The sequence below is a fragment of the Lampetra fluviatilis genome, chromosome 2 (genome assembly GCF_964198595.1).
Source record: "Lampetra fluviatilis chromosome 2, kcLamFluv1.1, whole genome shotgun sequence".
Lineage (NCBI taxonomy): Eukaryota > Metazoa > Chordata > Hyperoartia > Petromyzontiformes > Petromyzontidae > Lampetra > Lampetra fluviatilis.
The window spans coordinates 29,935,018-29,989,774 of NC_136276.1; the positions used below are offsets into that span (position 1 = coordinate 29,935,018).

The following is a 54,757-nucleotide window of genomic DNA, read 5'->3' on the forward strand; positions in this document are numbered from 1 at the left end:
ACTCCCTGCGTACCGAGTGGGCGCACCCGAACGCGCCCAAATCAAAGAGGCAGTTGGGGACATGCTTCGCGATAACATAATTCAGCCCTCGGTGAGCCCCTGGTCAGCCCCAGTGGTACTAGTAACGAAAAAGGATGGGTCAACCCGGTTCTGCGTCGATTACCGTAAATTGAATGCTGTCACGCTCGGCGATGCCTTCCCCATACCCCGCATCGACGACACCTTCGACAGCCTCGCCGGAGCGCGATATTTTTCCACCCTCGATCTCGCGTCCGGGTACTGGCAGGTGGAGATGGCGGAGGAGGATCGGCCGAAAACCGCATTCACCACCCCGATGGGGCTATTCGAGTTTCGAGTACTCCCGTTCGGACTCACCAATGCGCCCGCGACGTTCCAGCGGCTGATGGAGTTGGTGATGCGGGGCTTGCAATGGGAACAGTGCCTGATTTACTTGGACGATGTGATAGTGTTCAGTAGATCTTTGTCTGAGCATTGGTCCAGGCTTCGAGAGGTGTTCCAGCGACTGCGAGCGGCTCATCTCAAGCTCAAGCCAGGTAAGTGTTACATCGCACAACGCGAGGTGGGGTACCTCGGGCATCGCGTCAGCGAGGCAGGCGTGCACACCGAACCAGAGAAGGTACGCGCCGTAGTGGAGTGGCCACGGCCAAGGAATCTGACGGAGATCAGATCATTTTTGGGGCTCGCCACCTATTATCGTCGATTTGTAAAGGGATTCAGCGAGATTGCACGCCCTCTCACCCAACTCACCTCCCCTAAGCACCCCTATCAGTGGACGGGGGCCTGCCAGACGGCCTTCACCACTCTCAAAGATCACCTCACCCATGCCCCCACCCTCGCTTTCCCCGATTTTACCACCGATTTTATTTTGGACACCGACGCCTGCAGCAGCGGGCTGGGCGCGGTGTTGTCACAGGTACAGGATAGGACGGAAAGAGTCATCGCGTACGCCAGCCGGACCTTGAGTGGGGCCGAGCTGAACTATTGCGTGACCCGCCAAGAGTTGTACGCCGTGATTTTCGCATGCAAACAGTTCCGGCCGTATTTGTACGGCAGGAGATGTCGCATACGCACTGACCATTATGCTCTGCAGTTCCTTCTTACATTCAAGGAGCCGCGGGGGCAGATGGCCCGGTGGTTGGCGCAGTTGCAGGAGTACAACCTGCAAATCGAGTATCGGGCTGGCCGGACGCATGCAAACGCGGACGCCTTGTCGAGGCGATCCACGGTGTACGCCGAGACAAGGGCGGAGTAGGCCTGCCTGTGTTTCACGGGGGGACGCTGCCGGCAGGCAGCGGACCCCCGAGAGGCCGCGGCCACTTACCCCCCCCCAGCGAGAGAGAGTGCAGTGTGCGCCACAGAGACCCTCACAGGTGGCACCGAGGATTCCGTCGACCGCCCGGCAAGCGCGGGACCCGCGGCTCGGGACCCGATCGGACGGATCCAGGAGGATGTCGGCTGCGCCTTCCTGGGCCTGAACGACGAGCAGCTGAGACAGACCCAGCAGCGAGATCCCGATCTGGCGGCAGTGGAGGTGGCACTGCGGGAGGAAAAGAGCGCCCTACCAGGACCCTGGAGCGGTTTGTATGCCCGGTTGTGTGTGCAGAACGGAGTGGTACGGGAGTTAACCGAGGCCGGCCTGCCGGGGTGCATCTGTGTTCCTGCCCAGGTGCGACCCCAGCTGCTACGGCTGGTGCATGACCACCCACTCGGGGGCCACGATGGGGAACGACGCACGCGAGAGACCCTGCGTCGCCAGTATCTCTGGCCCAAATTGGCACAAGACGTGGCGGCCTGGGTACAGGGCTGCCGCGCCTGTCAGCAGTGCTGGCCGAAACCGGCATGATACCAGGTACCCCTAAGGCCGTTCCGCGTCAGCCGCACGAATCAGCTGGTCGGGATCGACCTACAGGGGCCATTCCCGCGATCCCATCGAGGCAACCAGTTTATCCTGGTCGCAGTAGAGTATTTCACCCGCTACCCCGTGGCAGTGGCCATCCCTGATAAAACGGCCTTGGTGGTGGCCCGGGCATTTGTGGAACATTACGTACTGAAGCACGGGATCCCAGAATGAGTCCTCACCGACCAGGGTAGTGAGTTCGAGGCCGAGCTGTTCCAGGCACTGTGCCGAGAATTCGGAATCCAGAAGGACCGAACCACAGCGTACCACCCCCAAGCGAACGGTATGGTAGAACGCATGAATCAGACCCTAGCGGGGAAACTCAAACGTATGGTGGCCGCAAATCAACGGGATTGGGACGAACACCTCCCCTACGCCCTTTTCGCCTACGCCACCACCGTACACACGTCGACGGGACAAACCCCATTTTTAATGATGTTCAGCCGTGAGTCTCGTTTACCCGCAGATCTGCTATTCGGCGTCCCTTCCCCCCAGCCGGAGGAGGGAAGCCGCCCCGTGGAACACCTGTTGGAGACCCTGCGAGAAGCCCGAGGCCGAGCATACCCGCAAGGGGAAGCTGCGCATCGGCGGCAGGAACAGGGCACCCGACCCCGCATGGAACCCCCCTTATTCCTGACAGGCGCTAAGGTGTGGCTACATACCCCTCGCGTCGGGGCCGGGCAGGTGGGGAAACTGACGACCTACTGGCGGGGACCCTGGACGGTGGTGCGACAGATCTCCCCCTGGACGGTACTAATTTATGGCGGGGATAGGGATCGAGAGACGGTGGTCAACGTCCGCCGCTTAAAACCGTGGAAAGCGGCCCCGGCGAGAGAGAACCCCGTCACCCGAAGGCCCCGAAATCCCGGAGTACCCGCACCCCTCGTGTTGGGGGGCCTCGCACCCTACATGGGCCCCGCCGGGCCCCCGAGACGCCCCGACCCCGCCAGGGGACGGCGCGGACGACGGCCCCTAAACCCCTCCGCTTCTGAGTTTGTACCCCAGCCCGCAGGTACCGAGGGACAGGGAGAGCGGCTGGAGTGGAGGAGGAGGCCACTGCAGGAGCTGCAGAGGACGGAGCCACCCGCCCGGAGACCAGCCACGAGGTCCGGACGGACCCCCCGGACCCCGCAGCGTTTCCTCGTGGGCGCAGCTCAAGCAAGGTGCTCCAGTCAACCCAGGACGGGGACCAGCACCTCGGGGGGCTATGTCATGCCGCCGCCACAAAACCGTTCAGCAGGCGCCCCATCTCCGACCTCGCCACCACCAAGCGACGGAGCCGACCCCGCGTCCCTCTCACCTCACCTCACCTCACATGAACACACCCGCACGCATTTCCCCCCCCCCATAGAGGTCCTAGGGGAGGTCACCTGGCCGACTGGTTTTTATCCGAGAAGCCCTTACCGGGATTAAACTTTCACGGTTTCCGGCGACCAGGGAATTGGACGACCTCCCCCGACGCTACCTTGCACCGCGGCGCTGCGACCAGCCTTAAGATTGCAAGGTCGCAGCGAGGGGCCACTCGGCCACCGCGGGTGAAACGCATCCCACACACCCCACACACGCAAGTATCGACGGGGCAGGCAGAGGGAATAAGCATTGTGATGGAGGAGCATCATTAGAAAACACGCAGCGCATCTGAATTGCATAATCAGGCACCCCCGCACAGGGAGCGGAGGGACGGCATAATTACGCTCGGACACGCAGGCACCATTGTTAGGGGAGTTAAAGGATAAGGCTGTTGGTATGAGTAATCGGGAGAGCGGAGTCACGCGGGGAGCCGTGCATAAATTCCCACGGTGCACCTTTGTGACGGACGCCGCCGCATAAACTGCGATAATGGGGGGGCCTGCGTGAGAAAGGGATTGATTGGAATTTGCGCCGCGCAGGTTGAGCATTAATTAGCATATCAAAAGCGGATTGATTGGAATTTTTACCGCGCAGGTTGAGCATTAAGTAGCATATCAAAAGCGCCCGGAACCGCGGTGCGCATGCCAGAGGGTCGCGAGCCTATTGTCCAGAGCCGCATTCCCTTTGAGGTAGGGAGGATAAATAGTGGGCGCAAAGGGGAAATCGGGTTTTTACTCCAGCGCCAGGCGACCAGACGTAACTCCAGCGCCAGGCGACCAGACGCAACTCCAGCGCCAGGCGACGAGACGCAGCTCCAGCCAGCGACCCGGACGTCCGTGCGACGCGCCGAGGTACGCTGTTAGCACAAGGATCAGCGGACCGCCCTGGACACTTAACGGTGAGTAAGGAGGTAAAAGTAGGATCATATCCGATAAAAAGAATAGATTCAGAGGTATCAGCGTAGGCCAGCCTCGTCAACTCACTGATTTAACATCTAGTTCCAGGTAGCGGATAATAAATCATTAATAGCTGATCGTGGCCTCGTGTGATCTCGTGTTATAAGTGCGAACGCGTGTGGTACTGTGTATGCGTAAGCTCGCGGCGTGCGTAATCGGCGTACCCCAGGTGCGCGATCATAACGTGAGCGGCCAGCGCGGCGCAGAGCGGCGCAAGAGTGGGTATCGCGTGTGGAGCTGTATGTGTGTGTGCGCGCACGTTCACGACGTGTATAATACAGGTGCGCGATCCTAACGTGAGTGGTCAGTGTTGAGTGAGTGCCGCGCAGAGCTGTGTGTGGGTGTGCGCGTACGTAATTAACCATGCCTACTACGCGAACTCGCGGGGGAGGGGAATCCTCGAGCGACGGCTCTCACCCCATGGGTGAAGAACCCAGCAGCGGTTCGCCTAACAGCGAGGGGGCGAGTAATGAGGTTAACCCGGCCGTTAGGGGTACCGAGGGAGGGATCTCGGGGGCCAGCGACCCCCACACGTGCTGTGTGTGCGTTGTCCCCTTGTAATATTAATTAATTCTTAGAGCCGGGAGTTATGTCGTTAGCTTGTGTGGTGTGGGAGGATACAAACAGCGGCCAGAAGTTCTCTGGGTTGGGCGTGGCCGCCGCGAGCCCCTGCTGCTCCCTCGCTCGGCGTGTCTCGGCTTGTGTGCTCTCTCTCTCTCCACTGCTGGACGACGAGTTGGCACGACGCTTGGTGACGCCCGGTGACGTCCGAGTCGTGCTGCTCTTGCGCTCTCTCTCTCTCTACTGCTAGATGACGAGTTGGCACGACGCTGGGTGACGCCCGGTGACGTCCGAGTCGTGCTGCTCTTGCGCTCTCTCTCCCTCTACTGCTAGATGACGAGTTGGCACGATGCTGTCCTTGAAGATGCTCGGTCGCTCGTGTCGCTCGGTGGCGCTGGGTGTCGCTCGGTGTCGCTCGGTGGCGCTCGGTGGCGCTCGTTCGGAAGACTTTGACTCTCTTTCTCCACTGCGGGATGACGAGTCGGTTTTGGTTGATGCTGGTTGATCTGGGTGTGCATTAGACACACGGCGCATTCGATGGCGCTGTCCTCTTCCTCACAGCCGTTTGACCAGGCTTTCTCCACTGCTTCGCGCTCTCTGCTTTGCTCTCTTGGTCGACGCTTGGTGATCTCCGCCCTTTTACAGGTTGATTGTTTGTCGTCACTCGTCACTCTCTCTGCTCCGTGCTTCCCTTGTTCGTGCAGCTACCAGCTTCACTCGCACTTAACTTCGTTTTGCGAGAAGCGACACCTGCTATCGGCATCGGTGTTTCGTTTCCTCACGACGCTCCGCCAGCCGGAGCACGGCTGAAACGCAGCCCCGACCCAGGTTGAACTCAGACTTCTGCGACTCGAACGACCCCTCCTCGTTCCATCACTTCTCGAGGCACGATCTGCCCCCGCTCTCTTGCGAGCCCCGTTGCAACGCTGCGTCGCAAGCCGAGTTGCGAGACCGAGCACGACTCGACCCAGACTGCTCTCAGGCGGTCACTTTAACGAAGTCTCGTCGTCCCATCTCTTCTTGAGGCACGACTGCCACACCTCCCTTGCGAGCCCCGTCGCACCGCTGAGCGCGACTCGGACCCAGACTGCCTGTTCGCTGTGTGCGCCCGTGCCTAACTCAAAACGTGACTCCCCTCTGCGCATTCCTTGCGAGCGGGCAACAAAAAACACAAACAGAGCGAGAAGAAGCAGACACCCCCGCGACCCCTCCTCGCGACCTTTCCTAACCCTCCAAAGCATTCATGGGCCATCTGTTTGTGCAGTTTAATGGCCGTTGCACAGATTCCTGGTGTGCTTGTAGTGGGTTGTTTTCATTATTTAATTAAAAAATATATATATATAGATATAAAAAAAATATTTTAATTCTTAATATTAATAACGGAAAACAGGGCATAGATACAACAGTGGTGATGGCGACGGGAGAACTGGCGGTAAGAGCTGTTCAACCAACTGCTGCGGAGACCAGGAAGCCAGGGACATCCGGAGCAGTGGTGGCGACTGAGGCACCATCGCCAGAGACAGTTGAGGTGGTGAAAAAGAGAGCGGCCGACTGACCTTGCCAGTTTGGGCCGGTGAAGGAGTTCGTGGTGGCAGGCGGCGACTGGGGGGCCTTCATCCAACAGTTTGAGGCCGCGTATTAGGCCTAAGCGCTAAATGCCTTGAATGACGAGGCCCTTGTCATCTTCAAGGTGATATCGGCGGAGCGGAGGATGATGCTGAAAACGGCTTGTCGCGAGATGGCGGAGGTCTTCAACCTGTCATCAAATGCCAAAATAAAATTTCAGCAGCGCAGGCGAGATGAAGCCGAGTTGCCCCCCGCCTACCGCAGTGCTCGACCAGGCGGCCTTCCCTCGGCTGGATGAAGCGGCGCTGGACTCCTTAGTGATGGAGAAGATCTTGTCACTGGTGCACGAGATGGCTGTGGTGCTGCCAATAGTGGAGGAGGAGGCGCAGACCTCCTTGTGGGTGTCCCGGTGTTGTGTATATGCCCCCCTTTTTAATATTTAAAATTAAATTTTTTTAAAGAATTATTCTGCCAACATAGATAATATCATTTTTTTTTAGACGCGGCAACGTGGGAACGAACACACCCCCACACTCCCACAGAGGCCCCCACACACTAACACAGATGTGCGCACACCTCATTTCAAAGGAAAGAGGGCATGAAAGAAGGGTAATCAAGATCATAAAAACTCCCCAAATTTCACACAGGAGGAACAAGGGAGGGGGGAATGGCAGGCAGAGGGTCGAAATGACACCCTCTCGTAAAAAAAACTTGCAGGGCCGGGCACCGCGGAGGAAGAGATGGTTATGTTTTTAACAAAGAAACAGCATTGACGACAAAAAGCCCACACGGGTCTTTGAACCATGTTAGATGCACAAGTAAACTTAGCCATGAAGATTAAGCAAACAGTATCCATCCTCACTCCAATTGGAAAGCAGACTACAGTCTGCACCAAAATCGCGACTCACCATTGTTAATTAAATACTGACATTATTTACCTTTAAAGAATTTCTACACGGCCGGGCCGAAGCATCGAAGAACAATTATGGCATCTATTTCGCTCCAAAACAAAATTCCTAGCCGGGATAGCAGATTAAATAATCACAAGAAGTCAAATAATAAGTACGGAATTAAAGTGAATATCCTAGGAGCTAACGGCGAATAAGGCTCTCAAAATTAACCCAACACAACGACCCAGGGGAAGCAGCAACACGACCGTCTTTGTCTTTCCGAGAGGATCTCCACATGCAGGCACAAAAGCAAGGAAATGAGAGCAATAAAACTCCCGGGCAATGTCTCAAAGGAAATTAACACGCTCTGGGAAATAAATAAATAAATAAATAAAGCATGCGCCGGGTGCTTCCACCGTGGAAACAACCGTCTTTGTCTTCCCACAACACGGACAGCAAAAATTGCACACGCAAGGAATAACATCTCCATGAGAGATCGGGTCACGATGAAACATCGGGAACACGGTTTCGGCATAACTGGGGCATAATGGAATAAGTCGCATTTCAACTTCCAAACCAAAACAACTTAAGCTGTGTGAGACAAAAGATATGATCCCCGAGCGAGGGCGGAAATAATTAAGCTCGCTTAACGCGTAGGTTGTCGCGACAAATATTATTCGGTAACAAAAACATGGATTCGAATATCTCTTTTATATATATAGAACTCGACGCGAATCATCGGTCTGGCTAATGGATATCTTCATTGGCGCCGTCACGAGCCCCCCCCCCTTCCAGAACGACACACAGCTGCGTCTTCAAAGCTAATAAACACACGGACAAACACGCACGCGAAACACACGGACGGACACACACAAACACGGATGCAGATGGCCCCACCCACAAGAAGGTTTTATGACAGACTTTGAACAACTCGGGAAACTGAGTGGATATTCTCGATATAAGCCAAAAAAAAATCCATTCAAGACAGATTGTCAGGGCCTCTGGCCCCATCACAGATCTTCCGGGCCACGGGCCCCACCACAGATCGCCAGGGCTCCGAGCCCCATCACAGTTCTTCACGAGCTCCGCCTACATCTCATCTCGTCTCCGGGCTAAGGCCACCAGAGATCTCCAGGGCGACAGCCATCTCTTCTTGTCACCGCCAGCGAAGAAGCTCTCGTCATCCAGAAGGACGAGGTTCGCGTGGTGCCGAGGTGCATCGCCTGCCGCAAACGAGCACACGAGACTCAACCACCTTGACGTGCATCGCCGAGGTGCATCGCCTGCCGCAAACGAGCACACGAGACTCAACCACCTTGACGTGCATCGCCGAGGTGCTCTCCTGCCGCACACGAGTGAATGAGTCAGCTCTCTTGCCGCCACCACGCAGAGGTGCTCGCCCGACCGCGCCGCCAATCTTCGTACCGGCTCTACCGAGGAAGGAGTCTGCAGCCGCCGATCACCGCAGCCGCGACAAAGATGACCCTTCTCCGAAAGTCGTTCGTACCCACAACTTCCCCCACCAATAGACCCACACACACGCACGCATCGACGCCCCACTCACATGTGAGACTATCCTATCTAGTTCACCCTTACTGTCGTATCAACCCTACACAATTATTGGAAGACTGATTATCAACTACATGAACCATCAGCTGGCCATGAGGAATCGTGGCCCATCGAGTGATTAAGAGTCCGTCGGTTATAAGAGTGAGGTTGGTTTCCGGGCCTTTCCCTTGTTCCGCTCATCACATAGGCGATCAATAGACTCGTCGAGGCAAACTCAACCTCCCGAAATTCTCATTACAAATCGACCGTGCACAGAGAGAGAAAATCTTGTCAAACCAGTTCCCCTTTGTCAGAGAATCTCGCCGAAGAATTAATTAAAGAAATCAGACTCGCTCTCCCCACACCCGCCCTCACATAGACCTTCGCCTCTGGGATACAATAAGTGCTGTTTATTACCGCAAATGAAGTGTGTCATGTTTGTTTTCAAACTCGGCCAGTCGCCGATTGTGATCGATACAAAAACGAACTAATGAGATGCCTGGTGGAGAGGTAGAGGTTACGATTGCATAATAATTTTTGGTCATTCAGTTCGTTAAATGCACAATATCGAAAATGCATAAGAGTTTTGAGTTATTCAATTTAGTAAATGCATAAGTGTTTATTCATTCATTTTAGTCAATGCTTAATCTCGTAATTGCATAAGAATTTTAGTTATCCATATTAGTCGAATGCACAATATCGAAAATGCATAAGAGTTTTGAGTTATTCAATTTAGTAAATGCATAAGTGTTTATTCATTCATTTTAGTCAATGCTTAATCTCGTAATTGCATAAGAATTTTAGTTATCCATATTAGTCGAATGCACAATATCGAAAATGCATAAGAGTTTTGAGTTATTCAATTTAGTAAATGCATAAGTGTTTATTCATTCATTTTAGTCAATGCTTAATCTCGTAATTGCATAAGAATTTTAGTTATCCATATTAGTCGAATGCACAATATCGAAAATGCATAAGAGTTTTGAGTTATTCAATTTAGTAAATGCATAAGTGTTTATTCATTCATTTTAGTCAATGCTTAATCTCGTAATTGCATAAGAATTTTAGTTATCCATATTAGTCGAATGCACAATATCGAAAATGCATAAGAGTTTTGAGTTATTCAATTTAGTAAATGCATAAGTGTTTATTCATTCATTTTAGTCAATGCTTAATCTCGTAATTGCATGAGAATTTTAGTTATTCATATTAATCGAATGCATGATATCGCAAATGCATAAGTGTTTGGTTATTCATGAATTATTGACGCATGTTTGACCTGCATGATAGAATGTCACATGCTTGTTAGAATAAAATTGCTTAACACCAACTGTTCGAGTGATTCTGTACAAGTCCATGCAAAACCATCTTATTTTTGATAACTGTATCCTGTGATGAGATATGAAAATGGAGACCTAAATATCATAACACACACTAGGATAATCGGTAAACGTTTAATCATTGATCATCGTGTTATCCTGATTGACATAACTCTGGATAAACGAAGCTGAGCCTAATTACCACAACTGCTCACATTAACATCATCGCAAGCATCCGCATAAATTACCACGATTATCTCCGCGATCATCATAATTTATGCATACAATTACTCACACCATCATAATTTAGGCACTATGAGATCTCTTTTACCAGTGGCAAAATATGATAGTAGGTTTTTACCCTTTTAACTGGTACAAAACTGACACCTTTATTCAAGGCATCATGTTTGCAATGACCACAACACAAGTAGTCAAAATAGCAAACAAAAAGAAGGAACTCTGATAAGGATGATAATATGCACTGTCCTTGAAGTTGATTGGCCCACACCCGAGACGGCTTTCTTTAGAGCCTAGTCCCCATTGGTGTAGGGCCAGATGACACCAGAAGGCGTACAACTCAAACACAGTGCAATATCAGAGTATTGAGAGCTCGGGGTAAGCATTTACACTATGAGATCTCTTTTACCAGTGGCAACATATGATAGTAGGTTTTTACCCTTTTAACTGGTACAAAACTGACACATTTATTCAAGGCATCATGTTTGCAATGACCACAACACAAGTAGTCAAAATAGCAAACAAAAAGAAGGAACTCTGATAAGGATGATAATATGCACTGTCCTTGAAGTTGATTGGCCCACACCCTAGACGGCTTTCTTTAGAGCCTAGTCCCCATTGGTGTAGGGCCAGATGACACCAGAAGGCGTACAACTCAAACACAGTGCAATATCAGAGTATTGAGAGCTCGGGGTAAGCATTTACACTATGAGATCTCTTTTACCAGTGGCAAAATATGATAGTAGGTTTTTACCCTTTTAACTGGTACAAAACTGACACCTTTATTCAAGGCATCATGTTTGCAATGACCACAACACAAGTAGTCAAAATAGCAAACAAAAAGAAGGAACTCTGATAAGGATGATAATATGCACTGTCCTTGAAGTTGATTGGCCCACACCCGAGACGGCTTTCTTTAGAGCCTAGTCCCCATTGGTGTAGGGCCAGATGACACCAGAAGGCGTACAACTCAAACACAGTGCAATATCAGAGTATTGAGAGCTCGGGGTAAGCATTTACACTATGAGATCTCTTTTACCAGTGGCAAAATATGATAGTAGGTTTTTACCCTTTTAACTGGTACAAAACTGACACCTTTATTCAAGGCATCATGTTTGCAATGACCACAACACAAGTAGTCAAAATAGCAAACAAAAAGAAGGAACTCTGATAAGGATGATAATATGCACTGTCCTTGAAGTTGATTGGCCCACACCCGAGACGGCTTTCTTTAGAGCCTAGTCCCCATTGGTGTAGGGCCAGATGACACCAGAAGGCGTACAACTCAAACACAGTGCAATATCAGAGTATTGAGAGCTCGGGGTAAGCATTTACACTATGAGATCTATTTTACCAGTGGCAAAATATGATAGTAGGTTTTTACCCTTTTAACTGGTACCCCGAGCTCTCAATACTCTGATATTGCACTGTGTTTGAGTTGTACGCCTTCTGGTGTCATCTGGCCCTACACCAATGGGGACTAGGCTCTAAAGAAAGCCGTCTCGGGTGTGGGCCAATCAACTTCAAGGACAGTGCATATTATCATCCTTATCAGAGTTCCTTCTTTTTGCTTGCTATTTTGACTACTTGTGTTGTGGTCATTGCAAACATGATGCCTTGAATAAAGGTGTCAGTTTTGTACCAGTTAAAAGGGTAAAAACCTACTATCATATTTTGCCACTGGTAAAAGAGATCTCATAGTGTAAATGCTTCCCCCGAGCTCTCAATACTCTGATATTGCACTGTGTTTGAGTTGTACGCCTTCTGGTGTCATCTGGCCCTACACCAATGGGGACTAGGCTCTAAAGAAAGCCGTCTCGGGTGTGGGCCAATCAACTTCAAGGACAGTGCATATTATCATCCTTATCAGAGTTCCTTCTTTTTGTTTGCTATTTTGACTACTTGTGTTGTGGTCATTGCAAACATGATGCCTTGAATAAAGGTGTCAGTTTTGTACCAGTTAAAAGGGTAAAAACCTACTATCATATTTTGCCACTGGTAAAAGAGATCTCATAGTGTAAATGCTTACCCCGAGCTCTCAATACACTGATATTGCACTGTGTTTGAGTTGTACGCCTTCTGGTGTCATCTGGCCCTACACCAATGGGGACTAGGCTCTAAAGAAAGCCGTCTCGGGTGTGGGCCAATCAACTTCAAGGACAGTGCATATTATCATCCTTATCAGAGTTCCTTCTTTTTGTTTGCTATTTTGACTACTTGTGTTGTGGTCATTGCAAACATGATGCCCTGAATAAAGGTGTCAGTTTTGTACCAGTTAAAAGGGTAAAAACCTACTATCATAATTTAGGCATATCATTACACGCATTGTCATAATTTATGCATGTTAATACACACATTAACATAATTAATGCGATTTGCGCATTTTTCAGAAAATTATTCATTTTTATTATTTTCATCAAAATTTCATAACTCCAACACATACAACACCGGTGTCTGCAGGCCCAGGAGGAGATGAATCAACGGACTCAGGTGGTGGCCCGAGTGCAGGGGACCTCAGAGACCGCTGCCTGCACATCCTGCCTGGACTTTAGGATGAAGGGTGCTATCGGCGGGGGCCAACTCATCACAGAAGCAGTCAAGAGCAGCGGTGGTCCGCGAGAGGAGGTGGTGGTGGCAGTCCACAGATGGACGGTGTCGGGCGGGGAAACTCCACAGTGACCTCGAGGTTGGGGACCGAGAGGGGAGACAGCGACTCCACTGTGGGGCCCACCCATCACCTGCCATCGCTGTGGCTGGCCCGGCCACATTATGCAGGGTTGCTGGAGCGACCCTCTGCCATCACGATGGCGTTCACCTCTTCATCGGCGGCTGTTGTGCTACAACACCAGGCGAGTCACGACACTCCAGACACCCGGCTAGATAATTTACCTCATGCATCTAGGAACTCATTATCTCTGACCACCACCACGTTTGATGTAACATCTGTATTGGGGGCATCTTTCGATTTAAAGCTTTCGTGACTCCAGGGATTCATCTTCTTGGTTCTTTCGGTAAAGTAACGTAGAATGGAAATAATAAAATTATAAAAATAAAACATAATAATGTAATTCTCCCGACGTTTCGGCCACAACGCAAGCAGCCGTCCTCAGGTAAAGAACAGGTCTGTCGGGAAGACAGAGTCTGAATGAAACACCCCAGGCTTGGAGCGTATATTTAAGCTGGGTTGGAGGGGGTAGAGCGCCTTGACAAAATAATTTGCATATCAAGAGGAATTTAGCATATTTATGGGAAATGCAGATATGGGATTAGTACTACTTGTGAAATGCGTAGGAGGTGGGCGGTGGGTTTTCAAAGTTATGTCCGTGCATTATGCAGGATTAGCAGCATCAAAGGGAGGGGATAGGGGTAGCATTAATAAAGGGAAGGAATGTTAATAGTATGTAGCTGCAGTAACTGAACCACCACGTAAAAAACTAAAGTATAAACTACATAGTATCATCAGTATACTAAATATACTCTCCAATAAGCTGAGATACTAACAGTAAGTAGTACATTACAATTATATGACGCAAAAAATATAATATGCTTCCAGCTAAACTTTATTCTCTTACATCACACGGGTCTACCCCGTACTATATACTGCCATAGACAAACCCAACATTTAATTATATACTGTATTACTATACACCACCCTATACCTTCGACTATACATTGTAATATTACACTATGTATTATTCTACCCACCCTACTGTATATCACACTGCTGTATATTTACTATACGATTACGATACTATATATTACCTTATACATTCTATTAAACATTACAATTTTATACTATTTATTATTATACAATCCGCTATACACTATACCATTGACCGTCGCGTGAAAGATACTAAGAGGAAGCAACGAAATATGTCAATGGGAGAGTGGTGGTAGGAGACTTGCAGCGGAGCAAAGAATCCATTCCCCGTGGAGAATACAAGATATATAGTCAATGCCAGTGAGTGGACTGCGGTCTGAAAGTCACCGTAAACGTGAACACAATCAGTTAATATCGGATAAGACTGCGCAGTGCAGTCTGCTCATCCAATGCTGGTAGCAAGCCTGTTTCCTACGTGACCTCTTGTGGTGACACACTCGGGTTCTGCTCTTTTGGCGTCACAATATTGCAAATAGTCTGGACGATCTCAGCACGTCCTAATGTTTCTCCCTTGCAGCTCTTGACCTCATGACAAGTTGAATGTATCATCCTTATCAGAGTTGCTTCTTTTTGTTTGCTTTTTTGACTACTTGTGTTGTGGTCATTGCAAACATGATGCCTTGAATAAAGGTGTCAGTTTTGTACCAGTTAAAAGGGTAAAAACCTACTATTATATTTTGCCACTGGTAAAAGAGATCTCATAGTGTAAATGCTTACCCCGAGCTCTCAATACTCTGATATTGCACTGTGTTTGAGTTGTACGCCTTCTGGTGTCATCTGGCCCTACACCAATGGGGACTAGGCTCTAAAGAAAGCTGTCTCGGGTGTGGGCCAATCAACTTCAAGGACAGTGCATATTATCATCCTTATCAGAGTTGCTTCTTTTTGTTTGCTTTTTTGACTACTTGTGTTGTGGTCATTGCAAACATGATGCCTTGAATAAAGGTGACAGTTTTGTACCAGTTAAAAGGGTAAAAACCTACTATTATATTTTGCCACTGGTAAAAGAGATCTCATAGTGTAAATGCTTACCCCGAGCTCTCAATACTCTGATATTGCACTGTGTTTGAGTTGTACGCCTTCTGGTGTCATCTGGCCCTACACCAATGGGGACTAGGCTCTAAAGAAAGCCGTCTCGGGTGTGGGCCAATCAACTTCAAGGACAGTGCATATTATCATCCTTATCAGAGTTGCTTCTTTTTGTTTGCTTGTTTGACTACTTGTGTTGTGGTCATTGCAAACATGATGCCTTGAATAAAGGTGTCAGTTTTGTACCAGTTAAAAGGGTACAAACCTACTATTATATTTTGCCACTGGTAAAAGAGATCTCATAGTGTAAATGCTTACCCCGAGCTCTCAATACTCTGATATTGCACTGTGTTTGAGTTGTACGCCTTCTGGTGTCATCTGGCCCTACACCAATGGGGACTAGGCTCTAAAGAAAGCCGTCTCGGGTGTGGGCCAATCAACTTCAAGGATAGTGCATATTATCATCCTTATCAGAGTTGCTTCTTTTTGTTTGCTTTTTTGACTACTTGTGTTGTGGTCATTGCAAACATGATGCCTTGAATAAAGGTGTCAGTTTTGTACCAGTTAAAAGGGTAAAAACCTACTATTATAAGTTGAATGTATGATGGGGACCTCTGTGACCCCTGCTGAGTCGAAATTATATGCCTCATCACATCCTTGTAAATGATTATCATAGAATCCTCTGTGACCCGGAGCAAGTATGGTGATCCTGTTAATTGCGTTGCTTGGCAGAGTGACACTCCACAGTAAGGGTGAGGCGTTTCGGATTGTCGCCAACTTCGAAATTGGTTGAAACGTGACTCATTTCGGTAGCCGATCTTAAGTTGGTCATCCATGCGGATGTAGGCAATGTGTGTCTGCTTGGTCCATGTACGTCCAACCAACAGATCCACTGGTTGCGCGATGTCTGGCACGACAAGGAAAGTTATCTTTGTTCCCTTTGCATGATCAATTTTGATTTCTAATCAGCCTTTCCAGTACGGTGGTTGCAGCTGACTCTGTGTTGCCGGAGCCGAATACCAATGCATCTGCATCTTTAATCCTTGCTCGACAGTGTAGGGCAGCAGTCACCAGCATCGTACATGTCCCACTTTGTGGGTCAGTCATCGCTTCCAAACTGATACCGTTGACCAGGGCTGGTTTGATGAATTTCAATACGTTTGATGTGCGTTTACCCATGAAATGGCCACTCTGGTGTGGCCATTCGGAGCAGGTTGAAGAACCATGTCTCTCCCACTTACAGATGCTGCAAATGCGAGGTTTACGTGGTAATGGGCAGTCAGCAGAGATGTGCTCAAGTTGGTTGCAATTAAAGCATCGGTGCCCCTCTAATATCACAATAGGCCTTGTGTTGGCGGACCCAGTCTTACCCGTATTCTTGTAACAGGGAAATTTAGTTTTTTGGTCCATGCGGCGTAAAGCCGTTTAAATATGGGCAAAACATGTTTTTTGTTTATTTGTTTGTTCTCTCTTGTGATGGGACTTTGTATGATGAACGTTGAGATTTATAAGGTCTGAATTGGTCTGTAATAAGGTAGGCACTAATAAGGGGTTGAAGGTTTGTAAGTTGTCTACAAATGTAATATGTATCTCACCACCCCAAATCTAAATATGGGAAAGTGCCCTGTATTCTGAATATTCTGCACACTGCTGGACGTGGCATGCTGTGCACGTGAGGCTCAGGGTCCGATCTCTAATCATAATCATTGTCTTCACTTATAGAAAAAAACGCACCTGGCTCTGTGCACGGGCACAAGTGGAGAGCAAAGACCAGACATTGAAACCACAAACACAAACCAGCAAGTGGATCAATATCTCTGCTCTGCACCTATTGCTGTATAGCCATTGGCTGGCACCTCGCAGTCATACGCCAACAACAACTGACAAGCCTGTAACAGCATAGACAAACACTGTCGCCCCGGGGTTATGTAAGGTGGCCGTGGTTACGTGAGGTTATGGAGTGGGGGGGGGAATTCCCTAAACTCCCCATCTCCGGAAGCCAGCGCGCGACGGAGTCTGGCCTTGACGGGGATGGGGGGGACAGGCCGGTGGGCGTGGGGTGACAGGGTTAGTCGATGAGGCTGTGCGTGATTGGTGGGAAGTGAGGTCACCAACAAGTCAGGGCTCATGTAGCGATTGCTCCGGGGTCACGAATGGGGGGGGGGTTGCACGAGTCAAGTTGATTGACAGAGGCTGTGAGTGCCGGACCAAATTTGTGTATTTAAGTGAGCATTATCAGTGTACAGGGGGTGCTCTGTGGTCTACGTTCACCAGGGCCAGGGGGAGCCCGTGGGCTGGCTTGTTGCGAAGAGCCAGAGGTGTGGACTCGAGTCATGTGACTTGGACTCGAGTCAGACTCGAGTCATGAATTTGATGACTTGCGACTCGACTTGGACTTGCATAACAATGACTTTGTCCCACCTATGAGATGTGGACTCGAGTCATGTGACTTGGACTCGAGTCAGACTCGAGTCATGAATTTGATGACTTGCGACTCGACTTGGACTTGCATAACAATGACTTTGTCCCACCTCTGCGAAGAGCTGCTGTCATACGGGCGACTCAGTGACCGGGACGATTGTTGCGATGGGTCGTTGTTGCAGGCGCTGCTGCTGCTGCAGTTGCTGTGGGCTGGCTGCTGCTACCCGCGGCTGCTGGACGGCAGAGGTCGCAACCGGGTACCCGATACCCGTACCCTACCCGATACCCGGCTACCCGTACCCGGCCAGGTACGGGTACCCGTTTGCGACCCTGGTGCGGCCGGGTACGGGTAGGCCGTGAGTCACTGGTGAGTAACCGTTTGTCACTCATTTCGGGTAGGGTACGGGTAGGGAACGGGTACCCGTACCCGGCCGTAAATGGGTACCCGTACGGGTACGGGTACCCATTTGCGACCCTGGTGCGGCCGTGTACGGGTAAGGAATCAAAACCCGTTTGCGACCTCTGCTGGCCGGGGACGGCTGTCGCACCGAGTCGCTCGCAATCCTGCGTTGAGTCGCCAAGTTCCGAGGCTGCAGCTGCCTTGAGTTGCTCGAAAGGCTCCTGAAAGTGCCAACACAGTCCCCGAGACTGACGTTACATAACCCTGCGGTCTTCTGATGCGTTGAATCATCGCTCAGTGCGGTTTGGGGGGTTGGTGCGAATGGTCGCCACGATGTTTGATGGTTGTCGACGCGCGGGGGCGCTGTGCTAAGCCGGTGAACTCTGTGGTTATGTTCGTGTGTCAAGAAATTGAAGCTTTCGTGACTGCAGGAATCCACACTCTTTGGTTCTTTCGGTAAAGTCACGTAGGTAGACAAAATAATAGATCACGACGTTTCGATCGCAACACAAGCAATCGTCGTCATGTGGGACAACCACGACAAGAAAAAACTGCTGATCGAAACGTCGTGATCTATTACTTTTCCTACCTACGTGACTTTACCGAAAGAACCAAAGAGTATGTCAAGAAATTATCTGCCAGTCGGTTCGCGTCCTTGTGCATAGTGTATCGGTAGTGCATAACGAATCAAGGCCTTGTTAATAATTCAAAATCTTGTTAAGATTCATTGCATTCTGGATCGAGTTATTGTCTGACTTTCCGTCGCCGTTCAAGCACGTTTAAAATACGCATTGGTGCCCTATAAAAATATAGAGGGAATTGCATGGTGGAGAAAATGAATCCGAACTCCTCTCTCTCCCAGATAAAAAAAATTAGCAACCCTGACTAAATCCTGATCACCCATCCAATCACGCACCAGGCTCAACTCTGCTTAGCTTCTGACATCCAATGCGATTGGGCGCATTCTGGGTAATTTTGTTACAAACTAACTTTCTGTGGCAAAAGTTTCGATGATGTATGAGATGAGGGTTCTGTTTTGGATAAGACAATGTCACCGTATCACGTGAGAAAATGGTTCTGCATTGGATGAGACAAGTGACGTAACATTATAGTTCTACATCAAATGAGAGTTCTACACGAGATAAAATGATGGGTGCGTACTGGATAAAACAGATTCTATATCGAGCAGTTTTCTGTAGTCGGTTGCCTCAGATGACAAATTCACCACTGCAAACCGCACAATGCGTCCAAGATTTTGTACAATACGTCCAATAAATGAAGGTTAACTTCAATCAAAACTCAACATTGCACCTCATTCTACCCACCAACCCCTCTGACCTCCCTCTTGGGAACCCTGCCCCAACCTTTACTCTGAACGTTGCGTCTTGTAAAACCTTGAACGTTCATGGCGCAGTCTGTTGTCATGTGGCCGTGATCCGTTCTGAGGTCATCCAGCCCGCATGGCAGTTGAAGTGGAGATTAGATAGGAGAAATAACTCAAATAAGCTGGGGAACTAAAGCTGCTCAGCTTTTAAATAAGAACAAAATGTAAAAGCTGAACGGAATTGTTACACTGGAGTGTGGGGAGGGTGGGAGGGTGGGGCTGGGTGGGGGGTGGGAGGAGTGGGGCTGGGTGGGGAGGGGCTGGTCACCCCGTGGTGCCCTTATAAAACTCAACGTTTAGCCTACTCACGCCGGCTTGTGCCCGCCCTCACAGTCCGGCATATTTTCAGAATACACCACGCCGCCGTTGACCCTGGACATTGACCGAGCAACCCAACGTTCCTACCAGCTCCCTCCGCAGGAATGTGTTTTTTTTGTTAAATGGTCAACTTCAACCAAAAATCTTCATTGCAACCTCATGCCATCCACCCTGTAACCTCCATCTGTGCACCCTGCCCCCAACGTTTACCCGGTTGCCTCTTGTAAAACCTTGAACGTTCATGGCGCAGTCTGTTGTCATGTGGCCGTGGCCCTTTCCAAGGTCACCCAGCCCGCGTGGCAGCTGAAGTGGAGATTCGATAGGAAAAATAACTAAAAAATAGCTGGGAAACTGAAGTGGCTTAGCTTTAAAATAAAAACAAAACATATAAAAGCTTTTAGTCCAGTCGCATAATTTGTCACTGATTGGATGCAATGTCAAGTGTAGGTTACTTTGACCTAAAACTCATTCTATGCATCTTTAGTGGTGGTGGGGCACACCTAATTATAATCCAGCACTGTGGAGGTAAGAGTTTGTAGATCGTACAATTATTGTTACTCATTTCCCATGGGTACCATGCCTTGCCAGGAGGTGGTATAGAGTTTTGCTCCCTCGCACACGTCGGCTTTCTCTGGTTGGCTCCATTTTCTTCCCGCATGCATTCTGCACTCATTAATTGGCTTAAAACATGTTAATATATATAAGACTGCAGAGCTTGGGCAATTGTTGAAAGCGCTGGCTCCCCACCTGGCTGCTGCCTTCCAGCTTGTCTGTGGTTCCTCGACGATTGTGAGATGCAATGTGCATGAACGACGACGCGATTTAAAAATTAGACATAACAATAGTACATTTATTCTACAAGATACATTTTATTCTCTTCGGGAATAGGAAATGTTGTTTGCAGGATGCGTATACTGTAATGTATTCATCCAGCCGATGTATTTTTTTTCCAAACAACTTTTAATTGAAAAACACAACACTTTATTTCCATGCCAAAGACGTCTTTACCATATAAGGCACAAATTCAGATAAAGTTCGAATCCTATGTGGGTTGGAGCACCCAGTTCTTACGTCATTGAATTCAACTAAAGCAGTCGGGAAGATTTATGATCATGACAGACTGATGACAGGATGGATATAAGAATAGATACACAGGTGGGCAGACATATGAACAGGGACATAAACAACTCTGTAGATGGACAAACGGGGTGCGGAAAGACGGACAGTTAGACAAACAGGTGGAGATACAGTCATGCAGCACAGAATCAACCATACACAGATGGGCAGATATCTATACAGAGATGAATAAACGAACCAACAGATAAGTGAGAAATGGACTGACAGATGTACTGACAGATTGACAGGTGGTAGCATGGACAAGAATTTAAGCAAACAATTTGAACAATCAAAGAGGAAAGAACAGTTTCAAGCGACTGAAACAGTCATTCTCGTCAAGTTTAAGAGATGTCTGAGATACAAACTGCAAATTCACAGAGGAGAGGGAGAACGAGCAGCAGGGCAGGGTTAGAGACCGGGCAAGGAGGGTAGTGGTGACCGCTGTTCAGAAGCGCGGGCGGTAACGAAATAAAATTTCGTGCGTTGGGTGCATGACGCTAAATCCGAATCGCGAGACGTTGATGTCTGGCAATTTAGTGGCGGGGTCGCAGAACTCGATGTCGTAGTGGATCAGCATCAGCACAATGAACCTGAGCAGAGCCACGCACACACGCATGCACGCACATTGACGCATGCACACTAACGCAGGCACATTGACGTACACACATTGAAACACGCACGCACATTGATGCATACGCACAAACACGACAACCCCCCCCCCACTTAAAGTTAGAGATTGTAGGGGTAACAAAAATTTACAGGTAGGAATAACAGTTCCACACTGCCCACCAGGGATTATTTGTCTGTCGTGCATAGCCCCTTCCAAACATGTACGCTCCCGGATTGGTTGAAGTGCGTCACGTGACCGCGAGCTTTCTGTCGTGCACGAATGCGCTGTCCAACCAAGTTCTTACCTGCCCACTCCGAAGGAACGTGTTTGGTCCAGGCTGCAATCCATCAGGACCCTGCGTTAATCCAGCCCTCATCACAAAAGGGGAACTCACTGTTTGATCTCGTTGGTGGCGAAGAATCGACCGGGACAGATGGACACACCGGCACCCCAGGGCATTGTGGGGTACCGGAGCTTGCGCCCAGACTTTAAGAAGTCCGTCTTCTTGGAGCCATCTTTGTTCAGGAAGCGATCGAACTTAAACTCCTGCCATTGTCAGAATGAGACAACGCGTCACAGATGAGCAGGTGAGCTGCAAGGCAGTTGCCATGGGGTTCTCACCCCTTTCAGGCTGAGTGGAAATAGAGGATGGCCTAATCAGGTGCTCAAGACTTTCACGATCCTACTTGGAATGGTTTAGTAAATAAATCTTTCAGTGTTTTTGCGTGGGATGAGTCTTAAGAAAACCCATGAAGATGACTTTTATACCACATTTAACAAATTCACGATTGAGATAGATCAGCAACCGACTTTTCTACGATGAAATCGCAATGAATGTACCCATCAAATCTAACAAGCTAAGCAGGATTGAGCCTTTTAGTACTGATATGTCTAGTTGTATTTTAGGGATTCTGATGTTGTTGGCTTTCGGCCACAAGGTAGCCATGAGATTGCAATACAGAATTGGATTCTTAAACAAATCTGTGTAGGATTGTTAGCGTTAACCCCCCACATGCATGGTGGGTTTTCTCTAAGTATTCTGGTTTACTCCAGGTGTGCTGGTTTCCTCTCACATGCCAAACACTCTTTAACATACTGGACAAGACGCAGCATGACGAATATATTGTTACGATGATTACTCACTGCACTGCTACAAAATTGGCCATCTTGATCATTCCGTCTTAACGAGTGTTTTTCTTCATGTGGGAAGAGACCGGAGCACCTGCCCTGGCCTCTACGACAGACACGCACGGACAGCAGCCTCCCCCACCTCGGGATCCACGTGGATCTCGGGGTCCATGTGGGGGCTCAGGTGAGGGAACATGGCGACGCGATCGCCGGCGCGGAGCTTGGGGCCCGGTCCGCTGGCGCCCGACACCTTTAGCGTCATGTCCTGCTGGACGGCACGCACGAGGATGGGAGCCGAGCGTAGGCGCAGCATCTCCTCAATGGCGCTGTCTGCATGGGGCGAGGGGCCACGGGTAGAGAATTGGTTGGTACAATGTGCAATTAACCTATTCGATTCCCACTCGCGGCCGACTTCGGTCAAAAAATATCTGAACCGATCCTGGGCCTTCCTAAGATCGACCTGATGCAGTGTGTAAGCAACAGCATTGTAGAAACAAAGGTGGCCAGGCATGGTGATGGCCACCCCTCACAATTAAGCAGGTGGGTGGGTGGATGAGGGAGCAAGTGAGTGGGGGAGAATGCAAGCGGGGTGAGAGAGTGAGTGGTGAGGTGTGTAAGGCAGTGATAGAGTGAGGGAGCGAGTGGGCAAGTGAGTGAACTGGTAAGTGAGTGGGTAATTAAGTGAGGAAACGAGTAAGCGATTGAGCGAGTGAGTTGGTGAGTGGTTGAGTGAGTAAGTGAATAAGCGAGCAGGGTGGGTGAGAGAGTGGGCAGGTGGGTAAATTATTGAGTGGGTGGGTGAGTAGGTGAGTAAACGGGTGACTGGACACACCAAGCACGGGCGTGTTGACGAGCGCGTCGCGCGTCAGCGAGATCACTCGCGTCTCCGCGCCGTCGCTCTGCCCCGTCGCCTCCAGCAGCTGCTGCACCTCGGCGCGCACGGCCGCCATGGCGTCCGCGTGCCTCATCAGATACGCCAGCATCCAGAACGACGCGGGGCCCGTGTTACCCTGGTCACGTGGGGGACATTCAAGCCTGTAATCGAGCACTTAGGAGGCGAGGTTGGAAGATCACAGAATTTCAACAAAATCCATCTGTGCCTGTGCGTATTGAGGGCGCCATCTCCTGGCTTGCCTTACTACATTCTTGTAGTCAAGTATAAAAAAAATGTTGCTATCATATTTAACAAAAGCGGCAATTAAATAATAGGCATCACACCATTCCTCTTATACACTGGGTGAGAGGTCGCGCAGAATGCATTTGCGTTTGTGTAATTCGGCGTTCGCCGGAGCACCGATCTAAAGGCTCCATCAGTCCGGCGGTCATCAAACACGTGATTGTTGAAACAAGAGCGTAATACGTATCATCACCCCATGCAGAGTCTTCAAGATTGGAGTGGTAAGTACGGTATGGTAAATACAGTAACTTTTTACAGGATACTTATTTTTTGTCCATTTGTATGTTTCTTTATGCCAAATTCATACCGTAAACACATTTTAAACACAAAAAACACATTACACAACACCGAAAAACATTGTTATACAATGATGTGATAAAAATGCCATTTTAAATAATGTGATTATTATCCGGTGTTTATTTAAATCCGGTGAATCCTTCCCCCCCCCGCCCAAAGCCTCCCGATAATCGATGATCTACCGTAGGTGTCGTTACTCATTCCGTTTCAGAGCTGATTCAGTCGTCTCACCTGCGAGGCCCAGAGCAGCATGAACAAGGTGCGATCGCGGGTCTCTTTGTCGCCCTGCAGCTCGATCAGCTTCTCGTCATGGCTCAGGAGCCAGGGGCTCAGGTGCTCACGTGCACGCAGCAGCGTGTCCCCCATGAGCTTCCAGAACCATGACTGGAGTCGCTCCACTTCATTCCTCTGGGCTGAGATGGGGGGAAAAACGGGGTGTGGGACAGAGGGAGATGGGCGTTAGAAAAAAAACATGCACCCAGTAGACAAGTCAGCATGGGTACAAGAGGGTGATTGAGTAGGTAGGTGGGTGGTTCAGTGAGTCAGTGGGTAGGTGAGTGTGTAGGTGAGCAGGTGGGAGCTTGGGTAAGCGGGTGGGTAGGTAGTTGAGTAGACGAGTGGCCGAGTGAGCGTGTGAGTGAGTGGGTAGGCGAGTTGCTAAATGGGTAGGTAAGTGGGTGGGTGGGCATATAGTTACGCGAACGGCCCATGCAAGACAGATTGAAACATAACATGCATGGCAGAAAACAGACACGGGAAAAAAGAGGGTCGATTTTTTTGTTGAATTGTTGCATTCGTGACAATCCATCAAATCACTACAGGCTTATGGTACCACTCGTGCCCGTGGGTTTTCTCCGGGCACTGCAGTTATAAAAGATACTTGAGAGACGTATCATGACAGTTGTGTCATACCGGGCCAGAGCGTGGACGTGGCGAGGGCAGGGAACAGCTGATCGTACTTGCGGAACTCCTTGAACACCTCCAGGGAGTTCGTGCTCTGCTCCTGGCCATACAGAGCCAGGTAGCCGGCTCTACACGCAGCACGGACAGTCATTACTCATTGACGATGATGATGACAATGGTAATGGTGACGATGACACCAATGATGACGACGACGACGATGATGATGTTGAAAAACTGCAATAAAAATAATGGGCAAAATGCCAAAAGGGGGCGAGAGAGGTGAAGCGGTGATTGGCGCGGCGCACCTGAACACGATGTCGTAGCAGAAGTGCCACTTGGCGTCCCTGTGGCCCCCGCACCCCCCACGGCCATTCCCCTCGTCAAACGAACCTGGCCCCATGAGCAGGTGCAGCTGGGACATCATTGCATCCGTCAGGTCCACTAGCCCTTTGCCCTGCAGGTGGCTGTGAGGCGACACGCATACACGAACACACGTACATGCACTCGGGAGCAAACAAATATAAAGATCCCCCCCTGTGGCCTTTTTAAGGCCGTCACGTGCCCGACGGGGTTTTCGTGGCTGGCACCACGCCTGGCTGTCTTTGTCTCCCCTGTGCCGATGTTTACACACCGCACCAGGTACTTATTTATGGCTCAGTCGACCAAGGGGAGGACCAAAAACGGTTCAGATATTCGTCACGGATGTTGGCCGTGAATGGCAACTGCATGAACACACAAGAGCACAACAACAACCGCCAATCACCACTAAGTAGTGGTGACAGCACCACGGCGCTTGAGCTAGACTAGGTGCACCTTGAGGCCACGGTGAAGTGTTGAAGGCTAGCTGGAAGGTCAGGGGACACACCCAGGTGCCATGAGTTGACTGCCTCAGATGACTGGCAGATGCACCACCTGTGCTCCCAACTGTCAACTTGTGATGTTTTCGCCACCCACACACACAATAGTCCATACAAGCATGCATATACATATTTAGAAATGGGCGTTAGATTCAGTGAATTCAGTCTTCTTCACCGACGAATGTGCCATCCAAGCAACATCCTGGCGGTGTCGGTGTGATCCGTACAGCATCTATTGCCTTCTTGGATTGGTTGAAAAAAAATTAGGATTCAACTACGTTTCAAAACTGTTGCTTTTCCATCCTGCCATATGAAAGAAGTACTGTAAACTCTTGATTATCTGGGGTAATGGGGGGGGGGAGAGGTGGCCTGGATAAAACAACACAAGTGATGCAAAACATATGTACAGGGTGTTTTAAAAAGATGGACCCGATTTGAAATCGCTATAGCTCTGCAACCACGAACCGCCCATGAATGAAACTCTTACCAAATGAGCTTCAAATGATTACCGCTATATGCCTCTCCCAGCGCACAAACAGCCCCTAGCCTCAGTCATTCGCAAGACACACTGCCTCAACGTTGGATAGATCACACGGGACCCCAAGACTTGGCGCTACACTCTTGGCCCCCAAGATCCCCAGACATCACACCCTACGACTTTTTCCTGTGGGGATACGTCAAAAGACCGTGTTTTTGTGCCACAATTAGCGACTGATCTGGATGACCTCAAAAACAGAATCACGGCAGCGGTGACGTCAGTGGAAGAAGACACTTTGAGAGGCGTTTAGGACGAATTCAACTCTCGTCTCGATGTTGTCCGTACAGCAGGTGGAGGGCACATAGAGCATTTTTAAAATGGTTAGTAAAACCTGATAACTCATTAAACCGTTTGTAACTTTTTGTGTAATTTTAACATGTTGCCATCGTGAAATACACTGCTTTGAAATTGAGTCCATCTCTTTTAAACACCCTGTATATTAGGTTATACAAATACCTTTGTACAATGGGGGTGAATGCGTATTTATTGTTTCTTCGACAAATTTGACTAGGAAGTGGCCGGGTGACTCAGGGGCCAGAGTGGCGAGCTGGCACTGCTAAGTAATTGGATTTGAATAATCTGAATCTAGTCACTAATGAGTCTCAATCATTTTTTTCAAGAGGGTCCTGGCCTATAGCAGTTATAGTATTTTTAATTATAGTTTTTACTATGGTCGGGAACTGAAGAACCCAGAGGTAACCCATGCAGGGCAAGTAAAGAGCATACAAACTCTACACAGAAACTCACATACTCACACTCTTCAGAACAGGGAGACGACAGAAAGACACCCGTGTCGAGAATCAAACCCAGGCCCTTCTCACTATCTTAAACTATCTTACCACTGCACCCACATATACAAGACCGTGAGTGTGTTGTAGTGTGAGCTGTTGTTTGAGGCGCCGCACCTGACATTGAGGGCTTCTGTCGCCTTGCAGAATTCGACCTTGAAGTTAACGCTGAAGACGCTGAGAACGAGCTTGCGCGCAAACTCGGTGAAGTCGAGCATGGAGTGTGCCTCGCGTGCCACGGCCATCATATCGTGTGGGTCCAGTATGAACGTCATGTACTGTCCGCCCAAGCACACCTGCGGTGGCGCAGGGGGCGGATACGCAAAGACAACTAAAGATCTGGCGTATGGCCTCCGCAGGATGCTGAAGCAAGTTGCTGCTAGTGAGCAAACGTGAAGGCCAGCTAGAAGTGCAAGCGGCTGGCAACTGTCCAATTTTTTTACAAGAATCACGATGCGCAGTGGGAGGAGATGCGGCACCAGCAACAAAGATAGCGTCGATCTAGATCGGCCCAACCACCCACGTGGTTCTGCATTCAATGTAACAAGCGCTATGTCTCCCATATTCATCTGTGCAGCCACATGAATACTCAGCAGAACTGCTGAAAATTGTCGATGTCATCCTTGAAACCAGGAGACAGGAGGAAGATCAAGGTGGTCACGGCACATGAGAGAGTGCTTCGGCCAGAAGCATTCCGTGCTGCCTTTTTGTCGCACCAATGCCTTATGTTTACACACCACATCAGTGTGGCACATTAGGAATGGATCACTCTTTTTATTATGTACTTGTGCAGCAAGGGAGTAAAGTGTGGTTCTGTGAAGGTCCTGATGTGCTGTGCAGTGCATCAATGCATGTGTGTACAGCAGCATGTGATGACTGAGTCGGGCCTGTAGATGGCTGGCAGGGTTAATAAATAACCGCACGTGTAAACCAGCCACATGGTTAATGGCGTCTCGGAATAATTGCTGCGTGTAACACGCGCTGTTGCATTTTTCAGGTAAAGGACCCAAAGGTTGTTTTTGATCGTTATATAAATGTTCTAGACTTGTTCTAGACTTTAAGCTTGGCTTTGAATTGTTCGTTTGTGATATATGCAATTAGAGGCGTTTTAGCACTGTGCATTGTAAAGGGATGACGCACTGTAATTAGTTACTGTCATTGTAATTCTCTAACTCTAATACTGTTTAGTCTATAATCATGCCCATGTACCCAGAGTATGACTACTTGCAATGCTATTGAGAATAGAACACATGTAAAGTAGTAAGCTGTACAATGGTGAGATACAGTACGTATACTGTACACATACAGTACATATAATGGGTGTAATATACCGATATAAGTGGATGGTATAGATAGACATACAGCTTAAGATTAAAGTTATAGTCGAATAGTGATGTGCAAATGTGATTGTCAAAGACAAGGATGGTTTATAAGTAGTAGAATTGGGTTTAAGATAAAGGGTTAATGAATAACTGCACGTGTAAACCAGCCACATGGTTAATGGCGTCTCGGAAGGATTTCTGCGTGTAACACGCGCTGTTGCATTTTACAGAGTGACGGTGCGGTTCTTCACAAGATTAATATTAACCACAATAAATAAATGTGCTTGCCCTCGATTTGGAGCACCTGCCCACGTCCTTCATTTCGAGTGTGCCACATCAGCTATGAAATTATGGCTGCGTTGACCTCGAGGAGGCCCAAGATTGGTTCAAATATTTGCCACTGATGTTGGTCATGAGTAAAAATCTAACTATATTCACCGGGTGTGTAGTGAAATGCGCTATATACTTCACTACGACAACAACAACAGCCGCCATTCACCAATAAGTGGCAGCGATTTCACCATGGTGCCTTTACCAGGCACACACTAGACTGGCAGACATGATTTTTAAGTGCACACGCGTACAGTGTTAATTTAGTAAGCATGTTATATTTGAATCTTGATTTGAAGCTTTCGTGACTGCAGGAATCCATACTCTTTGGTTCGTTCGGTGAAGTCACGGAGGTATAAAATAAAATAAATCACGACATTTCGGGCGCAACACAAGCGTCCATCATCAGGTGGGAAAGCGATGGTCTGCTGCCTCACCAGCAGACCATCGCTTTGCCTCAGCAGCAGACCATGCTTTCCCACCTGATGACGGACGTTTGTGTTGCGCCCGAAACGTCGTGATTTATTTTATACCTACGTGACTTTACCGAAAGAACCAAAGAGTATGTTATATTTTAGCCATAGTTTTAGTCTAGTTGAAGGATATTTAGCTAGGCTTTAGTCTCTGGATTTAATTTAGTCATTCGCAATCAGAAATTTAGTCCACACTTAGCCGTGAAATATTAATGTGAGCGGCGCACAATTCCACATCCCCATAATATCAGTTTAGTCAATCAGGAAACTATAGAATAACTTAACAAAGAAGGATGTAACGTGGAGCTCAAGATAAATATAGGAGAAAACGTTATAATTATACAAACCTGAAAAGCTAAATGTATAAATTTGGTGTCTCCAAAATGTTAAAAGAAAAAGTTTATACTTTTAGTTTTCGTAACCTAGGCCTCAGAAAATGTCTATATGGAGATGAAGGTTGCCCCCAGTATGGTTACCACCTGTTCTGGTTTTCCCAGGACGTCCTCTTCATGTAGATGCCATACTCGGAAATCTGCAAGTCTTCTAAACTTCTTGTGTTGTGTAAATTTCACAATAACAATATACAACTCACGACGATGCACTTGCATGTTGATCTGCCCTATTTTGGAATTATGAGACATTCTGCTTCCCACGATATGTCCTGGGTTTTTTTTTGTACCTGCGGCAACCCAAATCCCAACTGTTATTCCCTGCTGCTGTCCCCATTGTTCCCACTCCATCTACCGTTACCATTATTCCCACTGCTGCTGTTCCCATTGTTCCCACTTTCATTGTTGCTGCTCCCGTTGTTCCCACTGCTGTTGTCATTCCCATTGTCCCCACTGCCACTGCTGACCGTGAAGGTGTCTCCGTGCTTGCGCTGCATGCGCCGCAGGAAGGCGTACATGTCCTTCCGGCACTCGATGGCGTGGCCCAGCCATGGGATGAGGCCTTTATCAAGGGGAGGCTCTCCTGGGCGTCTGGGGGAGCACGGAGGGCATCGATGAGTGGGGAACGGGGGGGGGGGCGGCATTGAGGTGGGGGGAACGGAGCAAGGCCAGGGAATGAGGGGAGGGGGCAAGAGGAAGACGAATGGCATTATAGCCCAGAGGGCAGTGCACCAGGGCTATGGTCCTGTGGGCCATGATACCCAATGGTGTGGTGAGGTGTGAAGTGGTGAGTTGTGTCATGGTGAGATATGGTTTGGTTTGTTGAGGTGCAGCGAGGTGTGTAGTCGTGTGGTGAGGTATGGTGGACTATGTAGCTGTGTGGTTTGGTGAGGAGTATTAAGTGTGTAATGGTGAGCAGTGGTGAGTGTAATGGCAAGGTATAGTGAGTAATTCATGGTGCAGAGTGGTAAGTTTGTAGAGGTGAGCAGTGAGGTGTGGCGAGGAGCGATGAAACGTCGTGGGTTTTTTTGCTTTTATAATTTCCAATTTATTATTTATATTTGTTATTATTAAAATCACTATTTTGTAATTTTTATTTCATTATTTTTATTTTAAGTTTTCTACCTACGTGACATTACCGAAATAATCAATAATATAGTGTGAGGAGTGTTGCAGTGATAAATGTTGAGATGTTGTAGTGAGCAGTTGTGAGGAATGGCGAGGCTCGCTCACCGGCTTCTGCGTATGATGAACAGGACGAGAACGATGAAGGCGATGACGAGGAACCCCACGACCCACGAGGACGTGAACAGGACTGAGCCAGCCATGTTGTATCACCTCTACACAACAACACAAAACAACACAATACAACACGGGATGGTGGCATAGCCCAGCAGGAGCGATTTTTCTTGTTGTAGAGATTCACATTGCAGTTGTCATGTTGTGTTGTGTTAACAATGAATATGCACCGTCTGCATTTCAGTGGACGTTAAATATCTCGTGGCATTGTTCGAAGGACAGTAGGCCACAGGTGCCGGTGTCTTGGGACAAATTTGATAAATTCCTTGTTTTCTTGGTTCTTTCGGTAAAGTCACGTAGAATGGAAATAATAAAATAATAAAAACTAAAGCATATTATTTTATTACTTCCATTCTACGTGACTTTACCGAAAGAACCAAGAAGACGAATCCCTGCAGTCACGAATGTAGAGGAGTAGTGGGTGACGTCAGGTTACGCTCGCCCTCGGAGAGAGTGGCGTCACAGAACGTGACGTCAGGCGGACCTTGGGGGACGGTGACGTCATGCCCCCGGGAGGGTATTTAAAGGGGGACCCGGGACGTAACCGGGGTTCGTCGGGGGTAGGAGTGGGGACTCGGGGTAGGTGATCCTCACACGAGGCTAGGGGAGTCGTACATTGCACCACAACACAATGATACAATACAAACAATGATGCAACACTTCCAGCACAAATTAACGTGCATGATATATCACAAGAGAATCCATCACTGCATACTATACGATACTTTATAACAATATTGGCATCAGCAGTCGTAATTATAATCAATCCACTGCTGGATGAAGGCCTCCATCACTCACAATGCCGCGATGCAGTAATTCCACAAAGCAGCTGCACAAGGACCTAATTTTATTGCTCCATCTCCTTGCTGGACACTTTGTCATTATTGTTAACCCGTGTAATCATTGTACAGCGTTTGAGATACAATTGCATGAATGACACTATGAGATTAAATTCATTATCCGGCATTATCCCTTGTGGCGTGTACTGGCACGTACACGCACGGTGCCGTCGCAATGGTTGATGAAATCAGACTTGCAAGTGATTTCAGGACCGAATATAAGATTGCCTGACTCTTGGGTGGGAAGATACGTGACGGAGCTTCACCGCACTGGTCAGTGTAGGTTGGTGAAGATCAGAGGTGGGACAAAGTCATTGTTATGCAAGTCCAAGTCGAGTCGCAAGTCATCAAATTCATGACTCGAGTCTGACTCGAGTCCAAGTCACATGACTCGAGTCCACATCTCATAGGTGGGACAAAGTCATTGTTATGCAAGTCCAAGTCGAGTCGCAAGTCATCAAATTCATGACTCGAGTCTGACTCGAGTCCAAGTCACATGACTCGAGTCCACACCTCTGGTGAAGATACCCGACATGGGGAACACACGACGTACATTCAGGTGACTACAGCTGCTTCAGCGTTACGCAGTAAACATGTGTAATGGGTTCCGGAGACACTTGTAGAGGTAACTTCTTTATTACAATACAACACTCCAACAGTCCTGATACTCTGTTACAGCCTAGGTACACAGCCTAGGTACACAGCCTAGATACACTACTCTGGCCACGATCTGGGGTCCTCCGGCTACAATTACCCTAGGGGAGGCTAATCTGACCCGACCCAGCCAAGGTGCGGGTCTGGACTCTGGCTTCCTCGGAACTCGCCCTTTCAAGGACGTAGAGCCGGGAGTCCCAGAGTCCCACCACTGGCCCTCACAGCGTCCCGCCCTTACAAGGACAAGCGGGACGAGGGGGTCCAGGGTCCTAAGCTGGCTGGTCTTGGGTCTTGGGTCTTGAGCTGCAACTGGCCCCGATCGGCCAGGGAGCTGCCCTTTTATGCCTCGTCCCCAACGAGGGGTGGGGTTGTGTGCGCCCCCAGATATCCCACAGAGCACACACAGCCCCCCCGTTGGTGGCGCCAAGGGGCTTAAGCATCTGGGTTGCCTGGGATCCTAGCGCCTGGCGCCGACGGCTTATCTGCCTAGGATCCCAGAGCCCCCAGCAGCCCCTCCCCTCTTATGGCACTACACATGCAAAATAGTGGGCCAACGTTGGCACGTGGCCCAACATCCCATGTTTAATGAGTAACCAGCATAACCATATAATACGATACATAATTACATAATACAATACAACGCTACACAGTATAACACAATACGCTATTCCATAAGCTCTACAAAAATGCTCGTCTCAAACATCGTGGTGAAAATTCCACATGAACATGGCGAGGGCACATTCTCATTCCAACACCCGCTGTTAATAATCTCCCTACGAGCTGGGACGATTTATTGCTTAAGTCAATTGAGTGGGCTCACTTAAATTGGTGGTCGCCCCGGCATTCTGATTCCCAGAGGTGAGAAACCCCTTGCAAGCCATGTCCAGTATTACACATCTGCTGCTGCTGACGATGATGATGATATCACCAAGCCAAGCCTACCATCTCCCGTCCAGCGGCACACATGGTACGAAAGGAGAGACTTTTTTTTACAAACATTTCCTGTTGTCCCGATTCGTTGAGTAATTGCACCGATAATTTTCAAAGTAATTGATTACCCAGCTCTAAATATATCTGCACCGCGCGGTGCACCTCATGAGATGGTACTCAATTTACCCACCTCTGGATGTGTTTTTTTGACAATGTGAGAAATCAATTTAGCAATAACGATCATAATGATAATGTTAGGGATGTAAGTGATGATGTACTGATGTTTAGTGATGATAATGCATACTTGTCCTCTTATCGGTGCCTACCGTATTACAAATTCACACCTTATTGGTCACCCCGTGCCCTTATACAACATTCATCCTACAAAGTCCCAAGGGAGAAACACAAACAAATTGACAAAAATTATGGGGTTGTTTTGCCCGTACTGAAACGGCTGTATGCCGTATGGACCGAAAAACTAAATTTCCCTGTACAAGAATACGGGTGAACCGTATGGGTCGACAGGTATGATAATGGTTGCAATTATGTTAGTGATGATGGTGTTCGTGATGATTTAACACATTTTTTAGTGATATTGCTGTGCTTGCTGTGGCGCACGAGCACGAATAACAAAACAACTCAACATATTCGTCAATAATACTGCGGCCTTAAAAAGTTAAAATATATAATGGCTGACGTTTTAGGGACATGGTCGTTCTTCATAGCACGTACAATGACGACAATGGAAGTGAAGATAATATTAGTGACAATGACACAGATGATGGTAAAGGTGATTAGTGACAATGACACATATATTAGTGATGGTAAAGGTGATTAGTGACAATGACACAGATATATTAGTGATGGTAAATATGATGAAGGCAGATGTTGGCTATTGTCTGCGATCAGTGGCGGCTCCTGCAAAATCTCTCAGGGGGGGCAAATGTCTGGATGATTGATAAGGATAAGGTCCACCCATGCAATGCATAAATTAACAGCTTAAGCATGTAAAGGCAACTTCACTTCTTTAATATTAATGAAAAATAAAGTGACTCTTACAATACATCTTGTTTGTTTCTATACTCACTATTAAAACAAACCACTCAAATTTATTTTATTAAAGATTCCACTAGGTGGCAACAAATTATATTGTTGGATGAGACGTGCTTACGTATGATGACGTAAGCACGTATGATGACGTAAGCACGTTAGTGCATGCCCTCCCGGAAGCCATAGAGAATGCATTGCAGCGCCCCCGTTCGAAAAAAAACATCTTTGAATGTAAGTCTATGGGACCACTCGGGGCGATTCTCAGCCGTAGTGAAATCGCCCAAAAAGAGGCGGTACTCCACAGAACGTGACATGACGCTGATTGGACTATATCCAGAGGCTGACAGTGACGGCTAGCGTGACTCTGTGGTTGAATGACATTGGTGGTGCGTCGCCCAATCGCCCTAATGAAGAAACCGCCCCTGTCTGCGATGACAATGGCGATGTTATCAATGGTGAATCAGGACTGAATTCTTACCTCAAGTCACGACCGATTCCAATGCCGGATTATCCTAGTAGCAAAAGTATCTACGTAAGCTACAGGCCCTGAACTTTCAAGGGCCCCGCGCTAAATGCTTTAAAGCTATCAATTTCGGTTCTGTGATTCTGCACTTGCTCTGTTACTATAGTACTATACCGTCTTCAACTTTTATGAACGACTGGGTGTTTACGGATAGCGATTTGTGTATTATCTGGCTGTATAGCAAATGAAAAAATACAATTACTTTATTCTGTAAGTATAAAAATAGTGTTTTAATATAACATATGCGACAGGCCCCGCACTATCTGAATCCGGCACTGACCGATTCACTCGCAGAGCCACTTTAATAAGAGTAATATCTCTAAAACATACACCGCATACTCACGTGTGCAAAACGCCTACACGTGGATGGACATAAACCCATCAATATCTACAAACCTACTGCTACGATATTATTCCGTTGGATCAAATCATCTGACGTTCTCCAATTGAGCCGCGACACTGCCACACAGCCGCACATCAGACGCACGGGCGCAATCTCTGCCGCAGGTAGAGGTGCCTACAGATGGAGAAATGTTCACTCCCTGAAGCTGCCTTACTACGCCCCTAGCCCCACCCCCAACGTCGCTGGGAGAGATAGGGGCATTGCTAACTCTTATCTCTGTTGCTTTGTCGGCGAATCTTAGTTTGCATCGCAGTGATAAGCTAAAGTACTCCTGACGCAATCATCTGGCATCAATCACCGCAATGTAAATTATAGTTGTTGCTAACCTAGGTGCCTCAAAACCAACAGAGCAGAGACCACCAAAACCCACAGAAATGTCTGTTGCGTCCTGCTCAAAAGGCACCGATGGACAAGCATACCAAGAAAGCTGTCCGGAAACAACTTACCAGCACCTTCAATTAACTACCGCAAGCTACAGATATAACAAGACCATGCACTGTCGCCGAAGTGGAAGGGGCCCTTAGGGCCGCAAAGTCTAACAAGGCACTGGGATATGATGGTCTATGAGCCAAGTTCCTACAGAACCTGGGTCTATATGGCCAACAATGGCTTGTAAACCCCTTCATCGCCATGCACAGGACAGGGAAAGTCCCGAAACAATGGAAGCCAAAGTCATCGCCATTCTGAAACCTGGAAAGTCGCAGGACTTGCCTTCCAGCCACAAACGAATATCTAATGTTGTCCTCCACCTCCAGGCTGATGGAATTTACCATATGCTTGCTTGACTTTCCCCCCCGATTATTGACCCCAAACTGTCTCCCCAACAAGCTGTTTTTTGAACTGACCATATTTGCTGTGAAAAGATCGCTCCCCACACCCATAAACGATGGTTTCGAGTCAACAGAAAACTGGCACAGGAATTATTCAACTCTCTGCTGCCTCTGACACTGTTTGGCATTATGGCCTGCTGCTGAAGTTGGCCAAAATCCTTCCGATGCCATTCTACTGTGCACCTAATCCATGCAAATGCTCAGCAACCGGAATTCGCCGGTAAACATAGCCGCAACAGAATTATGAACAATGCCGTCCCTCCAGGCTCGGAACGAGCACCGTCACATTTTAACATACAATTATGTTTATAAATGACTTGCCAATGCAAGTAATACTATACCAATGAACATAAATACGGTATTAAAACGATTGAATAATAATAATTAATTAAAAACAAACACAATTCGCCTTTTAAGGCAACTCGTCAAGAGATCTGCACGTTGGAATGGCTTGTAAGGTGAAATGGCTGCGTTACCGTTGCACTGCAGGGATACCGTGACGCCGTCATGGATGGTGGACGCAGCCTCCAGGGTGCTTCTAGTTTGATGATGATCACGGCGCGTGCCGGAGTGAGATTTCGTTAACGCGGAAATTCGATGTCGTTCGTCGAAAGGTGTCCATAATTTGTCAATTGCGTTAACGTGAAATGTTGTAAATCGAACGTTCATAAATTTAGGGATACCGGTACTCTTAACAGCTGATCTAACTCTATCGGTGCGATAGTTCTGTCCCTCCAACACTACCACAAGTGCTTTACACCTGAGCAATCGTGCAGCAGATTCCACCCTTGAGGTGTCGTTCGGTGGTAGCCTGGTGCACTACAATCTCATTCCAAGGTATCAAGGGGTCGTAGATAGAAGCCAGACCTTCAAGTCCCAAATATTTTCAAGCTTCAGTTTTCATTTTTTCAGTTTCATTTATTTGGTATAGCCCTGTGAGCCGTTTGGCTCTTGAATCGGGTGCAACCGCGACAAACAAAAAACAAAAACAACAAAAAGCTGGTATCTACCATCGAGTCAATGGTTTTATGAACGATAAAAAAGTCATCCTCCCTTTTAAAACAATTTGTCATTGTTTCTGTGTAATGAGAGTTCTGTATTGGATCAAAGCGGGGTTCTGTGTCAGATAAGACGAAGTTTTGAATGTCGTGTGTATTGCTTTTCGCAAAAAATTATAAAATGTGATGGCTGCTCCTGAGAGTACATGTACCATTTGACATACATATGTTAATAATCATCACAACTGTGTAACCACCTACACTTGGTGGCAACTGCTTGATGTAATTGTAATGCGAGCGTAAATCGGGCTGTTGCTGGGCTCTGGCCCAATCACACGGCCCGGGGTATTGGGGGGCGGAGCCTGGTCTGCGGGGCGTGTGGGAGGGGCCACCGTTCACCTCGGCTCCAATGGGAGGCAAGGTGAATGGGGGTGGAGCTAGCAGGGTAGTATGGGAAGGCCGGATCTGACGATCCGGAAGGGGAGACGTCAGGGTCACGTGGGGGGAATGGATATAAGTGGGTGCCCGGAAGAGATCGGGGCAGTTGGGGAAGTTAAGAGGCTGAGCCACGTTGGGTGGTGAGAGGAGATCCGCGCCATCGGCCACGTGGCCGAAGGACCTCAGCACGCCGTCGGCCAGCGGTGTCTGAAGTGCGGGAGTGGAGGAGCTAACGGAGGAGCGTGCGTGGCACGCGAGAGTAGATGCTGGTCCCTAATCAGGACCAGCGGGGTGTGAGGAAGAGTGGAGGAGCTGACGGGGGAGCGCGTGCGGGGCGCGCGCGAGACGACGCTGGTCTGCGGAGGAGACCAGCGAGGTGCGGAGAAAGAACCTAAATAAAAGACAAACAGAGACCAGCAGTGCCTGACGAAGTATTTTATTACACAATCAACGATATAACACTTCCAGCACAACATAATATACATATCAACACAATCCGTTATGCAATTTGTACTTACATACTTTGTTTTTATTTAGTCACTTGCTTAGCTTTCCTATACTTTGCAATCCTATCGATGTTTGTCTTGTTGTTGTTGTAACTTTCTGACCCACCCCGACTGGACATCTGTGAAAATGAGCTTCATAGCTCATCGAATTCTCACAGTCTCGATAAAGATTCTGATTACTGCCCACTTATAACTCGATACACCACAAGATTGTACATCATCATCCTGGTCAATCCCCTGCTGGATGAATGCCTTCCTAAGCCCTTGCCATTGCTCACGATTCCGCGATGTAGTAACCCAGGTAGCAGCTGCATCACGACTTGAAACAAATAGGTGACGTTTCAGGCAATGGCCCTTCATAACACATTGATGGCAATGCTAGTGAGGATAATGTTGGTGACAATGATACCGTTATATCAGTGATGGTGAATATCAGAATATATATATTCATACTGGAGGAATCCGATGAGCTATAGAGCTCTATACACGCTTTTATTTAACTCACTCAGTCTGTTGTCGTATCCTCAAAAAATCTTGTAACTCAATTTTAACCCACTTCCCAATGTGCTATCGACTGTAAACTTGGTATACTTACGTCATTTTGATGACAATACTATATTATATCATAAAAATAAAATCAAAAACATATATTTTAAAACATTCTTTTACACGCTTTTGATAAACTCACTGTTGTATCCTCAACTGTGTCTGTTGTTGTATCTTCATATCTTGTAACTCAATTTTAACCCACTTACCAATGTGGTATCAACTGCAAACTTGGTATACGTATATCATACTGGTGACAATACTATATTCTGTCATTAAAAAATATATATTTTTAAACAATATTTTTATATGTTATATGTTTCGGCTTGGGTCTAATTGTCCACGCTCAACTGACATTGCTGTTGTAGTGCCATAAGAGGGGAGGGGCTGCTGGGGGCTCTGGGATCCTAGGCAGATAAGCCTTGGCGCCAGGCGCTAGGATCCCAGGCACCCCAGCCAGTTAAGCCCCTTGGCGCCACCAACGGGGGGGCTGTGTGTGCTCTGTGTGATATCTGGGGGCGCACACAACCCAAACCCTCGTTGGGGACGAGGCATAAAAAGGCAGCTCCCTGGCCGATTGGGGCCAGTTGTAGCTCAAGACCCAAGACCAGCCAGAGTAGGAGCCTGGACCCCCTCGTCCCGCTTGTCCTTGTAAGGGCGGGACGCTGTGAGGGCCAGTGGTGGGACTCTGGGACTCCCGGCACTACGTCCTTGTAAGGGCGAGTTCCGAGGAAGCCAGAGTCCAGACAAGCACCTTGGCTGGGTCGGGTCAGATTAGCCTCCCCTAGGGTAATTGTAGCCGGAGGACCCCAGAGAGTAGCCAGAGTAGTGTATCTAGGCTGTGTACCTAGGCTGTGTACCTAGGCTGTAACAGAGTATCAGGACTGTTGGAGTGTTGTATTGTAATAAAGAAGTTACCTATACAAGTGTCTCCGGAACCCATTACACTGTAAATCACGACGGCACCTTACGTTATGGCAAGCTTCAGGGCCACTTCCTGGAGTCGTGGAGTTCTGCCATTACTCGTACGGTACATTTCATTAAAGCGTGTTTAAAAAAAAAGTATTTTAAAATATTACTTATTTCACACATGTCCAGTAAAAGGAATATGCGATGATCATGTTGGCTGTTAAGACAACGTCTGCTGTGGTGACTGTGGTGTCAGTGACGATGGTGGTCACAATGTCAGTGAAGATTATCATCGGTACTGAATTCTTCACCTTAAGTCACGACAGCTTCACTCGCAAATCCACGTCAATAGGAGCAATAACCCAAACTTTAAAACGTGCACAGCTACTGAAAAGCACCTGCACGTGGACGAATCAAACGTTCACGAAAGAAAAGACGATTACGAACCCACTGGTGCGGCATTTATTTGACCCGTTGCACAAATACGGCTACGCTTTTAACAATTTGCATAGCAAAACTTTTAAACCCCAGGGCTGTTCGGAACAAAGCATCTGGTGTTCTCCCATTTGGCCGCGACAAATGCCATGAAGCTGAACCCTAAAACAAACACACACACAGAGACCACACGCGCAAACAAATGTCTGCTGCACAGAGAGTGGTGGGTGCGGGGGGTGCCCACAGATAGACGGGCGGTCGTAAATGCCCTCTCACCGGTTTATTCCAGAAGATTCTATTCACCATTCACCCGACGAGATGCTTTGGAATTGATTCTTGACGAAAACGGAGCGGACGCTAAGCCACGATGGGGGGTGGAATGGAAATGCCAACATTTTTTGGTTCAGATAATTTTTTTTGGGAAAAAATATTTTTTTGGAAAAATGTAATTTTAAAATTACTCTTTTATTTAACAGTCGACCTAGGGGAGGCCCTGGACGAGTTCAGATAATCGTCACTGGTGTTGGCCGTGAGCTAACCGCTACACTACCGCACTATCTCACACGTACAAATACATTCACGCAAATTCATATTCGCATTAATTAAAAGACAAACCCATTAAATATTGATTTAAAGCTTTCGTGACTGCAGGAATTCGCACTCTTGGGTGTTTCGGTCAACCTAGACGATTGCTTGTGTTGCGATTGAAACGTGATCGATTATTCTTTATTTACGTGACTTGACCGAAAGACCCAAGAGTTTGACAAACCCATTAATCACGTAAATATACAACTGAGCTCATCCACAGGCCATAGCGATGACGTCTCTGCGCCCATGTTGCATCAGGGTAACTTTCCTGGCAGCCGATTGGCTGGCATAGCGGGAGTGGTGGCCTCATCCTGAACTGGCTGCAATTAACCTGCGGGGTTTTCACGACAGAGAAGAACACTTTTGGCTCTTACGAATATTGCTGCCCAATTGAAATGTTCCGCAGTTTTTATGTGCGAATTGTCCCTGGTCAAGGGCTCTGTATTGGATCAGATGAGGGTTCTGTATTGGGTGAGACAAGGACTCTGTATCACACGAGAAAAGGCCTCTGCATTGGATGAGACAAGTGACGTGAAATTAGGGTTCTGTATCAGACGACGGTTCTTCATCACGCGCAATGAGGGTTCTGTACTGTAATCTTTGGTTCTTTCGGTAAAGTCACGTAGATGAAAAAAGAATAAAATAACAATAAATAAAAGTAAATTAAACCTACGTGACTTTACCGAAAGAATCAAAGAGTATGGATCCTTGCAGTCACGAAAACTTCAAATCTAGAAAGGTTCTGTACTGGTTGAAAAACCGGTTCTTTATCGGACAGTTTTCTATAGTCGGTTGCCTTGGATGACAAATCCATCACCGCAAACGTCACTTTCAACCGCGCAATAAGTCCAAGCTTATCCTGGTAGGAACCTCCTGGTTACACCAGCCCACAGGGGATTATTGTGTCCGTCGTGCAGGGAGTGGCTGGGTGGGGAGGGGCTGGGTGGGGCGGGGCTGGGTGGGGAGGGTGGGGCTGGGTGGGGGGTGGGAGGAGTGGGGCTGGGTGGGGAGGGGCTGGTCACCCCGTGGTGCCCTTATAAAACTGAACGTTTAACCTACTCACGCCGGCTTGTGCCCGCCCTCACAGTCCGGCATATTTGCGGAATACACCACGCCGCCGTTGACCCTGGCCATTGACCGAGCAACCCAACGTTCCTACCAGCTCCCTCCGCAGGAATGTTTTTTTTTTTGTTAAATGGTCAACTTCAACCAAAAATCTTCATTGCAACCTCATGCCATCCACCCTGTAACCTCCATCTGTGCACCCTGCCCCCAACCTTTACCCGGTTGCCTCTTGTAAAACCTTGAACGTCCATGGCGCAGTCTGTTGTCATGTGGCCATGACCCTTTCCAAGGTCACCCAGCCCACGTGGCAGCTGAAGTGGAGATTAGATAGGAAAAATAACCAAAAAATATCTGGGAAACTGAAGTGGCTTAGCTTTAAAATAAAAACTAAACATATAAAAGCTGAAGGAATTGTTACTCTGGAATTTGGTTCTGTACAGTAATTTATGTGTAGTTTTTAGTTCAGTCGCATAATTTGTCACTGATTGGATGTAATGTCAAGTGTAGGTTACTTTAACCTAAAACTCATTCTATGCATCTTTAGTGGTGGGGCACACCCATAATCCAGCACTGTGGAGGTAAGAGTTTGTAGATCGTACAATTATTGTTACTCATTTCCCATGGGTACCATGCCTTGCCAGGAGGTGGTATATAGTGTTGCTCCCTCGCACACGTCAGCTTTCTCTGGTTGGCTCCATTTTCTTCCCACATGCATTCTGCACTCATTAATTGGCTCAAAACATCTTAAAATATAGAGGATTGCAGAGCTTGGGCAATTGTTGAAAGCGCCGGCTCACCACCTGGTTGCTGTCTTCCAGCTTGTTTGTTACATAGCGATTGTGAGATGCAATGTGCATGGGTGACAATGCTATTTCTAAACTAGATATAACCGTAAATCTTTATATAAGTTATAAAATACGTGTACACTTGAATTTATGAATATTTTATTCTTTTCGAGAGTAGGATATGTTGTTTGCAGGATGCATATACTGCAATTAATTCATCCACCCTTTGTATTTTTTTTTCCAAACAACGTTTAATCGAATAAACAACACTTTACTTTCCATGCCAAAGACGTATTTAACACAAGGCACGAAATCAGATAATGTTGCAATTCTATCTGGGTTGCAGCACCCATATTTACGTCGCTGACCTTCACAGAATTCAATTAAAGCAGTCAGTAAGATTTATGATAATGACAGACTAATGAAAGGATAGATGAATACATACACATGTGGGCAGATACATGAAAATGGAGATAAGATAAACAGGTGGATGGACAAACGGCAGGCCGACAGATAGTTGGACAAACAGGTGGAGAGACAGCCATGCAGGACAGAAACGGACATGTAGTCAGATGGGCAGAAATATAGACGGAGATAAACAGACGAACCAAGAGAGAGATGCACTGACAGATGTACTGACAGATTAACAGGTGGGAGAATGGACAAGAGTTTAACCAAACAGGTTAACAATCAAAGATGGACGAACAGTTTCAAGCGACTGAAACAGCCTTCATCGTCTAATTTGAGAGATGTCGGAGATACAAACTGCAACTTCACAGGAGAGGGAGAAGGAGCAGCAGGGCAGGGTTAAGAGACCGGGCAAGGAGGGTAGTGTCGACCGCTGTTCAGAAGCGCGGGCGGTAACGAAAGCAAATTTCATGCGTTGGGTGCATGACGCCAAATGCGAATCGCGACGCGTTGATGTCTGGCACTTTAGTGGCGGGGTCGCAGAACTCGATGTCGTAGTGGATCAGCATCAGCACAATGAACCTGAGCAGAGCCACGCACACACGCATGCACGCACATTGACACATGCACACTAATGCAGGCACATTGATGTACACACATTGACACACGCACGCACATTGACGCATGCGCACAAACACGACGACCCCCCCACTTAAAGTTAGAGATTGTAGGGGTAACAAAAATTTACAGGTAGGAACAACAGTTCCACATTGTCCACCAGGGATTATTTGTCTGTCGTGCATAGCCCCTCCCAAACATGTACGCTCCCGGATTGGTTGAAGTGCGTCACGTGACCGCGAGCTTTCTGTCGTGCACGAATGCGCTGTCCAACCAAGTTCCTACCTGCCCACTCCGAAGGAACGTGTTTGGCCCAGACTGCAGCCCCTCAAGACCCTGCGTTAATCCAGCCCTCATCACAAAAGGGGAACTCACTGTTTGATCTCGTTGGTGGCGAAGAATCGACCGGGACAGATGGACACACCGGCACCCCAGGGCATTGTGGGGTACCGGAGCTTGCGCCCAGACTTTAAGAAGTCCGTCTTCTTGGAGCCGTCCACGTTCAGGAAGCGATCGAACTTAAACTCCTGTCATTGGCGGAATGAGACAATGCGTCACAGATGAGCAGGTGAGCTGCAAGGCAGCTGCCATGGGGTCCTCACCCCTTTCAGGCTGAGTGGAAATAGAGGATGGCCTAATCAGGTGCTCAAGACGTTCATGATCCTACTTGGAATGGTTTAGTAAATAAATGTTTCAGTGTTTTTGCGTGGGAGGAGTCTTAAGAAAACCCATGAAGATGAGTTTTATACCACATTTAACAAATTCACGATTGAGATAGATCAGCAACTGACTTTTCTACGATGAAATCGCAATGAATGTACCCATCAAATCTAACAAGCTAAGCAGGATTGAGCCTTTTAGTACTGATATGTCTAGTTGTATTTTAAGGGCTCTGATGTTGTTGGCTTTTGGCCACAAGGTAGCCATGAGATTGCAATACAGAATTGGATTCTTAAACAAATCTGTGTAGGATTTTTAGCGTTAACTCCCCCACATGCATGGTGGGTTTTCTCTAAGTATTCTGGTTTACTCCAGGTGTGCTGGTTTCCTCTCACATGCCAAACACTCTTTAACATACTGGACAAGACGCAGCATGACGACTATATTGTTACGATGATTACTCACTGCACTGCTACCAAATTGGCCATCTTGATCATTCCGTCTTAACAAGTGTTTTTCTTCGTGTGGGAAGAAACCGGAGCACCTGCCCTGGCCTCTACGACAGACACGCACGGACAGCAGCCTCCCCCACCTCGGGATCCACGTGGATCTCGGGGTCCATGTGGGGGCTCAGGTGAGGGAACATGGCGACGCGATCGCCGGCGCGGAGCTTGGGGCCTGGTCTGCTGGCGCCCGACACCTTTAGCGTCATGTCCTGCTGGACAGCACGCACGAGGATGGGAGCCGAGCGTAGGCGCAGCATCTCCTCAATGGCGCTGTCTGCATGGGGGCGAGGGGCAGTGGGGAGATAATTAATTGGTTGGTACAATGTGCAATTAACCTATTCGATTCCCACTCGCGGCCGACTTCGGTCACAAATATCTGAACCGATTCTGGGCCTTCCTAAGATCGATCTGATGCAGTGTGTAAGCAACAGCATTGTAGAAACAAAGGTGGCCGGGCATGGTGATGGCCACCCCTCACAATTAAGCAGGTGGGTGGGTGGATGAGGGAGCAAGTGAGAGGGGGAGAATGCAAGCGGGGTGAGAGAGTGAGTGGTGAGGTGTGTAAGGCAGTGATAGGGTGAGGGAGCGAGTGGGCAAGTGAGTGAACTGGTAAGTGAGTGGGTAATTAGGTGAGGAAACGAGTAAGCGATTGAGCGAGTGAGTTGGTGAGTGGTTGAGTGAGTAAGTGAATAAGCGAGCGGGGTGGGTAAGAGAGTGGGCAGGTGGGTAAGTTTTTGAGTGGGTGGGTGAGTAGGTGAGTGGACACACCCAGCACAGGCGTGTTGACGAGCGCGTCGCGCGTCAGCGAGATCACTCGCGTCTCCGCGCCGTCGCTCTGCCCCGTCGCCTCCAGCAGCTGTTGCACCTCGGCGCGCACGGCCGCCATGGCGTCCGCGTGCCTCATCAGATACGCCAGCATCCAGAACGACGCGGGGCCCGTGTTACCCTGGTCACGTGGGGGACATTCAAGCCTGTAATCGAGCACTTAGGAGGCGAGGTTGGAAGATCACAGAATTTCAACAAAATCCATCTGTGCCTGTGCGTATTGAGGGCGCCATCTCCTGGCTTGCCTTACTACATTCTTGTAGTCAAGTATAAAAAAAATGTTGCTATCATATTTAACAAAAGCGGCAATTAAATAATAGGCATCACACCATTCCTCTTATACACTGGGTGAGAGGTCGCGCAGAATGCATTTGCGTTTGTGTAATTCGGCGTTCGCCGGAGCACCGATCTAAAGGCTCCATCAGTCCGGCGGTCATCAAACACGTGATTGTTGAAACAAGAGCGTAATACGTATCATCACCCCATGCAGAGTCTTCAAGATTGGAGTGGTAAGTACGGTATGGTAAATACAGTAACTTTTTACAGGATATTTATTTTTGTCCATTTGTATGTTTCTTTATGCCAAATTCATACCGTAAACACATTTAAAACACAAAAACACATTACACAACACCCAAAAACATTGTGATACAAGGATGTGATAAAAATGCCATTTTAAATAATAATGTGATTATTATCCGGTGTTTATTTAAATCCGGTGAATCCTTCCCCCCCCCGCCCAAAGCCGCCCGATAATCGATGATCTACCGTAGGTGTCGTTACTCATTCCGTTTCAGAGCTGATTCAGTCGTCTCACCTGCGAGGCCCAGAGCAGCATGAACAAGGTGCGATCGCGGGTCTCTTTGTCGCCCTGCAGCTCGATCAGCTTCTCGTCATGGCTCAGGAGCCAGGGGCTCAGGTGCTCACGTGCACGCAGCAGCGTGTCCCCCATGAGCTTCCAGAACCATGACTGGAGTCGCTCCACTTCATTCCTCTGGGCTGAGATGGGGGGAAAAACGGGGTGTGGGACAGAGGGAGATGGGCGTTAGAAAAAAAACATGCACCCAGTAGACAAGTCAGCATGGGTACAAGAGGGTGATTGAATAGGTAGGTGGGTGGTTCAGTGAGTCAGTGGGTAGGTGAGTGTGTAGGTGAGCAGGTGGGAGCTTGGGTAAGCGGGTGGGTAGGTAGTTGAGTAGACGAGTGGCCGAGTGAGCGTGTGAGTGAGTGGGTAGGCGAGTTGCTAAATGGGTAGGTAAGTGGGTGGGTGGGCATATAGTTACGCGAACGGCCCATGCAAGACAGATTGAAACATAACATGCATGGCAGAAAACAGACACGGGAAAAAAGAGGGTCGATTTTTTTGTTGAATTGTTGCATTCGTGACAATCCATCAAATCACTACAGGCTTATGGTACCACTCGTGCCCGTGGGTTTTCTCCGGGCACTGCAGTTATAAAAGATACTTGAGAGACGTATCATGACAGTTGTGTCATACCGGGCCAGAGCGTGGACGTGGCGAGGGCAGGGAACAGCTGATCGTACTTGCGGAACTCCTTGAACACCTCCAGGGAGTTCGTGCTCTGCTCCTGGCCATACAGAGCCAGGTAGCCGGCTCTACACGCAGCACGGACAGTCATTACTCATTGACGATGATGATGACAATGGTAATGGTGACGATGACGCCAATGATGACGTCGATGATGATGTTGAAAAACTGCAATAAAAATAATGGGCAAAATGCCAAGAGGGGGCGAGAGAGGTGAAGCGGTGATTGGCGCGGCGCACCTGAACACGATGTCGTAGCAGAAGTGAAAGAGGCCGGACTCGTGCCACTTGGCGTCCCTGTGGCCCCCGCACCCCCCACGGCCATTCCCCTCGTCAAACGAACCTGGCCCCATGAGCAGGTGCAGCTGGGACATCATTGCATCCGTCAGGTCCACTAGCCCTTTGCCCTGCAGGTGGCTGTGAGGCGACACGCACACACGAACACACGTACATGCACTCGGGAGCAAACAAAGATAAAGATCCCCCCCTGTGGCCTTTTTAAGGCCGTCACGTGCACGACGGGGTTTTCGTGGCTGGCACCACGCCTGGCTGTCTTTGTCTCCCCTGTGCCGATGTTTACACACCGCACCAGGTACTTATTTATGGCTCAGTCGACCAAGGGGAGGACCAAAAACGGTTCAGATATTCGTCACGGATGTTGGCCGTGAATGGCAACTGCATGAACACACAAGAGCACAACAACAACCGCCAATCACCACTAAGTAGTGGTGACAGCACCACGGCGCTTGAGCTAGACTAGGTGCACCTTGAGGCCACGGTGAAGTGTTGAAGGCTAGCTGGAAGGTCAGGGGACACACCCAGGTGCCATGAGTTGACTGCCTCAGATGACTGGCAGATGCACCACCTGTGCTCCCAACTGTCAACTTGTGATGTTTTCGCCACCCACACACACAATAGTCCATACAAGCATGCATATACATATTTAGAAATGGGCGTTAGATTCAGTGAATTCAGTCTTCTTCACCGACGAATGTGCCATCCAAGCAACATCCTGGCGGTGTCGGTGTGATCCGTACAGCATCTATTGCCTTCTTGGATTGGTTGAAAAAAAATTAGGATTCAACTACGTTTCAAAACTGTTGCTTTTCCATCCTGCCATATGAAAAAAGTACTGTAAACTCTTGATTATCTGGGGTAATGGGGGGGGGGGGAGAGGTGGCCTGGATAAAACAACACAAGTGATGCAAAACATATGTACAGGGTGTTTTAAAAAGATGGACCCGATTTGAAATCGCTATAGCTCTGCAACCACGAACCGCCCATGAATGAAACTCTTACCAAATGAGCTTCAAATGATTACCGCTATATGCCTCTCCCAGCGCACAAACAGCCCCTAGCCTCAGTCATTCGCAAGACACACTGCCTCAACGTTGGATAGATCACACGGGACCCCAAGACTTGGCGCTACACTCTTGGCCCCCAAGATCCCCAGACATCACACCCTACGACTTTTTCCTGTGGGGATACGTCAAAAGACCGTGTTTTTGTGCCACAATTAGCGACTGATCTGGATGACCTCAAAAACAGAATCACGGCAGCGGTGACGTCAGTGGAAGAAGACACTTTGAGAGGCGTTTGGGACGAATTCAACTCTCGTCTCGATGTTGTCCGTACAGCAGGTGGAGGGCACATAGAGCATTTTTAAAATGGTTAGTAAAACCTGATAACTCATTAAACCGTTTGTAACTTTTTGTGTAATTTTAACATGTTTCCATCGTGAAATACACTGCTTTGAAATTGAGTCCATCTCTTTTAAACACCCTGTATATTAGGTTATACAAATACCTTTGTACAATGGGGGTGAATGCGTATTTATTGTTTCTTCGACAAATTTGACTAGGAAGTGGCCGGGTGACTCAGGGGCCAGAGTGGCGAGCTGGCACTGCTAAGTAATTGGATTTGAATAATCTGAATCTAGTCACTAATGAGTCTCAATCATTTTTTTCAAGAGGGTCCTGGCCTATAGCAGTTATAGTATTTTTAATTATAGTTTTTACTATGGTCGGGAACTGAAGAACCCAGAGGTAACCCATGCAGGGCAAGTAAAGAGCATACAAACTCTACACAGAAACTCACATACTCACACTCTTCAGAACAGGGAGACGACAGAAAGACACCCGTGTCGAGAATCAAACCCAGGCCCTTCTCACTATCTTAAACTATCTTACCACTGCACCCACATATACAAGACCGTGAGTGTGTTGTAGTGTGAGCTGTTGTTTGAGGCGCCGCACCTGACATTGAGGGCTTCTGTCGCCTTGGAGAATTCGACCTTGAAGTTAACGCTGAAGACGCTGAGAACGAGCTTGCGCGCAAACTCGGTGAAGTCGAGCATGGAGCGTGCCTCGCGTGCCACGGCCATCATATCGTGTGGGTCCAGTATGAACGTCATGTACTGTCCGCCCAAGCACACCTGCGGTGGCGCAGGGGGCGGATATGCAAAGACAACGAAAGATCTGGCGTATGGCCTCCGCAGGATGCTGAAGCAAGTTGCTGCTAGTGAGCAAACGTGAAGGCCAGCTAGAAGTGCAAGCGGCTGGCAACTGTCCAATTTTTTTTACAAGAATCACGATGCGCAGTGGGAGGAGATGCGGCACCAGCAACAAAGATAGCGTCGATCTCGATCGGCCCAACCACCCACGTGGTTCTGTATTCAATGTAACAAGCGCTATGTCTCCCATATTCATCTGTGCAGCCACATGAATACTCAGCAGAACTGCTGAAAATTGTCGATGTCATCCTTGAAACCAGGAGACAGGAGGAAGATCAAGGTGGTCACGGCACATGAAAGAGTGCTTCGGCCAGAAGCATTCCGTGCTGCCTTTTTGTCGCACCAATGCCTTATGTTTACACACCACATCAGTGTGGCACATTAGGAATGGATCACTCTTTTTATTATGTCCTTGTGCAGCAAGGGAGTAAAGTGTGGTTCTGTGAAGGTCCTGATGTGCTGTGCAGTGCATCAATGCATGTGTGTACAGCAGCATGTGATGACTGAGTCGGGCCTGTAGATGGCTGGCAGGGTTAATAAATAACCGCACGTGTAAACCAGCCACATGGTTAATGGCGTCTCGGAATAATTGCTGCGTGTAACACGCGCTGTTGCATTTTTCAGGTAAAGGACCCAAAGGTTGTTTTTGATCGTTATATAAATGTTCTAGACTTGTTCTAGACTTTAAGCTTGGCTTTGAATTGTTCGTTTGTGATATATGCAATTAGAGGCGTTTTAGCACTGTGCATTGTAAAGGGATGACGCACTGTAATTAGTTACTGTCATTGTAATTCTCTAACTCTAATACTGTTTAGTCTATAACCATGCCCATGTACCCAGAGTATGACTACTTGCAATGCTATTGAGAATAGAACACATGTAAAGTAGTAAGCTGTCCAATGGTGAGATACAGTACGTATACTGTACACATACAGTACATATAATGGGTGTAATATACCGATATAAGTGGATGGTATAGATAGACATACAGCTTAAGATTAAAGTAATAGTCGAATAGTGATGTGCAAATGTGATTGTCAAAGACAAGGATGGTTTATAAGTAGTAGAATTGGGTTTAAGATAAAGGGTTAATGAATAACTGCACGTGTAAACCAGCCACATGGTTAATGGCGTCTCGGAAGGATTTCTGCGTGTAACACGCGCTGTTGCATTTTACAGAGTGACGGTGCGGTTCTTCACAAGATTAATATTAACCACAATAAATAAATGTGCTTGCCCTCGATTTGGAGCACCTGCCCACGTCCTTCATTTCGAGTGTGCCACATCAGCTATGAAATTATGGCTGCGTTGACCTCGAGGAGGCCCAAGATTGGTTCAAATATTTGCCACTGATGTTGGTCATGAGTAAAAATCTAACTATATTCACCGGGTGTGTAGTGAAATGCGCTATATACTTCACTACGACAACAACAACAGCCGCCATTCACCAATAAGTGGCAGCGATTTCACCATGGTGTTTTACCAGGCACACACTAGACTGGCAGACATGATTTTTAAGTGCACACGCGTACAGTGTTAATTTAGTAAGCATGTTATGTTTGAATCTTGATTTGAAGCTTTCGTGACTGCAGGAATCCATACTCTTTGGTTCGTTCGGTGAAGTCACGGAGGTATAAAATAAAATAAATCACGACATTTCGGGCGCAACACAAGCGTCCATCATCAGGTGGGAAAGCGATGGTCTGCTGCCTCACCAGCAGACCATCGCTTTGCCTCAGCAGCAGACCATGCTTTCCCACCTGATGACGGACGTTTGTGTTGCGCCCGAAACGTCGTGATTTATTTTATTTTATACCTACGTGACTTTACCGAAAGAACCAAAGAGTATGTTATATTTTAGCCATAGTTTTAGTCTAGTTGAATGATATTTAGCTAGGCTTTAGTCTCTGGATTTAATTTAGTCATTCGCAATCAGAAATTTAGTCCACACTTAGCCGTGAAATATTAATGTGAGCGGCGCACAATTCCACATCCCCATAATATCAGTTTAGTCAATCAGGAAACTATAGAATAACTTAACAAAGAAGGATGTAACGTGGAGCTCAAGATAAATATAGGAGAAAACGTTATAATTATACAAACCTGAAAAGCAAAATGTATAAATTTGGTGTCTCCAAAATGTTCAAAGAAAAAGTTTATACTTTTAGTTTTCGTAACCTAGGCCTCAGAAAATGTCTATATGGAGATGAAGGTTGCCCCCAGTATGGTTACCACCTGTTCTGGTTTTCCCAGGACGTCCTCTTCATGTAGATGCCATACTCGGAAATCTGCAAGTCTTCTAAACTTCTTGTGTTGTGTAAATTTCACAATAACAATATACAACTCACGACGATGCACTTGCATGTTGATCTGCCCTATTTTGGAATTATGAGACATTCTGCTTCCCACGATATGTCCTGGGTTTTTTTTTGTACCTGCGGCAACCCAAATCCCAACTGTTATTCCCTGCTGCTGTCCCCATTGTTCCCACTCCATCTACCGTTACCATTATTCCCACTGCTGCTGTTCCCATTGTTCCCACTTCCATTGTTGCTGCTCCCGTTGTTCCCACTGCTGTTGTCATTCCCATTGTCTCCACTGCCACTGCTGACCGTGAAGGTGTCTCCGTGCTTGCGCTGCATGCGCCGCAGGAAGGCGTACATGTCCTTCCGGCACTCGATGGCGTGGCCCAGCCATGGGATGAGGCCTTTATCAAGGGGAGGCTCTCCTGGGCGTCTGGGGGAGCACGGAGGGCATCGATGAGTGGGGAACGGGGGGGGGGGGGGCGGCATTGAGGTGGGGGGAACGGAGCAAGGCCAGGGAATGAGGGGAGGGGGCAAGAGGAAGACGAATGGCATTATAGCCCAGAGGGCAGTGCACCAGGGCTATGGTCCTGTGGGCCATGATACCCAATGGTGTGGTGAGGTGTGAAGTGGTGAGTTGTGTCATGGTGAGATATGGTTTGGTTTGTTGAGGTGCAGCGAGGTGTGTAGTCGTGTGGTGAGGTATGGTGGACTATGTAGCTGTGTGGTTTGGTGAGGAGTATTAAGTGTGTAATGGTGAGCAGTGGTGAGTGTAATGGCAAGGTATAGTGAGTAATTCATGGTGCAGAGTGGTAAGTTTGTAGAGGTGAGCAGTGAGGTGTGGCGAGGAGCGATGAAACGTCGTGGGTTTTTTTGCTTTTATAATTTCCAATTTATTATTTATATTTGTTATTATTAAAATCACTATTTTGTAATTTTTATTTCATTATTTTTATTTTAAGTTTTCTACCTACGTGACATTACCGAAATAATCAATAATATAGTGTGATGAGTGTTGCAGTGATAAATGTTGAGGTGTTGTAGTAAGCAGTTGTGAGGAATGGCGAGGCTCGCTCACCGGCTTCTGCGTATGATGAACAGGACGAGAACGATGAAGGCGATGACGAGGAACCCCACGACCCACGAGGACGTGAACAGGACTGAGCCAGCCATGTTGTATCACCTCTACACAACAACACAAAACAACACAATACAACACGGGATGGTGGCATAGCCCAGCAGCAGCGATTTTTCTTGTTGTAGAGATTTGTCATGCCGCCGCCACGAAGCCGTTCAGCAGGCGCCCCATCTAAGACCTCGCCACCACCAAGCGACGGAGCCGACCCCGCGTCCCCCTCACCTCACCTCACACGAACACACCCGCACGCATTCCCCCCCCCCCCCATAGAGCTCCGTGGGGAGGTCACCTGGCCGACCGGTTTTTATCCGAGAAGCCCTTATCGGGATTAAACTTTCACGGTTTCCGGCGACCAGGGAATTGGACGACCTCCCCCGACGCTACTTTGCACCGCGGCGCTGCGACCGGCCTTAAGGTTGCAAGGTCGCAGCGAGGGGCCACTCGGCCACCGCGGGGGAAACGCATCTCACACACCCCACACACGCAAGTATCGACGGGGCAGGCAGAGGGAATAAGCATTGTGATGGAGGAGCATCATTAGAAAACACGCAGGCACCATTGTTAGGGGAGTTAAAGGATAAGGCTGTTAGTATGAGTAATCGGGAGAGCGGGGTCAGGCGGGGAGCCGTGCACAAATTCCCACGGCGCACCTTTGTGACGGACGCCGCCGCATAAACTGCGATAATGGGGGGGGGGGGGGCCTGCGTGAGAAAGGGATTGATTGGAATTTGCGCCGCGCAGGTTGAGCATTAATTAGCATATCAAAAGCGCCCGGAACGGCGGTGCGCATGCGAGAGGGTCGCGAGCCTATTGTCCAGAGTCGCATTCCCTTTGAGGTAGGGAGGGTAAATGGGGAGCGCAAAGGGGAAATCGCTCTCTTGCTCCGAGAAGCCAACGTCCAGGACTGCCCCAGCTCTGCCCTCCGGACGTCCGTGCGACGTGTCGAGGCAAGCAGCGAGGAAAACCCACGGAACGTCGAGTGCCTCAAACCGTGAGTAAGGAGGTAAAAGTGTTTCGTGAACGATAAATAGGGAATAGGTTCCGGGTTAGTAGAGTAGGCAGCCTCGTCGATTCATACTGACTCAACAACCAGTCCCACGTAGCAGACAATAAATCATTAATAGCTGATCGTGGCCTCGTGTGATCTCGTGTTATAAGTGTGAACGCGTGTGGTACTGTGTATGCGTAAGCTCGCGGCGTGCGTAATCAGCGTACCCCAGGTGCGCGATCATAACGTGAGCGGCGAGCGCGGCGCAGAGCGGCGCAAGAGTGGGTATCGCGTGTGGAGCTGTATGCGTGTGTGCGCGCACGTTCACGACGTGTATAATACAGGTGCGCGATCCTAGCGTGAGTGGTCAGGGTTGAGTGAGTGCCGCGCAGAGCTGTGTGTGGGTGTGCGCGTACGTAATTAAACATGCCTACTACGCGGACCCGCGGGGGAGGGGAATCCTGGAGCGACGGCTCTCACCCCATGGGTGAAGAACGCAGCAGCGGTTCGCCTAGCAGCGAGGGGGCGAGTAATGAGGTTAACCCGGCCGTTAGGGGTACCGAGGGAGGGATCGCGGGGGCTAGCGACCCTCACAGATTCACATTGCAGTTGTCATGTTGTGTTGTGTTAACAATGAATATGCACCGTCTGCATTTCAGTGGACGTTAAATATCTCGTGGCATTGTTCGAAGGACAGTAGGCCACAGGTGTCGGTGTCTTGGGACAAATTTGATAAATTCCTTGTTTTCTTGGTTCTTTCAGTAAAGTCACGTAGAATGGAAATAATAAAATAATAAAAACTAAAGCATATTATTTTATTACTTCCATTCTACGTGACTTTACCGAAAGAACCAAGAAGATGAATCCCTGCAGTCACGAATGTAGAGGAGTAGTGGGTACAGTCACGAATGTAGAGGAGTAGTGGGTGACGTCAGGTTACGCTCGCCCTCGGAGAGAGTGGCGTCAC

General features: G+C 48.3%; 2 protein-coding genes across 2 annotated transcripts; both read right to left on the reverse strand.

Annotated features, from left to right (window-relative positions):
* Positions 1–21,119: 21,119 nt before the first annotated feature.
* LOC144938339 (7-alpha-hydroxycholest-4-en-3-one 12-alpha-hydroxylase-like) lies at positions 21,120–30,814 on the reverse strand. The gene is made up of 10 exons (XM_078866192.1): positions 30,720–30,814; positions 29,954–30,077; positions 27,090–27,268; positions 25,095–25,253; positions 24,799–24,917; positions 24,118–24,299; positions 23,245–23,422; positions 22,555–22,742; positions 21,679–21,830; positions 21,120–21,264 (listed from the first exon to the last, which is right to left on the reverse strand). The coding sequence occupies exons 1-10, from the start codon at positions 30,812–30,814 to the stop codon at positions 21,120–21,122; spliced, it is 1,521 nt and encodes a 506-aa protein (XP_078722318.1).
* Positions 30,815–43,129: 12,315 nt separating this feature from the next.
* Positions 43,130–52,837, reverse strand: LOC144937488 (7-alpha-hydroxycholest-4-en-3-one 12-alpha-hydroxylase-like). The gene is made up of 11 exons (XM_078864737.1): positions 52,743–52,837; positions 51,974–52,097; positions 49,110–49,283; positions 47,503–47,524; positions 47,090–47,402; positions 46,800–46,918; positions 46,119–46,300; positions 45,245–45,422; positions 44,563–44,750; positions 43,686–43,837; positions 43,130–43,274 (listed from the first exon to the last, which is right to left on the reverse strand). The coding sequence occupies exons 1-11, from the start codon at positions 52,835–52,837 to the stop codon at positions 43,130–43,132; spliced, it is 1,692 nt and encodes a 563-aa protein (XP_078720863.1).
* Positions 52,838–54,757: the final 1,920 nt, after the last annotated feature.

Bases quoted from the DNA above. Each gene is read 5' to 3' on its own strand.
- LOC144938339 (XM_078866192.1), bottom strand. From the start codon at position 30,814: ATGGCTGGCTCAGTCCTGTTCACGTCCTCGTGGGTCGTGGGGTTCCTC. The intron at 25,254-27,089 runs GTGCGGCGCCTC...GTCGCCTCACAG, and splicing joins ACAGAAGCCCTCAATGTCAG to CCACCTGCAGGGCAAAGGGC. The intron at 22,743-23,244 runs GTGTGTCCAGTC...CGCCCCATGCAG, and splicing joins CGTCAACACGCCCGTGCTTG to ACAGCGCCATTGAGGAGATG.
- LOC144937488 (XM_078864737.1), bottom strand. From the start codon at position 52,837: ATGGCTGGCTCAGTCCTGTTCACGTCCTCGTGGGTCGTGGGGTTCCTC. The intron at 52,098-52,742 runs GTGAGCGAGCCT...GTGCTCCCCCAG, and splicing joins TTCATCATACGCAGAAGCCG to ACGCCCAGGAGAGCCTCCCC. The intron at 46,919-47,089 runs GTGCGCCGCGCC...TGCTGCGTGTAG, and splicing joins TGCTACGACATCGTGTTCAG to AGCCGGCTACCTGGCTCTGT.